We start from the raw sequence: 72,089 nt of genomic DNA, 5'->3' as shown, positions 1-72,089 counted from the left end.
TGTTGGACTGTTGGCCTGTTGGTGTACCACTTTCACTCTAGACTGATATATTCCAACAACTATGGGATAGATTTTTATAAAATTTTGCACATACATTCATGGTGCCCAGAGAATGAATCCATATGACTTTGGTATATATATATATATATATATATATATATATATATATATATATATATATATATATATATAGAGAGAGAGAGAGAGAGAGAGAGAGAGAGTTGAGCCGGGGACTGGCTGCTCGGAGCACAGAGGCCTACGTGGTACACACCCTAACCAGAATTATTGTTTTTTAGTGCAACAACTATTGAAGGGATTTTCATGACATTCGATACAGATATTCATGTTCCCTCTGGGATGATTTATTTATAAAAGTGGTTCATGAACTTAATCCACTGGCATCTTCAGGTCAAAATTTGACAATATACCTCCAGAAATATGGAAAATCCCAGCACCCACAGCTGTACTTTGAGTTTACCAAGCAAACATGCTAAATTAAGATGGTGACCATTGTAAATAATATCCTACCTAAACGTGTTGCTAGCATTTTACCATTGTCATTATAAGATGGTAGCATGCTGATGTTGGTATTTATCCCCTTGCACCCAGCATCACCTAGACTTGTTTTTACCAGTGATTCATACATCATTACACCGTATGAGTTATATTTAATTGTTCAAACATCTCACAAGACAATGATAGAAGCATTTTGAATCAAACCTTTAACTTGTTAAACCATAAAAGTCCAACATGGCTTCTCAAATGAATTATGTTTTGAAATCTCTTTATCCAGCTATTTTAGTGTAGTTTATATTCGAACAAAGTTTGTGTACTTTTGGGTGATGTATTCACACTCCAAATGGTTTGGGTTGGCTATGCAACTGCTGGTGCACTGGCTTTTCAAAGTGTTTCGAAACACACTAATGATTATTCATCTCAAACTTCTACTCTCTCAACTTTAGAGAACTGGTTTATGTGTTCTCAGAGAGAGTCGTGACAGAGACGGACACTCCATGCTGTCCGTCTCTCAGCTAGCAGCAGGCACCGTCGACAGGCCACCAGCGAGGGGGTCTGTCTGCCTCAGACACCAGATCTGTTCTAGTAAACTTGCTCAAGTTGGCTCTCACATCCAGAACGTGAGCCAATCTCGAGAGCAAATGTTAAGTGCAAATAAAACTCTCAGATTCAGACCCTCATAACTCTGTCTCTCTCTCCTCGCGTTGCTTTCTCTCTCTGACCCCGCTGTGCCCTTGTTTATTTATTCTTTCTTTTCATTCTGTTTTCTCAGCCCCGTTCCCCCCTTACTCCTGCCTCTCCTCACTCTCATCTCAAATTAGTGTCAAATTCCCCAATGTGCTTGTTATGTTTGTTTCTAATGCAGTACCAACCAAATTACAAGTATCCTATTCTTGGAGGCCTTCTATCAGTTCTCATTCATGTGTAAGAGGGCAGCTCTCGGGCAGTAAAGTAGCTCCATCTGCGTGTGTGTGTGTGTGTGTGTGTGTGTTTGTCAAGGCAGGTCAGTCATGAGAGCGGAGAGCCTGCATTCCTCTGTGCAGTACTAAATCCTCATGGGATAGACCTCATTAGTGGACTAGCCGTTCCCAGGCTGTCTCATAGCCACTGCTACAGTGTCCATGTAAGTGTGTGTGTGTGTGTGTTGGAGAAAGTATTTGTTCACACTTTTTTGAGTCCATGTCCTCTTGTGGCTTTGTGAGAGTCTCTGTGTGTCCTCTCCTCTGTTTGTCATTTTGTGATGCTCCCATTATATGCTGCGTTCGTGTGTAGTTTCCAAAGACAGGTTAGACTGCTGTGGCTGGCTTCCTGCCTGTGTTTTGACATGGTGTGTGATACTCAGTAAGGGAGCATGGGGAGGTCAGTAAAGTCTACAAGTGGATGAGATGTACTCAAGGGACTAGCTCTCCCCGGTGGATTCCTCGCAACCTTGGAGAACATACACACATGCACACACTTACGCACACATGCTCACACACACTCTTTTCACCATGCTGTCATGTACGAAAGTGTCCCGGAGAGACACTTAACACATCACTCAGTGACTCTGTGGTTCCAGACATAGCTTTGACCCCCCACTGTTGACCCGAGCTGGGCCTGACAGCTTCTCATGTCACATTCTGTCTTTGGTTTCACTTTATTTTTCGGCCTGGGGGAAGGAGGGAGGGATGGAGGGTGGGTGTGTGTGTGTGCGTGGCGTTCAGGGGAAACATTCTGTTCTGATTTTTCAAAATGTGGAAGGAGAATGCTGCTTTTGTTGTGCAAGAGCATACGACAGATTTTTTTTCCCCACTCCTCATGACCCGGAGTGCACATTTAGCCACTTTGCACATTCTTGTGAATTAAAACTTACCTGAGACCATAGCAGCTTCTATTTTCTGTTTATAGAGAAATACAGACAGTATTGCTCCTACTGCAGTATGTAATGGCCGAGGCTTCACCCGTATGCCTAAGTTTGAATAACATATCCAGCACTATTACTAGTGTATTCATTGTATTTTTTCATTGCTTTCAGTATGAATGTAAGATGAACAAAAAAACAGAAGAGTCACCATGTGTTCTGTTTGTCTTTCTGCTTCACATCTCTTGCTCCTGACTCACATGAGGATCTGTTACTGAGTGGGCAACAAGCACCAGGTGGCTGCATTTATTTCTACTTTAAATAAATGCACATTTTTAAGGCATGTGTAAAGGACAGAGCAGGTGGCAAAGCAGTTATACTGAACATCAGTAGCACTGAGTGAGTTCTAATGTTGTTTCGCATTTAATTTTATTGGTTTTCTTTATCAGCAGTAAAAAAAAAAGAAAAAGAAAAAAAACTCACATAACATATCAGTCTGTTTAAATTAATCTGTGGCTAAGGTTGAGAAATTGTTTTTAGAGTTAAAGTTCATAAAAATAATTTGATATTGTAACAGACTGTGGCAGAGATAAGGCTGATGGGTTGCAGGTTATGGCTGATAGCAGTGCAGTGTTTTACTAGGAAGTGGTTGGCCAACTGTAAACACTCTCGCTGCTCACCTGGCAGGAGCCTGAAGTTGGCCAACACACAAACAGCCAAGTAATGACCCACTGATACCAGGCCGCTGCCTGATGAGAGGCACGGGACGGAAAAACAAGCCAGACGCAGATGCTAGCGAGCAGACACGGACGCGCAAACGCGCAGAGCTGCTCACTGAGGCTGAGGCGACAGTTAGCTCCTGTACGGGCCTGAGCCAAGGCCTCCCTCACTGATCACAACACGGCACTGTCTGATAAGCATCTTGCGCAATGAGTAGATGCACACACACACACACACACACACACACGGCACACACTCTTTGTCTCCTTCCCATTCCTTTGAAAGCGGATGATTTCGAAATCATTAACGACAGCCATGGGGCGGGATAGATTAGCAGGCAGGGTATGAGGCCAAACCTGGATATCAGGTCCAACACTTACACACACACACAGATACATACACACACACACACAAAACCCATGTACACATACACACGCACACATCTGAAGCACATACAGTAGATAACACATGTGTAATGCACTTGCATTCAAGGCATGTGCTCTCATCCAGATCCTTCAGCTTTAGTATGGGAAAGAACATTTAATATTAGAAGTATAACTCCATGTCTGATATTAGCTATGAATGTAACCTTCTGTAGAGAACACACACCCACATACACACCAGGTTTCTCACTTCCCTCTTATTCTTTGCAAACAGTGATTTATACTGAGCGGGGATATCCAAATGACGCCACTATCAGTCATTGGAAAGTAAATAAGGAGTCACTTTTGCTTTATCACCATCAGACTGTAGAAGATCACAGCAGCACAATGCTGACATATACTGACACATGTACAGATTTACAATACTGTATTCTTGCTTAAAACACAGGCATTCCCCTTGATTTACATTCTTACTTGTGATCCTGGTATGCGGCACAGATACTGTACAAAGACCGCTATGACTTACTGTCCTTGACAAGAGGTGCACCACCTTTCATGTTGGTGTATAAATAAGAGAAATGGGAGCGTGAGTGGTTGCTGCACGCATGTAGGCAAGACATTCAAGGGGGGCAACTTGAGGTGTCCCCTCTTTGGTAATAGCAAACATGTAACTGGAGGCAAACATACAGTGCTTCTGCAGTTACACATGAAAACATGCAATACTGCTTAAACACACACACACATGGGCCTGGCAAATGTTAAAAAAACAAACAAAAAAAAAAAAAACTTAAACAGGGGAGTGGACCTCAACAATATCCTTCTGAGGAGAGAGGAATTCTAAATCTTTACCCTATTACCCAAGAGTTTAAACTTCGATCTTAAATCTATTTTTTAAAAATGTTTGTAGTTGAAAGAAACATTTTTTTTTTTTAAAGTATCGTCAACAGCTCTTATTCTTCTTTTAGAGGTTTCAATATGAATAGATTTTGATTGTCTCTCCCGGGAGTAAATATCTATTGATGCATAAGTATTTTGGCACATTGTACTTGCTTTTATCATTTAAACTTGTTAAGGACAGTAATATATCACATCCCTCTTATTACTTTTTCCCATGTTCTGTGTCTGCACGGAGTAGTTTCTATAATCGTTGTTTCCTTATCAGATAATTTATTTGTTGATCTGTTAAATTGAATCTGCTGGCAGCAATCAGTACAGTGTGTGGATCTCTTGCAACACACATGCTGTTATAGAGATGAAGTGACACACCTTTGCTCATATGCACATGTATGTAACCTTGTTTGCTGGTGTGAAATCCAGGGAATGTGGCAGGGTTCTTAGAACACCAGAAACACATAGCGACTCTACAAGAGGAACCACAGAGTGTGAGACACACACACATACACACACACACTCACACAGAAACATACACACGCAATGGCAGCGCTGTCAGTGAGTCAGTGCGTGAGTCACACTCCGGCTATGCTGCCTCTCGATTTTATAACAGCCGCCAGCACGGCACTGTATTTAATATTCCAAACAACTGTACTGTAGGACTGCGTGGCACACATGCACGTATATATATCCACGTATGTATATACTGTACTTCCATAGACGTTTGCACACACACATGTACAAACGCAGTGTTTCCTCTGGCTAAAACACGCCTGCACAAATAGGATCGAGGAGTTATACTGACACACATACAAATAACACACTCGCTTTTCACGCCTCTTCTCCTTCATTCAAACACACAGAGGCACGCTCGTCACTGGGGATGACTGCGGGTGAGTCAGTAGGGGAAAGGAGGGAATCCTTACCTCTTTGTTTGCAGATCTATAGGAGAGACAATCATAGGGTCCTGCGCCACAGATACTGATTCCATTATATTTGACCTATGAATCACACTCCCTTATAGATTCTCACAGGAGAATGCCGTAGGAGGAGGAAAATATGTTCAGGTTTGTACATAAAAGACATAACCCCTAAATCTGTGTCAGCCTCTAAGGTGGAATATTAAATCCCCACCTGTTTTGCAGTGCTGAACTGCCAGAGCAGATACAGAACACTGGCACTGATTCGGTGAATGCCAAGTATGGATCAAAAAGACTCTGCAAACCCTGCATGGCTTGGTTGCGTTTTTATGTGCTATTGTTTGCCAAGACTGCACTGTCATGAAGGTGGAGACCAAAGTTTATTTATTCAGTCGTACAGTTGAGTTTGAAATGCTAAAAATACAGTGTGTTTCCGGATGTTTTTGTCCCACAGTTCAAAGCTCAGTTTTGTGGTTTTCAAAATGCAATCAGTCTGCTTCTCTTGAGAGGTAACTGATAGGAGGTGAAACACACACAGGTTGGAAAAGAACACAATGTCTCCATATCACAGTTTCCTAAATTATACAGTTCAGGTGAGAAAACTTTTAAACATCGCCCTCTGGTGGCGGCTTAGGGGAAATGAATAACCCCAGGAGCTGAGGCACGGCAATTCAAAGGAAAGGTTTTCTCAAACTTTGGAAAAAGCATTATTTATTTAATAGATAAGTCACTGTGGGGACGGTAAGGTTTCTTTTATTGGTGAATATGGAAGACACTAGCAGTTTAGTTTGATGTTTAGAGAACAAAAAGAACCTGTGGCACATGAGTATGCTTTTGGCAAAATAAGATCAGTGGCACACAGCTCGAGGGAAAGGGAATGTTACTGTGAATAAAAGCAGCTGCATGAGGGTGACGTGTGCCGGGAGTGTTTGATTTGATAGGAGTGACGTGAACCCGAGGGGCAACGAGTCAGACTGAGGACTCGGGGTTACAACTGACCTCTTTCAACTGTCCCCCACCCCCCTCTCTTCTCTTCACATCTGGTTCCTTGCATGGGTATCCCAGTTTGTTTTTCAGCTTTTGTTTTTAAAAGTCAATGAGTCATAACCACCTCTTGCCTCGCTTTGTACCTTCGGCTCTTGGCTAACACGAAGTCTGGTCTTTCTTTTTTACCACTTGGCTTTCACGTCTCTTCCTCTTTGATTCTTTCAGGCCCCTTTTCTCTCGCCAGTCACCGTCCATTCTTCTACCCTGTGATCAGGGAGTGGAGCCTTCGGGTTTATCTGCGATTGGAAAAGCTCTCTGACTCACTCGCTCGCACAAACACACACTTTATAGGTGATGACTCATTGCAACACAGGCCATTCAGATCCACAGTACACCAAAGTCAAACTGGTACCTGAGTGCGTGTTTGCGTGACTGTTTGCATACACATTAACCTTTATATGCATTAAGGTGCTGTTGTGCAGAGGGCTGATGACACACCGCCTACGCACCTTTTATCACACAGAGTCGCTGAGATAATCAGTGTTGCTGTAGGGGAGGTTTTGGTAACCCTCATAGTTATTATATCAAAAAAAAGAAGAAGAAAGAAACTGTTGTTGTTGCTTGCACGACAACTCCCATGAATTTGTTTATGCATGAATGGAACTGTACATATATTGTTAAGATATAAACCTGATGATATGTATGTGTCTGTGGGTACAAGTCCAGGAGCAGCAAAGTATTCATCGTGACACGGGCAGCTGAGGAATGATAAATGCGTCGAGTGACTCATGCAAGACAGACATAGGAGCCATCAGCTGACACAGTGGCAGCAGCCTCCTCTGTGACAGACAACACATTCTGTAACACACATGCACAGCATTGGCTTTATAAAATGCCATATGCACATACAGAAACATGTCTCCTGTCACACAAACACACACACACATGTATGTACGTTCTGATAAGCACAGACAGTGCTGTGCAAAATGTCTCCAACTTCATTTGTACCACTTTTGCATGTCTGTGGAAGAGATGAGTCACTTTCAACTGCAGTTGTCACGTAACTACTGTCACTTAGACTGATTCACACTCCGAACAATTTCTAAAATAACAATCAACGTCTCTGCTGGCATTTTTATGCAAAGCAACTGAGGGTACACCATGTACTTATTATAGAACAGTGATTCACTGGAACAATGTGAAGCATAAAAAAAATGTTTTTTTTTATTCATAAAGACAAGTGACCATATAATGCACATTTTGGCTTTGTGCGTGATATAAAAATACAGCAAATGCTGGAATTTCAAACACAAATGGTAGTAAAGATCAACGTGCTCTTTTACAAAGCATCGCACAACTACAGGACAGCACCACTACAATACTGCTCAGACCACCTGTGAGTGAGGTGATTTTGGCAATGACACCACTTTGTTTACAACAGTAAAAAAAAAAAACAAAAAAAAAAACCAAAAAAAAAAGTTAATACATCTTTTGATATCCTTTCTGTTTCGTACATTTATTTAACTCTCATCATCTGTGTCCTCCTCTTCATCCTCGTCATCCTCCTCGTCGGATTCATCTTCATCCTCTTCGTCGTCCTCCTCCTCTCTTCTCATCTGACGGCTGGAGGCCCGCTGTTGCTGTGACAACCAATAAACAGTGACTGAGCCACTGAAACACTTAGCAGGTAGTCATTAGGCCAATTGGTGCTTGCGCGGAATCTGTTTTCTCCTGAACATTTGTCTAGAGGGTTGTGGTTAAGAGTGAAGACAATACAGGTACAGGTGTGACACCAATATCCTCAGGTTACGTTCGTCATTGCTTGTATTATAGTTCTGTATGTGCATTAATACTGATACCTCTTGAATCATATCATGGTATGTGTGTAATCTTTATCCACTACGCATACGTTTCTGGCTGTGTACCTGATTGTGAGTGTGTTTTTGTGAAGTGATTTCAGTTTATCAGAGATAAAATTCAAACTTAATCATAGAAACAATGTTTGATTCGAAGATATGACGCAGGATACTTCTGAGGCACATTCTGATGACAGGTGTAAATTGAAATCTGCCCCTGTGAGCTGCAATCTGAACATAACAAGATAGACAGATAGAAGATACTACATGTGAACACACCCTTCCCAGAGAAGACAAAAATATATAAAATGATACTCCTCATTTAGTGAGAAAGTGAGGACTAGCTAACCAGACATTTTACAAGGTAATCCTATTCACAAGTTAGTGCAGTGCCACTGTTGGGGATGCTGGGGTAACACTGTGAATGTAGCAGGAAATGCATGATGTTACTGGCATGCCATGACATGTGGAAATTCAAACTGAAAGATGGCTGGGGTGATGCTGCGCATACACACTGGCAGAACTGATAAGATTCACTGTTATCGAGCACCAGTCTCTACTGGCATGAGGAAAAGTACTGGGTTCAAAAAGGGAAGAAGGGATTTTTTTTAAAATTTCATCATCACAATGAAAATTGCAACTGCCAAAGTCAAAGATATAAAGCAATGTCACAACAGAAACTTAGTTGAAAGTGGGATCTTCTGGGGAAATTCTAGGTTTTTTGTACTGGGTCTGCGTCTTACCTGTAAGGTCCCTGATGTACTCAGGAAGGACCCAGTCCGATCGAGGGAGGTTTTGGAATTAGCTCGCACTATGTCTAAGCGTGACTGGTAGTCAGGGGGGTGCAGCGAACTCCTGAACACCTGCCGAAGACAGTAGGAGGTGCTAGACTTTTCCACAAAGACACAGGGGAATGGGACAAATGCCTGCACACACCTATGGCTAATCATAACCTGTGCACTGATAGTATTGCTAGATAACCATGAATTTAAGGAATGATTGTAAAGTGGCTGCTGTGTACACAGAATGAGCACACAGCTGACATAGTGTATATACAATTTAGGGATAATGGGTAATAATCTGGTACTTTATATTATATATATATATATATATATATATATATATATATATATATAAAACCTAGAGTGTCAGGAGAAAAAGCACACAAAGAAGAAATACCCTACAAACTGGAATATCCAGCAAATCAACAACTAGGCCTGCAATCAGCACATAAACAAAGCAGCTCATAAGGTATGCCTCTTATCGCACAGCAAACTGCCATTTAAACCACACCAATGGTTTTCACCATACAGAAAATAAATTCCGCAAAGGCTCTTGATCAGGATTATCTTCATGCCTGTCATTGTGCCTTTTTCAGATGACTCAATCTCCCATGCTTTGTACTGTGACTCATTGAAAAGCAGCCGTGTCTGGGTGAGGAGTTTTGCTTCAATATGAATGGAAGGGAGATGATTCAGTGCAAAGACACACAGATGACATGGCAAGGGGTGGAGGAAAATAGCACAGGGTCTTCTGCAGGAGACACCTCACTCGTGGGATATCATCGAGCCTTTGTTTTTCTCACTACAGGCTTAATCTCTTAAAATAGTTGGGCAAACCTTTTAAATCCAAATTGTAAACAGAAGAAAGTAGCTGGTATGACTATGAACTGTGCAGTAGTCACCGCAGGTTACTTCAAAGTTACCACATCAGTTGAAGGGTGTGGACTATCAGCAATGAGTTGATGAGTAATAGGTGTGTAAGACCATGATAAATTAAACTTGTTAAATATAACCATCGGGTTAATCAAGTTCACAGCAGAGCATGTACATAAAGTCTTACAAGCTATCACATTTAAATCATCTTTTTCTCATGTGTTTGTCAGTGACTCCCTAATGATTCTGTCAGGTCAATAATTTTACCTTTAGATTCCCTATACACAGAGAGAGTAATGCTGGTAAATGTCTGGGCCACAGGTTGAGCTTTAGCAGAGCCTACCTCCAGGTCCTCCTCCTCATCCACACTTTGAATGCTTTGGTGGGCCAAGGTGTACACCTCCAAGGCCTTGGCATGGAATGACATCTCCACTGTCACAAACTCACCAAATATTTTCTATAAGGGGAAAGAAAAGTATAATATTTCAGGACTGAATAATCTTTGAAACTGCTTAAATGAATCACAACTTCCTGGTGGCTACAAGATATGACCAAGAGTTCTGAAATGACAAAGCAAAAATAATTTCAAGCAACTGAAGGAGGATTAATAGGTCTGGGCAGATGTCTGGTTTCACTTCACTGTCACCAACTGTTTCAACAGACATATATTTCCCACAACAGAAATTTTTATTCTTAATTTGATGTGGACTGAAAGATCAGACCTTGATGTCCCGGATCTTCTGCTTCTCAAACTCGTCTATGGTCTCTTCCAGCTGCCTGGTGGTCCGTGTGGCGTCCATGGTGGCTCTCTGGAGCTCACTTTCAGCCTGTTGGCAAAACAAAGGAAAGCACAAAAAATGCTACAAAACATGACCTAACACAAGTTATGGCTGAGGTTTTTGAGAAAAGCATCAGTGTTTCACACTGAATTTGAAAATCCAGCAGCATCCCCCTGTGCTTGTTGATTTAATTAATTAGAAAATGACTACTTGCTGTGAGAGCTAAGTTGCATTTGGCAAAATACAAACCCAAAAGACCCATTAATGTGAAGCACCTGAAACCAGGCCAGTATCGTTCATTAGTAAAGCTGCAGTATCACCAGTTCCAGACCTGCAGTTCCAGTCCAACCTGCACCACCTACTGGCAAAAGCCCCTCAGATATTGACATAATAATTGCTCCTTTTACAGGAAGGGAAAGTAATAGCTTCTGCAATTTTGCAAACATGCAATTTAACACATTCACTACACAAATAGCGAACACAGGAGCTACAAAAATGAACTGCTGTTTGTACTTTGATGTCCTACGGGTGATGTAGGTTGATGTGTAGAACTGGCCTGACAATGACTGAATGCCTTCATCTCATGGAGAATCTGCTGTGGGTTTGTGAGTGAGTTAGCTGTCAAAGCATCTGACAACCAAACATTCATTGGTAGTTACTGCTGGAGTTGTTACACAATTTTGAACTACATGTCATCTGTGGTCAGCCATCAGCGGTGATGAGATGCAGAGATTACACGGGACATACCTGAGACTGAAGGCTTGGTCAAGGAAACAACATGAAAATATTTGTTGTCTGTTTCTGCAAGTGGATCCTGAACTACACTGCAGTTGGGAACTAATTCATTATATCAAGTACATGGGACGTAAATGTAAAAAGAAGTAAAGTATGTAAAAATAAGCTAAACATTCCAAATAGATTCAATTTTCCTGTTTCCTGTTGAAACACTAATTAATATAAAATTATCTACTCACTATTAGAGAATTAGAGAATAGAAGAAAAACATGGGAAGGATACAATGATCTGCCTGTCTGAGGGGTTTCTCTGTCTGGTCCTCTCAAGCTGAGCCATCTGTTTGGCCTCTCTGTCTCTGGCACTTTGAGTTGTCTTCAGATCCTCCTGCATGGATGCGCAATCACACAAGGACACAGTAGCAGTCGTTACAGGAATAAACAATGATAGTTATGTGGATACCAAGGGCATAACCTAACAAGTATTTGGTTTACCTCAGTGTTTCCCAATCAGGTCCTTGAGTACACCCTGTTGTGCAAATTTTTGTGTTATCTTTACTCTGAAACAGTTGGTAATGTAACAGGAATGGGCTGAATGATATATTGTTTCAGCTTTGACTGAAAATGAAAAAAGTCAAATAACCAAGCCAGGTTTAATTATATTTTGGCATGCTTGCACAGTCTGTACAACAAACGACCAATCACAATTATTCCCAAAGCAGACTGATTCATTTAGTACTTGATGAAAAACAAGCTTAGAATAATCACATGTATTGTTGTGCACCTACTTTAAAATCTGATAAATGTGCAATTTGAAAGTATTTTAATTTAAATAAAATATGACAAGAAAACAAAGGCACTCTTTTGACAGTACTTTGCAACTGTGGGCTTGTGCAACCGAATGCAGAGGAGGAACATGGCATCCATCTATTTCAGATACTTTACCTGTGCCGCACTCCAAATGTCAAACAGAAACTAGATATTCTCCATACCAGTAGAATTCTTTTGATCCGGTTCAAAACATGATGGAGAGCAGGGCAGATGCTGGCAGTAGGATATTATCACTGAATCTATACTGCCCTCGTGTGGCGAGTGGTACTGAAAATAACAGCAACTTCCGTCTGTGATTCAAAGTGCTCGGCCTGATCCTCATTTTGGGGTGACGTAATCACTGCATCCTCATGGGCCAGAACACATTTAATCTTGAAATGTGTACTAAAAAGAAGCAGTCATTTAGATACAACTGAAACACAAGTTAGGGATGATGTATGGAGGAGGGCCAGGGGAGCAAGGTAAAAAATTTCACCATCTTTGAGGCCTTTTAAAACAAACAATGAAGGATAAAACAGAGAAGTAATGGCAAATGGCAAATGAGACAGAAGTTAATATATGTTAACATTTTTGCCATTTACAGTGAAATAATTCTCTGACAAGTTTCTCACTGAGAAATAATTGTACTAATTTTACAATAATTGTGCCTAGATCATGGATTAAGCTTTGTCATTGTCATGTGGCTGACTTGGAACCAGTGTAGATGTCAACATGGCTGTGGGTCACAGTAATTCTTACCCTTTTACGTTTCACTACAGCTCCATAGCTTTTTAATGGCTCTATGACTTTGGCTTCAAGTCTTTCCACCTGCAAGGCAGTTAAGTTCACATTAGGGTCAACAGATTTGGTCTGTGACATGAAATTATCAATGAAGTTAAAACAGCAGGAAGTAAATTACTGTAGTTTTACCTCAGCTTGACGGTAGTCTTGAATCTTAGCCAGGTGGTCAGCGTACTGCTTCATACCCCTCTTCAGGTTTGGTGTCTCTGTGTCTGCATATAAGCTGATTTCCCGGACCAGGAGATCTGCCTTGTCTCGCAACCTGGCTGTTTTGCGGACATAGCCGGCAAACAGTTGGCACATCTCTCCAAAATGTTTCTCCACATTGGTGATATTTTCCTGGATCTTTCTTGTCTGACTGTCCCTGGAGAGGGTCAAGAACAACATTAACAGCAGTATTCAAGTACTTAGTAGTTTAAATGATGATACACAAGTACATTTGTATTACATATTTGAACAGGGAAGAAATTGCAAAATTACTATCTTGTACAATAAGACATATGAGGATTAATTTTCTGCCTTCACCTACAGTATATGTACCAAAATATCTTGTGGATATGATGTACAGTTTTTGTTTTTATTCTATCATTGTTGATGACACACACACACACACACACACACACACACACACACACTTAGCTAAGTTTTCTTTTATTAACAGCTGTTTTAAGTGTTTACTGTTTAACAAAAGGACATTTTACAGTAGGTAACGTTAGCTGGTGCACGTTATTTTGAGCATTATTAACGGAAGTACATTTTAGCGGCTTGTGGTAGATGAAGACAAGTCAGGTTGGGAATAAATAAGCGTAAACTGTAACTGATTTAACAGAAAGCTAACCCTGTTTTCTTCATCCTCGCTGCTCTTTTGAGGTTTTTTTTTCTAATCGCTAACGTTAACTTAGAAAGCACTAGTTCCCCTGCAGAAAACGTTAACCCAGGACTTTATTTTTAACGTACTGAATATCTCTTACCTCGCTCTTGCATCAGGAGTACGACTCATCTTTGCAGAAATCCTGTAAACTACACGTAGTCAGTGCAGGGCAGGGTATAATCAACATCCAGAATTAACACTAGCTAACTATGCTTTCCAAGGCTAGCACGCCAGTCTGTCGTTTCCATGGAGTCTCCTGGCGTTTCCGCTTGAGGAATGCATTCTGGGAAATTGAGTCGTCTGTTATCTACTGTTCGTGCTCGCTGCACTCTTCTCTTTTATGAGGTTTAGCTAGCTTATAGTTGCAAGTTCCTTAAAGCGAATTGTGTAATTTCAGTGTAGTGTAGAGCTTTTGATATAACGAAAAAAGCGAGTTTGAGCTGTTTATTTCATAAAGTTGAAGGTAAGACAACGGTGACCTCACCTTTCATGTTTACCTCAGCGTTAAAGCCTATAAATCAGTAAAATAAAGTACAGATTTACACAAATACTGTACGTACTTGAGTAAATTTAACTGTACTATTCTACTCTGTGCTGGTCTTGTACTTGATTTTTGTTTTTCATTTTCTGAATAGAATATATCTTTATTGTCATTGGACATTTACACTGCCAGCGAAATTTGAGCGTAATCAGCATGCTACCTAACATCTCTACTCAAGTTACTCTAGATTTAAGAGGGAAATAATGTACCTTTTACTCCAGATTTATTAGAGAGGTAACATAATATTTGCTGGTTTCTTCTCAGATTAAGATTTTATATACAAAACACACGATTCACTTAAAAAATACAATAACACACACACGCACACAGGGCACATTTGAAGATGTCATTTTCTATAATCTGTACTCTTATTTTTCATACTATTAAGTATATTTTGCTGATAATACTGGACTAGTCAGCATTTATATACCACTGTTACCACAGCTCTTTAAAACTGTACCTCTCATTTATCTATGCACACACACAGATGGCAGTGGGGCTACCATGCAAGACACTGGCTGGACCATCAGAAGCAACTGAGCTTCAGTGTTCAGGATCAGGATCAAACTGCCAACCTGCTTAACTGCAGTAAGTAAAAGTTAATGCAGGACTTTTATTCAGTATTTTTTCAATATGGAAGTGCTTGTGAAGATGCAGATCCATCTGCGATTATTGCTATGAAGAGATATCTTGTCACCTTGACAAACCAGAGACTGTTGTCTGTAGTTTGAAAGCTGAGAGTGTTTTGACCCCTTAGAGAGTAAATCTTGGGTGTTTAACTGAAACCATGACTTCTTATTAAATCAGCAGTGTTGTTTTTATTGTTATGAATCCCCCATACAAAGCCATGCATGAACTTCTGTCAAGTTTTGTGACCTTTTATAAATATTATTCCTAGGTTCTCTTAGAGAAATCTAGTTCACTTATATAAAATGAACATTTAAGGCTGCTTCTCTCACCTGCAACATCTCTGATGTTGACTTTTTGATCTCACAGTTAAATTACCTGATTGAGTCCAACTCTAATTACACTGACAAAGGACAGGCTATAAAAGTGCTATTGGTCACGCCTGTTAGAGATATTTACCAAAATATCAAACAAGCAATTTGATCAACTCTATGGGTGCTTTCCTGGGCAATAGGAGGTTAATATCCCTGCTGGAAGAATCAAAATATTTGGCTATGGTTTCTGTAATTCCCCAAATAGATCAAGGTACATTGCCTACAGTGCAACAAAGAATGCCACAAATAGTCCTTTTCAACAACAGCTTGACTGTTTTTGAACTGGTGCCAAGAGCAGACTTTGTGATCACTGAAATGAATGGAGGCCTCATTGTAATTCCCTCCTCTGTGTTTGGGAATGCATGAATGTCACCAGCTGCCACGTCTGCTCCTCTGTGGAAAATGTCCAAAAACCTTAATTATCACGCTTAATCATCCATGGGATTGAAGCAGGGGAGATCCCACTGTAACAGATTGGCGATGTAAAACATGGTCATTGCATTGAGCTGTGTGCCTGGAATCCCAAGAGGATCTGGTTTATTCTTTCTGGTACAGCTGATGCTGGCATAGACTCATTTATTTGTTAAATGGTTCTGATATAACCTTCCTGTGGCTGATGGATGATTACGCCTTGTTTTTTTTTTGTTTTTTTTTCCAATAATAATTATTGAATACTGATGGCATGATGGTATCCTTGTCACACGTCTACATTCCAGTAACTACCTTTAGTTTGAATTATAGTGTTGCAATGAAACAATATTTAGGCACGTTTGACCTCTAATTAAACAGAATCAACCTAAATTTACCAGGTTGAAGGTAAAGCTAATTGTCATTCAAGACCACACATGGACTCAGCAGAATGAAATTATACTTATTCGGCTCAATGTGCATAATTAAACATGGATAAAAAGATGCAAAACATACATGTCCAAAACAAACAGAAGTGCAATTTTCCAATTACTGTAAATTTGTGTGTGTGTGTGTGAGTCTGAGTGTGTAGTGTGAGTGGTTGTGAATGTACATGTGTATGGAGGAGGTTGAGGAAGCCACTGGCTTTGAAACCTGTTACAGAACCTGGCAGTTTTGCACCATTTGCCACAGTACTGTTAGTTATCAATGTTTAGGTTGATAAAAGGAGACACATGTCTCACAGTGATAATTTATCTTCACTGAATTGTAATGTAACCAATGTAACCAAAGTAAAAAGAGTCTTACAGACCAGGCTGAGTTTCTCAGTGTGATTACATCACTCAACCACATGATGGCAATCCACCGCCATTCGTCAATTTGCCCAAGATGCAGGCATGAATTTGCCTGGTTACAGGTGGATTCTGAGCTGACTGTGAAGTATTCCTTCATGAACAAAAATATTTCACTGACTCAGGTTTCTTCTTACTATCTTCATCATCATACAGTATGTTTACATTATTCAAGAGTCCCTGGCAACAACCCAGGACTAGATTCAAAATCCCTAAATCTATAACAGATGCCTGTCTAGCCGACGTCCTACTAGATCTTTGTGTTGTATGAAGCCCGGGGATGTTGAGTTATTTGCCTTGGCTGCTAGTAAATGTATTCATGAGTGGTTGCATCTTTTTAGACTGTGCATCTGACTTTCTTAAAGAACAGATGGTGTTGTTTTCATACCACCAATTAGCAAGGAGAGGGCAGCAACCACGAGCAGCAGCTCTCTCTGCCTCTTTCATGCTCTCTTGTCTCTCTCTTGCTGTCTTTGTCCCTCTGTGCCCTCTTGTTCAGTCTTCAGCTTCCTCTGTTTCTCCCTCTGCCTGACTGTATACCACAGCGGCAGTGCGACACTGGAGAGATGTGTGGCCTGCTGAACAGATTGGGAGTGACATATGTCAGACGTGGGGGGACTTAGTGGGGCAGTCGAGTGTGTGTCCCCCAGCGTGCTTGTCTGCGTGTATGTGTGTGTGTTGACTCGACCCCTTTAGGTGTAAGTCCTGGTGTGAACACCCCAGACTTGAGGCTGTCCTCCCACACAGAGGCACACATACGGCTTTGGATTCCCAGTTAATAACAAGAAGGAGTCTGTGGGAGGTGTGTGTGTGTGTTCAGGGACGCTGAGGATTATGAACAGTGTGATATCTTGTTTGCCACTTGGTGCATAAAATGAAATTACAAGCCAAGAGTCAATATCTCATCATGCTGATTTTGGCTAACCTCACTCTCCTTCCTTGAACTGCTACATTCCACTGATTTGGCAGAGGGACACAGCACTGCTCTCTTGCAGAAATTAACCCCGAAGTATCCAGTGGGAAATATATTCACCCTCTCGCTGTACTTCAAACTCAGTTTTCAGTGTCATAACTTTTAACTAGTTCTCAAATTAAAAATGTATGCAATTAAATGCTCCTCTGCAGAGGGTTGAAGCAAAAAAAAAGAAAAAAATAATTCCCCAATATGTCATGCAGTCGATCAAGACGACAGTCCTCTTAAGTTAAATTTTTTTAATTCAACTAAACTTTGTAATAGCAGGACTATCAGCTTTGAATTAAGTTCACTGATGGAGCAATCCATGCTACTGCCATATGAGCATTTTCCCTCTCTCATGATGAATTCTTTATGTCGATGTACATTATTTTGACATCCTGTATGAATAAGATGTCCCAGATCTTTTCTGTACAGACAGACTCACATATTTCTGCTGTGAAATTCAGTGGCATTCCCTTTTAACTCCAGCAACCTTGAACAAAAGTCCTCTCTCTGCAGTTAAGCGGGTGCTTGAAGGGCAAGCCAACGCAGACACGGTCCAGTGCTTTTATTGACCCAATGAAAAACCTCTCTGTGTCTCCAGGGGCTCGGAGCTCAGGTTAGGGTCTTTGTTGTCTGCGTTCATTAGTGTCTTCTTCGCCATCTCTCTCTCTATCTCTCTCTCTCTCTTTTCTCTTTCTCCCTCGCTATCTCTCTTACTCTCTCTCCGACACCTCTTTTTCGAAACTCCCTCGTTCCCTGTCTGCTGCTCTTTTCCCCTCAGGAGCTGGCGAAGAAAATGTCACCAGATCAAATTAGTGGGAGCCTCCAACACTGCCTGTCTGCCTCTGTCTGTCTATTCCACCAAGTGATAGCGTCACTCATGGAAGTTTCGAGAAGTTTATTTGTGTCCAAACTTTATCTTCCCCAGGTATGATTCCTCTCTGACTCTGGTGGTAAAGTGAATTTTCCTGAAATAGTTTTGAAGCAAATATTCATTGTTTTTTTATTTTCAAGTCATGGTTAGTGTAGGCTGGATTAAATTAACACTAATTAATGCAATATATCTTGTTTGAAATAGAGAAAACCAAGAAATAGTGCGGCACATAATGCCTCATAAAACAACTTTTCGTTTTGACTCTTTGGTTTTTGAACAGATTAAGCAAACAAAATATAGTTAATTAAAGAGCTTTAAAAGGTGCTGATAGATGGATTTTTTAAACCCTTGCACAAATCCAGGCCAGTTGTTTGTGTCTTTATGCTAAGCTAGGCTAACCAGCTACTGGCTCCAGCTTCTTATTTAATGTATCGATTGATCTTCTCATTTAACTTTCAGCAGAAAAGGCAAATGAGAGTATTTTGCAAAATATCACAACTGTTTCCTTCAACATATAAAATTCATGTATCACTTTTATAATCTTTTGACTGAGGAAGGCAAACACCCTTACATTCTGAAAAAGTCTTGATCTCACCCCGAGTCCTTTTTGCAGTGTCACCACCACCACCACATAACTTATTCATAGCACATTTCATATTCATAGCCTTCTTTACTTCACCGAGACGCTTCGGACATAGCGATTTCTCTCTCAGTCTGGTGTTATTTACCTTAATGCATTTTGGTGGAGTGAGAGGGAGTTTTGCCAGACGTCTGTCTTTTGCAAACAGATGACTTTAATGCATGTTAACCTTGGTGGCAGTAAAAGCCCTCACCATTATTCCTCTTAAAGCATACAGTGTCTATCAAAGTCCATCGGGGATGGTGCTGGAGCACTTCCAGGACTCTTCACCTACCGACCGCAAAAAGGCCTTAATTGAAAATGACTTCAGACTATTGAAAAAGAGAGAGAGGCTTGGCTGAGGGTGCAATACTGGGTGTATTTAAGAGTGTGAATAGTTTGGGAAAAGATTGTTTGTGTGGTCCGTTTATACTGATGTATGTTAACTGAGTAAGCATAACATTGCTGGCTAAACGGAGGCTAACCCTAAACCATTTAAGGAAAAGAGAGCAAACAAAAACAGGAAAACAAACAAGAAACCAAGCGATCAATAGTGAGAGTGAAAGGAACACACAGAAGTCCATTTCCATGGTGCTCCATCACAGCTGGATGAAAGTGGCCACTGTCCTGCTGCCATCAATATGCAAATGGTAAAAATGGCCCTTGAGTGCGGGGAGCAGTTCCCTCAAGTGCATTCATTAGCCACCGTTAGCATAATTGATTCCCAGTCCTGCCATAAAACTGGTCACTCCCTGCGCCTCTCGCTCTGGGGGATCCTCTGGGGACTTCACGGGCTAACTTCAATCATAAATCATTAAAGGACACCACTAGCCAATGGACTGTGCCAAGGCCCCAGAGACTCGCAGTAATACTGTCACTGACGTCTAAATCATCGATGTGACATATAAAGGTGCCTACAGGCTGACATATCCTACACTCTACCTCTCTATCCTCATCTCTTAACTTGGTGTCATAAAAACGCATGTGCCCTATAATTAAGCAACATGTACCTTAGTACAGCATATGTCAGGGATGGAGTTTTTGGATTTGTGCCAAAAATGATTTAGGTGATTGTGTAACACATCTTTGTGATTTGATAAATTCTTGCGAATTAAAGGTGAAACTGGCAGTTGTTTTTTAACCAGCCTTGTGTGAGGAATTTGCTTGTTTGGAAAACAGAAAATATGGTAAAACCAATGAGTATTCTGTGGAGCGTACCTCAGTCATGAGTTACGTTGGTAATTAAATGAACATCAGGACTGCAGAGTAGTTACTGCAGAAGTCATGATAGCTATTAGCTTCAGCCGTATTTCTCTCTCCAGCATCACCATTCAGAGCAGGTGTGTGGCTTATTAAGGCTCCTATTAGAGAGAGAGAGAGGGAGAGGGAGAAAGAGAAAGAATCTGTGCGGTAAAAGATATTTTTTTCATTCATCCCATCCAGCCTTCCCTCCATCTGTCCATCCATCCATCCCTCCTCTTTACAGTCTAATTAAAGTCATCAAGTTGTGCAGTGAAGGTTCCCCAGCAGCTCCAAGAGGCAGAGAGTGAGTGAGAGGGACAGACAGAGAGAAGAGAGTGAGGGGAGAAAAATAGCGGCGTGCTCATGATGTATCGCTACCTTGCAAAATAAAACATATTCATAAAGAATATTCATTACCTCTACCAGCCATCCCCCAGATGGCCAGAAAATTGGCTTTGTGTTGAGATGTGGATTCAGGCATGCATATTAATGGAAGACAGATGTAAACGCATATTCATATTCTTTGGCTCCTCTTTTTTTGTGACAGACAAAATGATAATGCATCCACTTAGGAGAGGGGAAAAGGGGCTGCATCCAGGAAGCAATTCACCTCTAATGTGCTGGTGGGTTATTGGCTTTTTGTCAGACTGGCAGTGTGTGCCCCTATTTGTCTAGTGTGTATTTGTGTGGAGATGTCCCATCCACATTTTAAGTGAGTGCCCTCTCTCTCTCTCTCTCTCTCTATCCCCCCCCCCTTCTCTCTTTTGCCCTTTTTCTCTTTCTCTGTCACTCATACACACACTTATCAGTGATATAGTTTGTGGTGATGTTGAGCTGTATTACATTATACAGAGAAGTTTCTGTTATTTAGCCTACCTGATATAAATAGGGTGGACAAAATTACAGACACAGCTTTCAGTATAACACAATACAGTTCAACAGCACCAAAACCTCAGCTTCAGCAAAATAACCATATGATTAGCACCTCTCTAAAACAATTTTGACACAAACTCAACATTAGAATGACTCTGAAGATTAGATTTATTCCAGGACTGTAGTATTAGTATTCTTTATAGCCAGGTGTACCTAATAAACTGGCAACTGAGTGCACCTTTATACAACACTCATGAGGCAGTGTCAATCTTCGATGAATATTACAAATTTGAGGACACTATTACCACCTTCACCATTTTTAACCGAACAGTACTACCAACTTCTGTGCACTAGATTTTACTTTTACTTTTTCAGTACACTTTCTTTTTGAAAACAAGTTTGTATCTTCCACCCCTGCCTCCAGCTGCTGGCCATTTGCCATTACCTTTACAAAGTTCAAATCGCTGCCACCAGAGGACAGTAGCGCTCTCTTGGCCGCCTCCTTTAAAGGCCACAGAACAAAACTCTTCCATCGCGCCTCAGATGGCTGCATAACTTATATACTGGTGGTATGTAAATCCCTGCTATATCCACAGTCAGCTAAAAAAAAAAGTGCAGTACAGCATCACTAGATTTCTGCATAGCAGTGAGTATCTGTATTGGTGTGGTCAGATTCTGCCGAGCTTTGAGACTTACTAGGAGGGACAGTCAGAGGGATAAATATGACTGCAAGTTCTGCAACATGGAGGCCACCCCAAAGCAATACAAAAATAAGAAAATACATATGAAAAAGTGATATTAATTACTGTTTTATGCAGCTGTTGTATCAAGACCCATTATATAAATACTTAATTGCCCATCACTGTCATCACTGTCATCACCAAATCTCCTTAGTAAAAAGCAGGTTTTAAGTGAATCTGTCCAGACCCATCTGCTAAACTGATTATGTTACAGTATATTCTTTGTGTATATACACAATATTTTTTAAAAATTTAAAGCCCGACTAGTAGTTTTTTTTCTTAATTATAAAAATAATTTATTTTCCCATCATGCTTATTATATTACTATGCAAAATGGAGCACTTTGTCACAATACATAATTAAACCATTCCACTAACACCCGTGACACAAGTACTACAGTATAGCCACTGGTCCAATAACCGCCCTCAGAACTCCCCTATACATATTAGATCTCATCTCCTGTGTTGCAGCCTATATATGTCACAGTGAGAATAGGGGAGGTTTTTAATAGAAATGGCCTCATAAACCCACAATCCTGTAACAGTGCACTGCTCAATTGGAATAAAACCTTCTTTGTGTAAGTGTGTGCCAATATGGAAAATTAAAGCCAGTTAATAAAAAGCAGTGCTAAATCAATGGGAGCCATAAAAGTTACAGGGCGATATTAAAATGTGGGGTTGTGAGGAGGGGGGGCAATAGTGGCATTAACACACTGGGCCTGAATTATCATGTTAATTTAATATTCAGTCTTCAAATGAAGCAGAAAGCCCAATAAAGGTCAATTAAGCAACTAGCCTCCCATCTCCATTTAGAGTTTTATGGCCTCATCTAAATCATGGAGCTGGTGCTGGGTCCAAGGGGTCCCACTGGCTGCTGAAGACCTCTGGGACCCAAAGAGGGCACAAGCTTTTAAGATGTAAGTTCATGACGCCTGGTTAGTTTGGATTGGGACAGCTCTGTGATTGTTGCCCCACCTTGCCCCTAATAACTACTTTGAATTATAGATGTTATTCTTGCTGCTGCACACAAGAACAAGGTTTACACATTTTATGCAGCCTAAATGCAGCTGTTGGAAGCAAGGCCAAGTTGTATCCAGTGTGAACTTTCTACCCCTGTGGATTTTAAACGTGGGTGGCAAGTATGTTTTTGGTTCCATTGCTGTGTGCTGTAGAGAGCAAGATAATTTATTGCATCTGTGAAAACTGTGGTACTGCCAAACATTCTGATTGAAGAAATATGAATTTGCTTCTGTATACCATCCTTGCCACGTTTTATTTGCTTGTTGTTATTTCCCCTCAGTTGTCACTCTTTGTACATCTCACCCTTTAAGAAAATGAATTAATTGTCAACTCAGACTATTTATAATTAACATTTACTTTAATCAGTTTTAGTGCATATATATTTTGATACAAATGTATTTCATCATTAAAAAGGATTCAGATTTTGTGGAGTGAGAAAGAAAGAGACAAGAGACAAACTAGAATTACCACTGATCAGGCTTCTACTGTATTTTGTTTTGAATAATGAGCTGTAACTCGTGTTAATCCCAAAGGGTTGTTGCATTAAATTACTGTCTAGTTCATTCATATATGCATGTCTCTCCTCTGTGGATAAAGCCTCCATGGTCCTACAGGATAGAATTATTGATTAGGCCAACCTTATGACCAGAAAAATCTGCTAATGTATCAATCAGCCAACCAAAATAATGACAACCCACCCTCTTCGCTGTTCACAAGAGTGGTAACTGAAGTTTAAAATTGATGTCCTCTGACGTGATGGTGAATGAACAGTCAAAAGAATGATAAATAATTCTCATGTAAGCACAATTCGCATCGACCACTTATTAACCCCTTCAAGCTAGACTGCTTCATTGACATGGCTTTATGCAGATCCATGGTCTTATGAATAAATCACACTGAGCTAGTTAGAGCTAGTCTTTCAAGGTTCACAGTTAATAAACAAAAAAATGAGCTCTGCTGTTGTGTGACCTGAAGCACGGAGCTGTTTTAATTGCCTCTGTAGGCAGTGACGACATTCAGCTAAAGACAAATAACCTTCTCAGGAACGCTTCATTATTATCTTCAATGTGCACAGTGATATCTCATCATTATTTATTGCCTGTTTAGAGTTATTCAGGTGAGCTTCGTAAGTAAATAACTACACAACTCAGATAGTCACCATATACAGTATCCATTCTATAGCAGGATTGTAGAAGCTTAATTCTACTCATTACTTGTTTTGTCCTCTGGACAGGTTCAGTTTCCGTGATTATAATGAATCTGCAACTATTCTGATGATGGATTAATCTTTTAGGTAATTTTTCAAGCAAAAATATTTTCTGGCTTTCCCACTATTCTGTCATTAGCAAACTCAATATCTTTTAGTTTGCTGCAAAACAAGACATTTGATGATGTAACCGTGGACTCTCTAACAAGGATTTAAGTTCTTATTCATAATATGGCATGAAACTGAGTACAGTATGTAATTGGGCAGTTGAGGATCAGCATCAGTTTCTTCCTTATAGAAAATTATATTCTGTATAGCAGTTACTGTAAATTCTAGGAAACAAGACAGAGGTTTTGTAGATGCTGGTGTGGAGTCTGATTTTCATATGGCATCTTCATAGTGAAGATCAGAATTCAACAATCACTGATGCCAGTGCTTTGGGGTAAAGCTGAAGTACAAACGCTGCTAATTCCCACATAACACTCCCATTGCTCATGAAACAGCAGTTGCTATGCACACATGGCTTGTGCATCTTTAAATACACTTTCAGTCCCCATACAAAATGCATAATATGCAACAATTCAGCAAAATGTTATAGTGGAAAGTGAGCATCCTTTGCTTCATTCCACATGCTATGCATCTGGATAGTGTCTGGGCACATTACATGAGTGAATGGGTTAGTGACCCAGATTCTCTAATGGGATTTTAGGTGTCTAAAAAAACAGAGTTGCTCTTTTTCAACTGACAGATGTTCCTCCTCGATAATTACATAAACATAATACCACTAAGACACTGATATGAAAGACACATTAAAAAAACAGCTCAAATGCATTAGTATGGATTTTTTGGGATGTTGCTAAGGTTTAGAGATGTTTTTTCAACATGCATGACATTGTAATGAAACATTTATTCTGTGCTCATAGCTCCTCCTCGTCCTGTCTGAATGTGTAAAATCCTAAAGTAGCATTGCTCTGTCTTAGTGTGTTTCTGTATTAATTAGGGTGAAAATAGACTTGGGCCTTTGTTTACCAGAAGAAATAAGATATCAGATATTCCAGTACGCCCAGAGAACACACACACACACACACACACACAGTCTGTGCTGCCTGAACATGCCTGTGAAGCCATGCTGTGCTGAAGGCAATCTGTCTCCCCCACCCATAACGACCATCTGTCATTAGTGTAGATCAATGGAGATGATAGATGGGGAGGGCTTGCTGCGCTGACAGAAGCACTGAGACAGGAGTCCAGGAACGACCACGGTTATGTGCATGGTCCTGACCCAGCGGGCAAAAGCCCTGATGTTAATTTTGTATCCATGCTGAGGTTCGGTTGATAAGAGTTTGGACTGTCAAGAAAGCCATAGAGGCCTTTTGAAAATTCAAATCAATTTTAGTCTCTTTTGTGAGTGTTACATATGTTTTGGAGCACTCACCCACATGTCTTTACTCCCGCGCCAGAAGTGTTCTAAATTCTCTCTGAATAATCCATTTTCTGAAGCACTTTGGTGGGTTATTCAAAGCATGTCATATGGAGTTGATGTAAAACAAGGCAATAAAACAGGCAGAGAATGGACTGTGCCACGTCTGCCTGTACCCGTCTCAAAGCATGACATCCCAATAACCAGCACGAACCAGTTTGGATCCACAGGGGTAAAATCAAGAGGACTGGACACGATTTGATGAAGCCCATTTCACACTCGCTAAGAGAGATGGACGGTCCAGGGCCTGTTCAAATCCCTGGTGTTTTGGACAAGAGCATTGGAGGATTTTCAACACAAGTCATTCTTAACACAGTGGAGGAGACAAAATGAAGGGCTTTTCTCCAATTTTAGCCACCAAAATTGAATTCTGAGGTAACAGCGGCTCTCCTGTGGGATTTATCCCTCATCTGTATTCCCTCACTGCTCTCACGTACGAATCCAGTTTCCTCTGGCATCTTTTTACTTTTCTTGTAATTGGGAGCTACGACTCACTGAGAATTTTTTGTTTTGATATTTTGAGATGAGGTGTTGAATTTAAGTGTGAGGGTGAACAAGAGGAAATAGTTGAATGGATTAATGGAATAAACAGAAAACACACGTACCACCACCTCTGATTATTCTAATAAAAAAGAGTCATACAGTGACACAAAACCCACACAATCACCTGGATACAGTCTTACTAGTTCACATGTAGTGACATGTTGACACGTGCACATGCGCACACACACACACACACACACACACACACACACACCACACGCACTTCCCTCTCATACACCCGGGCAGTGGGGATTGCTTCGGAAAAACAGCACCTGCTCCTCCATTTGAAAACTATTTAGGGAGGCATCAAACTCTATCAGGGCAGGTCTGATTGCGGTCGCCTCTTCACAGTCCCCCAATCACTCAGTGAGTCAATTAGCCCCCCACCCCTCCACACACACTCACACTCACACACACACACACACACACACACACACATACAGTATGCACAACAGACTCCCATTCCCCTCCGTCCGCTGCGGATTCCGCCAGGGGAATGAGAGTCCATCGGCGGCCTCCCAACAACACCTGAGGCCCCCCCAACACCACCCAGCCCCGGCCCCTCCTCCCTCCTCCCACAGTCAGCTAATAGCGGTGCTCCAAGGGCACCCGAACCACAATGGCATTCAATTCACCCCCATTGTACCCCTTTTACCAATCCTCATACCGGGGACTCAACAGCTATTTAGCAGATGATAGGAAAAGAAAGAGAGTGTGGAGGAGAGCGAGGGAAAATAGGAAATGAGCGATGCAGCAACAGAGGTGATGCGTCCGCTCACCTCTGTGATCATTCACTTTGTTCCGTGGAGGTGAATTTGATTGTGCCATTCCCTGTGCATGTGCTGGTGTCGGTGTTCGTCTTTGCAAGTATTAAGAGGGCGTTTGCGTGTGTTTTGCAGGGGTTATTTCTTGTAGCGTTCCAGTTTCACCTGTGTGTACGTGTGCAGAGCCTCTGTTTCATCGACTCTTTTGGTTAGCGGGCGGTGCTCTCTCACAATCGCTTATTTATTCAGGGCCTTTTGAAATAATCGAGTTGACACATCTGTCAGATGGTGAGAGGAGGAATGCTAAAAGGTCACCGGGCGAGGTACCAGCTGCTCCCGCACCAAACCTTTCCTGCCTCCAAATAGCACAGTCATTACACCACAACAGATGGGACTCCTGCCTTTCATTTCTGCCTCACTCGCACGCGCGCGCACACACACACACACAGAGGAGCACACACACACGAAATGTGGCGAGCACCCATCGCACTTATTCACACGTGCACACATATACACAGAGGTGCAGTCACACCAGACACTTGTCACAGACGAGACAGGCAAACAGGCAGAGACATGTACTGTACACATCTGCAGACACACACACACACTAATACACACACATTTATTCCCTCCCTCTGTCACTGTCTCTCTTCCTCTCACCTGCACACTCTGTATTCTTTCTCTCCAGGTCTGATTTCCATGTACAAGGTCAGTATCAGCTGTCTACAGGGAACATCAGTCCGTCATAGCCCAAACTTGACAAAAGGACAAACGCATTCACACTAAGGACAAAAGGCGGGGGAGACCTTCTCTCTGCAGTCTGCCTCTTTATTTCTCATTCAGCCTCCTTTATTTCATCTCTGAGCTATTGTTTAATGATATCAGTCTCAAAGACAGAATAGAACCTTTTGGCTATCGGGAAAGTGATGTATAATTCAAACCTAGTGAGATGTGATAACAACACAGTCTTTAACGGACTTGTGTCTCGGGCCAGCTTTGTTGAGTGGAAAAAGTGCTAGGCATTGTGAAACCCAAAGAAAAGCCTGAGGCCTTGCTTCAAGTAGCGCCTTTGATGGAGGTCTGTAGATTCAAGTTTGCTTAAATAGGAGGTCCTTTTCTGATGACTGCGTTAAAAAAAAAAAAAAATCTATTTCCTCCCTCAAGCATTGGAGGCATATGGCAACCTTAATCACCTTATAAGATAACCAAACTAGTTCAGACATGTTTCTTCAAGTACACTTCAAAGATCATTGCTTACCCAATCCAGCTGTCGTCGATTTCTCTGTGTGCACATCATCAAATTGTATTGAAGACTTTGATATTGTGTGCTCTTTTAAGTTGGAATGAAATACAGGAGAGGGTCTTTGTGTTTCTTTACAAAGGCCGTGTTATTTTAAAATATGCAGTTGTTCCACAGCAAACCCTATAGTCATTTGTTGTATTTGCCAGCTTGGCTATTGTTCCTGTTAATGAGCATGAAGGAACCCACAGCTACACTGGAGAAAGCAGGGCTAGGAAATAGCATGCCACAATGCATAGCTTGCTGTATGCAAATGCGTTGAAGCAAAGACTAGTAAGTCGTGTACAATTCATTAGTAATTAATGATTACACTATGTTTAGTGTACAAAAACTGCACCAAAGGCACATTAAGGATAAGTCTGCATTGCTTTGCTAGGTCACACATGAGACTAAAACATATTGTATGTTTGTTGAATTCTGTTTTTATATGAGATTACTACACAATATTGCACTGCACCGTATGCATTTTCCCTTACCAATAAACAGACAGCATAATACAGCAATCCACAATGTGTGGCCAACTATAGAGAAGTGGCCGGCAGGATGCATTAAAAAAGTAATAATGCATAAATCATGCAAATGCACAGTTAGGGTATAGCCACTGATTTTTATAGCCCACTGCAAGGGGAACATTATTCAGATGTGTCTTCTACAGCAGGTTGAAGGATTACATTTCCATCTCTGTTCTGTTTGTGCACACCTTGGTGTAGTAAAATATTGAAACCTCTCAGGCTGGACGTTACATCTACTATGTTGTTAACAGAATCTATTGCATATTTTATCACTGACATTTATGAGCTCATGCTGAAAATGGGAGTACCAGGTATACAAGGAACGACCTGCTCTACTGTAATGCGAGCAGCATCAGCAACATCATTGGAAAAAAGATGCAAAATTTACTGCCGTACATGACATTTATCTTCACGCCTATAGTTTTTTATAGTTTTGATGTTAATTTTCCCTTATATGTTTTAAATATTCACTCCCAACTGGCACAAATGAGAATCTCAATCCCTGATACAGAGCCAGTGTCATCTGTGGCTAAATTATATCAAGCAAACTGGAAGGCCAACAGTGACAGACCCCATGTTGACAGCCCTGCATCCATGTTATCATCTGTGAGTAACTCTCCTCAGTTGTTTGTGTCGCTGCAAAGTTCATTTGTCACGCCCATATGTGACCCATTAACATAACTATCAGAAGCACTCATGGCGGGAGACTTTACCACATACTCACTAATGCCTTCGAGCTCCTCTTTGTCCGTACACACCAAGCTGCATGTGTCAACATCATGACCGTGTGTGCGCGTGAAGTAGCGGGGAATACCAATCAAACGTGATCTGACAGATGACAGTTTGCTACTTGTGTTTGTATGTCCTAGTGTGTGTGTGTGTATGTGTGTACACTGTTTGCTCTACTGTCTTAATGGGCAGCTGCCATTATTAATAACAATTAATCTTACAATCCATGTATTAAGATTCCCATTTCCCTCCCTCATGGGTGTGTGTGTGTTGTGTGTGTGTGTGTGTGTGTACATTTACATATGTGTACACTGATGTGATTGATGCCCCCATCTACACTTCCCCTCAGCACCCTCTCAGATTTAGTGCCCCCAAACTCCCTTTGGCTCTGGCCCCCTAAAGCATAGTAAGCATAAAGCAGCAGATTCACTTTATGACTCCTTCGCTCCAGACCTTTGGTAGATTTACTGTCACTTTTATGTATTAGCTGGTACTGGAATATGGTGGATGATAATGACGGACAGGCAGCCGGTCACAGAGGGAGGAAAGTGCTTCGCTGGCAGCTTTAATGGAATCAACAGAACAGTGAATGGGATTCAATTAAAACTCGTTCTTTGTAGGGTTTCACCACAATGGATGGAGCTTATATGGCTGCATTAAAGACTGTTTCAAGCATGATAGATTCTTTAAATTAGAGAGTGTAATTGGCTTCACTTGTGTGATTCTGCATCCTTGATGAAACTGAAGGAAAGATTCATGTAACCTATCTAATATATGTAAATCATTTAGCTTCTTCCAACATACAGTGTTCCCTTTTAATTCCACCTTAATTAGCTCCATGGTTTAAAATCATCTTATTCCACATTGTCTGACAGTATCACATATATACTCTGCATCCACTGGTTCCAGCTCCTCATTGCAGCTGTGTCATGTTTACATTCAGTGAAATACATTTGTATGGCTGCACTGCACCATTTTATACACCTTTCTCCAAAATTCAGCCTGACATGTTGGAAACTTTGGGGTTCTTCAAGAATTTGAAGTAGAGTTATGTTGGTTTGGACATTTTGCCTGCACAACATGAATTTGTAATGACTGCCTCACCAGCAAGTCAGTGAGGTTTAAGTGAATAGTTTGACATTTTGGGGGATACTTGCCAAGAGTTAGATGAGATGATTGATACCACTCTCTTGTCTATATGGTAAATATAGCTGGAAACAGCAGCCATTTAACTTAGCTTAGCATAAAGACTGGAAACAGAGGGAAACAGCTAGTCTACCTCTGTCTGGAAGGAAACAGAATTCTCTTGCCAGCACCTGTGAAGGCCACTGAGTAACATATTACATCTCGTCTGCTTAATCCATACAAAAACCAAACTGTACAAATGACAGTTTGCTGAAAAGGCAGCCAGTTAAAATATCAGGACATTTCTGGCTGAGAAAACCACATAACATGTAACACATAATCAGTGCACTGTTCCTTTTAAACTTTTGTATGGGTTAATCAAAATAGATATAACATGTTGATTAGTGAGCTTCAGAGGATTTTGTTACCTTCAGACATAGCCAGGCTAGCTGTTTCCAGCCTTTATGCTAAGCAAAGCTAACTGGCTTTTGGTGCAAGCTGCATCTTTTCGGTACAGACGTGAGTATTGATTTTCCCATACTTGGTAAGGAAGCAAATAAACCCATTTCCCAAAATGTCAAACTTCTCCTTTGACGGGTTAAAAAACAATTTTTGATTATGTATCTTGCATTTGTATATCCACTTTGTTGTTCGGTGGTGAATTTTCATTTTGAAATGCTTTGGCATACTCTGTCACTTCTCTGAGTGTTTGTTAAAGGGCATTTTCGGAAATACAGGAAATTACTCTCTGAGATAAAAGTGGACAAGACAGGTTGAGGGAAAGTACATGAAAAATTGTTTGCAAACACTTCATTATGAAATACCTCCCAGAGTGCACTGCACATCACAAATTGATACACAACAAAGTAAGGCTGTCTTCCAGTGGAAATTCATGCTGTTGGGGGTGTTAATGGGGCAGAAAAGTGGAGGCTATCAGGGATGACTTTTACATTCATTTCTAAATTGAAGGTGAACTGTTAAAATGCCACAAATTCATATGTATACACATAAGTGGCAAAGCAAAAACATAAACTTCAAGGAGAGGACACACTCTGTAAAACTGCCACTCCACAATCATTATTAGGTTTTCTGAAGATAATCATCCTTGTGTTTTGTTGCATCAGATAAAATCTTCTAGCCTGATTACTGCTGTGCTTTAAGGGATTAAAACTACTGAGTTCTGGGACTAGTTGTGAGGCCATTAGGACTTAAGGATCTTGTTACTGGCAATCACTCAGTCTCGGCCTGATGTACTATGACAGTTATTAAGAGCACGACGCCTTCAGCCATGAGCGTTGATCAGTGCAGTTTAAAGTTTATGTGCTGCAGTCTCCAACCTGTCAGCACTTGGGCTGCATGAAGCTCCCTCATCGTGTAGACATTTAGAATGTCTGAAGGACATTCAGACATTCAAACTGTCTTTTGCTCTCCACTCTTTTCCACTATTTTGACTAGTCTCCTGTCAACAAAATCTTTTTTTCCCCATTGTATGCTCTCTATTGCCCTCCCTTGCGAGTCTCTCTCACCATTGCTCTGCTCACCCTTCCTTCCTCCCTGTCCGTCTTCAAGTCAAGACGGTGGCAATAATCCTCCCTAATAGCAGATGACAGCTCCACATAACTTCTGACATTAGCTTTTAGCCATCACATTTTTACAACCCCTGGTCTTGACGGCAGATTTGTCGGCCGGTAACAGTGGCAGTGGCAGTCTCTCTTGCTCTCCGTCTGTTTCTCTCTCTCTCTCTCTCTCTCTCTCTCTCTCTCTCTCTCTCTCCCCCCTAATGTCTTTGTGACCGGAGAGATCCGGGGCCCCCATCACACACTCTTTATTACAGTATGGGCCATGGTGTTCCATCACTTTCTGCTTCCCATCACACAAAGGCACATGCACACATAGCCATGAGTGCACACACACCCACATTCACATTTGTCTCTGCAGGACCCAGATTGATGGTAGATCCAGAGTACAGAGCCATGGTGAGAGAGAGAGAGAAAGGGAGAGAGGACAAAAGGCAAATGGACGTGTCTGGTCAACAAAAATACACTATTTCATAATACATCCCTATAACCTACATACTGTATATGCTGGATTATAAAAAGTATTCAGATTCTTAATCATAAACTCCCATCTGCTGATGAAGAGAAATATGGTTGCAAGCTCTGACATAAATCTCTCAAAAGGACCTTGAGTTAACCTCAAAAGTTGCCTTTGCATTTCATTGTTAAACGTGAGCTCTGATTGAATGGTCCTGCTCTAAGCTTGGCTCGTATAATGTCACAAAACAAAAGAACATATAGCTGTAAATTTCTTATTACTGTTTTATGGACTGCACACTTTGAATGAGAGATCTGATCGCGTTATAACAAAGGGCAGTTGTTGGATACTAGAATGCTAGAAGATACTAGAAGTTCATGGCTATGTTAATTGTGTGCTGTTAGTTGCTGCCTAGTTTGAAACCACATGTAAGATATTATATGGCATGAACACTTTTATTGAATCAATTAAATGTTTATGTAGAAAGCTTTTGAAAATGTTTCAGCATTTCCATATGACAATTTTTTTCTGCATTTGCTTTTTATTACCTTTTTTTTGACAGCATTGCTATTATGGAAGAGCAGTATAAAGAAGAAACAAGGTGGTATAGAGGGGTATGATATGCAACACCTAGAGCTGGGCTGTGGACATGTGGTATACACATTAACTATCAGGACAGCCCCAAATATAGATTTGTTTTTACTAGTAAGAATGTGGCTGTTTTCACTTGGGGCTTGGATCCAATGACCTGTTGAAGTCTAAGAAATAATTTATTGCAGACATTTGCTACAACCCTGGTAGCTTCATTTCATCTCACAACATGTTGCTTTGTTGATGATGTAAGGCAATAGCACAACAATAGACTGTGTTTAGCCACAGCAGATTTCCCTGGAATTGAACGCAAGAGGCTTGTACTTGTGTAGTATGTCCAGTGATTCTGAGGCTGAGTGGTGCATTTAGAGCTGTCAGTGAAGCTCCAACAGGGGGATGAGGCATGGGGAAGGAGTCTAGGGGATGACATAGAGGGGGTATGTGTGGAGGGGGAAGAGGGGGGTAGCCATATGGCTGCTGACAAGGAGAGGGGGCAAAGCTGACAGGGCCGAGGGAACAGAGATGGCAGGCGGGAGGGAAGAGGAAATCACACTGGAAGGACAACATGCTCCCCTTCTGCCAAGGCGGAAAGCAGCGGCGACTTGTGTGTGTATGTTAGTATGTGTGCCATTGACTGACAATGCTGCTGATTGGATCCAACGTGGAGGGCTGTGTCCTGACAGCACTGATGCCACAAGTCTGGACAGGGCCTGGAGTGTATGAGTGACTGAGAGCCAGGGAGACCGATGGAAGAGAAGAGTATTATCTGTGTATGTGTGAGTGTGTGTATGTGTGTGTATATATTTATATGTGTGTGGCCCAGCGTGGGTGTCAGCCAGCCAGCCAGGGTCCTCTGTGTGCCTGAGGAGCCTCACTACCAGCTGGGTAAGCCAGGTGCTCGGTTGCCCCCTCACGCCCCCTGGCCCTCCCATTACTGCTGCCCTCCAGGCCCGCTCAGTCAACTGCCACTTGCTACCAGATCAATATTAGCTCACACCGAGGACATGTCATTCCACCACTGAGGGGTCACACAACCCATTGTTAGGCAGCATCAGGTACAAACTGGGTTGGGAGACAATACTGTATCAGAATGTGCAGTATTTCTTTGCTGCACATGACCCATGCATTTATACTGATAAATTTCACAAAAAGGCACTTTTAATGGAATGAATCAAACACATTTCAGACATAAATTTGTAAAAATACTTCAAGAACATATATAGTGCATGCATGTTTTATGTATCAAAGTAAGAGTGTGAGTTGCTTCACTGGCTTTCAACCTTTGAAAGAGAGAAGTTTCAAAATGTTCTCTCATTTTGTGTGTAATCGTCCTTTAAGTGACAACTAGTCAGTGCTCCACACAGGTGCAGATACTGACAAGGATGTGCAATCTAACTGCAGCATTTGCATTAATTGATTAGCAACCCACACAGCCAAATACGCATTTTCCATAATAATAACTATACCATCTTATTGAGAGCGTCTTGGCTGCAGAAACCACTTTTGCTGACAAAGCTCCAAGGACACCGATGAGCTGAGTGCTGAATGTGCACATCACCACTGCTCGCCTTTTGTACACGAGCAGCAATTCCAGCAACCGAGATTGTTTTCATTTCTGCTTAAGTAGTGGCACAAAAGTGATAAGTAGGTAATGACTTCCAATTAGCGATGTCCCAAAAACATATCAGCAATAATCAACAACATTCCATAATGTTTCCGAACATCTGCGTGATGCTGAGCGTTTCATCAGCGCGTGTTGAATGATGGCCCGTTTTAATGCGGCATCAAACTCTTAATAGCTGCTTTGTACCTTTTCACGTGCGGGTTCACTTTAGAGCCATCTAATTCAAAACAGGGATTCTCAATTATGCAACGTCCCATTTACATATGCTAATTAGGATCATATTAATTATCTTGAAATTGGGTAATTAGCCAATCTCAATTAAGGCATTGTTCATTACACTAAATGCACAGGAAAGGTGTTTGAAGTTTTTCCCCACGCCTTTATTCATTTGTGTATGTGTGTGTGTGTGTGTGTGTGTGTGTAAGTGTGTGTGAGAACTGGGCTGCCTGCCACATCTGAATCAAGCCTCGGTGGTGTATTTAATAATTTAAGCATCCCAGCTCATACAAGGGATGCACCCACAGCTTTCATCGTTACCAAGCATATGGTTCTGTAATGAGCCTGCTTGCTTGTAAAATAGTGATGCCAGTACAGAGGAGAGTAGAAGAGACAACAGCCAGCCTTTTCTCTTTTTAGCCACTCATGCTAGCTACTGTGGCAGCGGTGGCCAATGCATTATACAAGCTTGTTTGGGTTCCCGTGTTGCTAAGCTGATGCTGGGAAGGCCAATTTGCTGTAGCCTTAAATGGAGATGAAAAAAAAAAACAACAAATGCTGGGAGAAGTAATGACAGCGACAGAAGATGTCAAACACATCTTTCTCCACCCAAAACAAACAGTTTACCTGGGGGGGAGAGGAGATTTAAATACTCCTCTAAACCGACTCACAGCTGTGAGTTGCATGCACAGCCAAAATAAACACATTGTCATGCTGGCTGCCTCGCTTGACATCTTTTGTATGGTACATAAATATCCTTACTGAAACTGCATGATGATCTTTGACAAAAAATAGTGTGTAATTCACTTGCCATAGCTGATTTGTTTGTGGCTTCTGTGTTTTAAGAGCATTGTTTTTGGTGCCATGTGCCCAGGAGCACAGCAGGATTCTGGATCCAGCTGGAGGTCTGGAAGTGCTCACTTCCTGGTACAGAGCCTGAGGCATTTTGGGACATGAGGTATCTCTCTGGCTTTTCCGGCACCTTCTCCTCCTCTTTTTCTTTGTCTAATCTCCTTAAGGAGCTGTGGTAGTTTGTGTGTGTGTGTGTGTGTGTGTATATGTATATGTGCGCGCATGTATATGTTTTAGTCTCAGGCACTGTGGGGGATATCATCCTCGGGGTGCTGAGGAAAGATGATGAATGATGTTTCTGCCCTTCAACTGTTCTTGAATAGTAAATTACCCCTCCATCAGCTTCTCCAGGCCTCATTCAGTGATGCTGAATAACACATGCAATGCAAGGTCAAAGGCTTAAATACAATGACATTAACTTCCCTTATGCATCTGTCTATAGGTGACAGCAAAATAATTTCAAAATAAGTGTTGATTGAATTTCAAGGCTGTTCACACTGCAGTCTCTCACCCTTTTCCCTGGCCAACACACACATGTTCAGACTAAAAGCTACTTTGTGAGCATGGTGGAAATGTCACATTTGGCTTAAATCACCTCTGAACACAAAGTAGCACGTTTAGTGGAAGGGGAGGTCAATACTTTCCTGCAAGTGCTGTTTTCGTGTCCTATTTTTGAAACCTTTATTTAACCATTATATGTCTGTGCCCTGCTGAGACTCTTCTGTTCTTCATCTTTTGCCCCCAATGTAACAACAGAGGGGCACTGCAGCTACCAAAGTATCCCTCTGACACTCAGTCCAAGTGCACCTCTTGTCGGTCCAAACGTCCCTGTGATCAGCCAGAGTGCCCCTCTGGTAGTTCCAAATGTCCCTGTGTTTAGCTCAAGTGCCACTCTGGTCTCACCCCTTGGGATAAAAATGAACCCAGTGCTTGCAAGTGGGGCCCCTTTTGGATTCCCTGCCCTGCTATTTGAAAAGCTTGTGTATGAGACTTGGTGAGTGCACGCTGGTCAGCATACATTCACAGCTGATATCTGTTGATAAAATCCTTTGGTTACTGTCACAAAAAACTATCGGTAAAAGGATAGAATGGCAACTACGTAAAAAGGCTGATTTATTGCCACATATTTACAAAGCATAAATGATTACACTCATAAAATGTACCATTTTGTAACCAGAGACTCATAATCCATATTAAGTTTTACTGCTACATCAACAGTAGCTGCCACAACTTTTGCAGTCATTTTATTTCAGAATAAAAACTTCACATTGACAAGTGAGTGCACTGCTGATTCACACTTGTTAAAAATCTATCTCAATACACCTCAATAACCAACTGTCAGCAACATTAGAGTAGGTTTTGGGTGAGCTGAGGCAAGAAGCCAATGCCCTCATGGTTGATTTGATTTCTCCCATCCACTAGGGGGAGCTGTGGTATACCATTCGAGGGTTCACACTCATAGTTTGGCAATGAAATGAATGCCTTGGAAATGCCAGAGAATCTTGGAACATAACATAACATAACATAACATAACATAACATAACATAACATAACATAACATAACATAACATAACACAACACAACATAACTGTGCTGTACACTATAAGTATTAGAGATGCACAGTTTAAAGATCACAAAGATAAAATGATCAGTGTTTATCTGGTAAGATAAGGAGTCTGTTCTGAGGGATACAATAAAAATGCATGCAAAAGCTCTGTGAAATGGGCTTTATTTTGTTTTCTGTAATTGCTATTTCTGTACAGCCATCCAGTGGAGATAGACCAGTGTTTACCCCTTGATCCATGGGCTTAACAATAGGAGAGGGAAAAGATAGAGAAAGAGAACTCAGAGGTAACATTTGTCAGTGGCAGTCTGTCGCTTGCCTGATTGACTTCATGGAGAAAAACGCTGAGACTCCACCGGGGCGATGCTTGAGTGCCTCTGATCTTCATTTTCCACCGCCCCTGTTATTTTTCCTTTTCTCCCTCCTTCTCTCTCTGTCTCCCTCTGTCTCCCTCTCCTCCTCTCTGTCTGTCTTGTCCATCTCGTTTCATTGGACTCAGATCTTTCCATCGCTCTAACCTTTCATTATGACAAGACAAAGCTTTAATCTCTCACGAGCCATTTCCCCTTGTGACAGGCAGAGTGAGCGGTGACGGCCATGACACACACACACAGACACACACACACACTCGCACACACAGGAGGTGTGTACATCTGATGCAGGTATGCCCACGACTGACTCAAGGCAAAGTGACACATAGTGACAAAGAAAGAAATAGAGAGGAGGAGGTAGCGATAAAGAGAAGGTGGCAGGAAAGAGAGATGCTGCACTGCAGAAAAACCATAGCTACTCTTTTTGTGGTTTCATGAAAAAAAAAGATACATTCTAAAAGGATTGCCCGCCTAAAAATGTCCGTACCACATATTTTAATCCATTTTCAATCTCAAAATCTAATATTTCAGTAATATGTGGAGCAGAAGCAAGTGGCAAAGGCAGGAAATGACCAAAAATGTTCACGCTAACACACTTGAGGTAAACAATAATGCCTTTTATTCATTCTGGCCTTTTAAGAGACATCAAAGTCCTGACAACATCTTTAAGCTGGTTAAGTTCAATGCACAGATACAGAGGTGGCATCAGTCGTCATGTGAAGAACACAGGAGCATGTACATCTCTGATCTGAAACATCAAACAATAAGCGGTCATCCAAACAGTGTGTCGTCCTGTCCCCAGTCTGCCCCCCCCCCCTTTTGCATAGCAGCCTAAGAGCCACACTTCATAGGGACTTCATAATCACACCCCCTGCTGAGGTGACAGCCTGATTGGATATCTGAGGGAGGCACTCGCATGAATTTGCATACTAATTGACAAATATGCACCCCCCACCACCACCACCCCCCCCTTCACACACACATGCACACACACACACACATGCACACATCCTTATCCTTTTGTCTCCTTCCCTACCACTCAATAAACTAGCATCATGCCCACATGGTGCACAATGATTTGGCTGTTCTGTATAACAGCACAAATTTAGCATCCTGTCAGTTGATTCCTGCTTCAGAGGTTTTTTTTTGATACAAACAAAACACATATTTAAAGACAACAGAATTAATTATGAGCCTTTATATGGACCTCGGAGGAGAACTTAAAAAAATGCAGATGATACTGAAGCAGGAGGATAGCTATCAAAGCACGTACTAAGGCCTGATGGAATGTAAGTGAAATCAAAGGAGGGATGGGGACGTGCACAGAGTGAGACGGAGAAGAAGAGGAAGAGGGTATTTTACTGCTCTTTTGTGCTGAGCTAAGAGATGGAAGTAAAGAACATGCTGGGAACGTGTCAAGTTGGCAAAACAAGCCGCCCCTGAGACTTGACACCAGGCAGAACTGCAGCAACCCGAGCAGATGTCTACATCACAATGTTCCCACACCATTGGAGGAATGCACAGGGACATGCAGCACAGTACACCTACACACACACACACACACACACACACACACACACACACATGCACATGCAGAGTCACAGCTTTGACAAGTTGTGTAGATGTCAGCAGATGCTGAACCTCTTGAGCTCACTAAGCCCCCATTCCACCCCACCACCCCCACACACGCATTCACACATTTCACCACCAAACACACACTCATCAAAAACATCCAAAACACACACATCACACTCCTATTTCATTTTTCTACACCCACATTTCCCAGAGTTCCTCTTTGCAGCCACTGTTTTAATGACATGTTGTGAGAGTGGTCCCGTTCACTCTGCTTTTAGCTGAGCAAAGACCAAACCACATGATTGTTTGCGCAAAGGCCAGCATTACATGCAAATCGCCCTCAGTGTGATACGAGTGGCATGCAGCAGCGTTTTTTAGGCCTGTTGCCAACGTCTTTTTAGTTGTATTATGAAAGAACACTGCAGAAAGGTGTGGAGGGGGGAGAAGAAAAGAGAGGGAGAGCGGGAGAGCGCAAAACTTAGGGGAGATTTAATTATTTTTAACCAGAGGCAGTTGGATAAAAAAGGCCGCAGACTTAATGACTTAATTTAGACGTTTAATTAGTTGAGCACATATCTCTCTGGCTTCTGCCCTGCGTAATCTGTGATGAAGTTTGGTGTGAATGGCGTCAGACCTGTCTCTCTCTCTCTCTCTCTCTCTCTGCTTCCCTTTGCCTCTGTCTCCCTCTTTATCTCTCTTTTCCTTTATCTCCCTCTCTTCTTGGACCACATAAATAATTCCCATTGCCTCTCTGAGCATGCACAGAGCAATAGAGATGAAATATGTATGGATACACGCCATGGTGCTTTTGAAAAGAACTATTTCAAAGGTAGTGAGGTCTGCTGAAATCTTCATGAGTGCCTCCTCTCCCTCCTTTTCTCTCTGATAGACAGAATAGATTCTTTGCCAGGCTGCATCGGCTCTGCAGCCCCCGATAAATAACTTGAACAGAAATATGAGAGTGTGCTCCCAAAGATTCAGATGCACTCCCAGTGATGAAGAGAAATAAATACACTGAAAACTACACCTGCATACGTGATAATAAATATTGCATAGTGTAATATTTTATGTTATTGTGACATGTGGACTTTTAGTTACATAAAACAGCTATGTATAAAAATGTCTGTTGCGGCAGACATGCAAAAGAGTTGAGGTCATGGAAAATATGGAAAACAGTGGACAAAAAAATACAGCTGGCTGATGTACAGAAGACAACAAAGGAGCACACATAAAAGAAATATATGTGAAAAATGGAGCACTTCTATATACATAGGAGGTTAAGTGTACATGTGTCTGTCTGTATGTTTGTGTAAATGTTGTGTAACGTCCTTAACGTTAACTCTCTGAAACTCTTCTAAGTACTAAATATTTCAACCTTCAGTATATTTCCATCCACCTATATATAGGTTGTTGGTGCATGATAATTGCTGCACTGCAATATATTGGTTTACATTACAGATGCTTGTCTTTGTACTAATGTATTAGCACGTGCACTGTTAACCTTGAGTTGGCGTTCATACCAAAAACAGGCCTGCGTTAAAGCAATGCAAAAGTACTGTTGATAGGAAGGCCGGTTTGAATAACATGTATAAGTTTGCCTTTTTATCTCCCCATCCTCCTCTTGTCCTTGTTTCTTATTTGTTGCTTTTACTGTTGATCATTTTAAAGTTTTTAATTACAGTTATCTTCATTTTTGTAGTCTTTTACCATTGTTCCCATAGTAACAAGGCGGTGATATTGCTTTAAAAAAAAAAAACATCCGACGGGGCAAGAAAGAGAAGTGGTCAGATGATTAGACAGATTTTAAACCCACATCCCAGTCAGCCAAACTCAAAGAAACAAGAAAAAACAATGGCCTGATGACGTCCATTCACGTATTATAGTAGTTTAGTCGCTCGACTGGGAGCAACTAAACTACAGTGCCTCTGCACCACCACTCTACCAACCTCTCAGATTGTCTGACCATTTAAGTTTCTATGTTCCTCGATAGAACTGATGTAGAAAATAGGACTCAAACTATAACTGGAGTCACTATTTAAGTTTATTTGTCTCATTTTGATTTTATGCTTTGTATTCCTATTCTTTCAGGCCTCCACAAACAAACTCATCCATATCATCAACCATGAAGCCCCTCTACACTCTGCACCCCATCTCCCTCCGCTAACCCCTTTCTCCTCTGTTCCCTCACGCCCTCCTCTACCTTCAATTCTTTCTTCTTCTCCCCTCAGTCTCTGGGGGAATGACGAGAACCGGCATGAACCTTTGTGTCACTTCCCCCGCAGGCTTTTTCTCGCCTTGTTATTTATTTTCTTCACTTCATTGCAGAAGGTAGAGGAATGTTTTGTAGAATAGGACACTTAATAATGGGAGAAAAAAAATTGTTGAGGGATGGCGCGGCAGTTTCTCTCTGTGCTGTCACAGAGTGCAGTGTCCTTGAACCTCAAAAGAAAAGAGGCAAGAGAGAGAGGGGGGAGAGACAGACGTAAACATACAGCTACTTTTTGCACAATACAAATGCCATCGGCTAAGAGCAAAATATCTTTTATACTAAACAAATGCACAGCAGGCTAGGATTCACAATAATGTTTCTGCACAGAGAGCAGGTTGGAGGATGTGGATGGATTGTGTGAGCTCTAGTTGTTGGTGTTTGGGGTGTGTGAGCAGAATGCTAAACACTTCCTGGGTCATGGGGGGGCTGGTGAAAGCATGTTGAATTTTAATGTTGCCCTCTGACTTGGCTGCAGGTAATGCTGCAGGGGGCCAGCATCCTATCCGCACTGCTGAGAGGGAACATGAAGTGTGTGCGTTTTGTGTGTGTGTGTGTGTGTGTGTGTGTGTGTGTGTGTGTGTGTGTGTGCGTGTGTGTTTCATTGCACGTCAAGCTTGAGCAAGTCTGTGTGTTCTCATCTCTGGGTGGGTTGTCTGCGCTCCGGTTCTAGTATTGTCAGTAATGAGCCTGCTTCAGCCCTCCAGGACACACACAGGTAAACTATACAGTACAGACAGACACACTTATACATACTGTATACTTGTTTTGCTGCGTGAAGGACGTAAACAACACTACAGGCCGCTGCTGACTCACCAGCATTAACTGCACCTCAACACAGGTGTCAACGTGAAAGGAATACATTTCGCAAAATTCCGATCAGCTACCGCATACAAGTGAGGGAGAAATCAAGAATTAAAGAATCACTAATGATTACTTCCTGAACAGCTCTCAATGGAGGGTAGCTACTTGAGAATAGAATTCAAGATACTATAGTGATGAAACAGTACATGTTGATTAGTTGTTAGATAGCTGTTAATACACAAAGTCGACCAGTGTCTTAATAAATCCTTTTAATCCACTGCTGAGTGGCACAAAACTATAATCAATTTCTTAATAGCTTACATATAAGTTGTTATTTCTATTAGCCATAATTTTTGTGGGCCCTCAAGGTTTAGCATCATACTGAGAAGTCTGTGGGAGTGCTTGATTTTTTTTTCATGATTACCTTTCCATTACTTATAATAAAACAAAGGATGATTCTACCAGAATGCTAACTTAGTATTCCCTGGGAAGCCACATTGGGTTTCTTAGAGGGCCACTCCAGCCATTTACAGCAGCACTCAGTATATTGCTCAGGGACTCACAAGAGATGCAGCAGGGGTGAAGTTATCCTGACTTTTAGTCCCTAATTTGAGTCAAAGTCCAAGAACAGTGGATGCTTTAATTTCCATATAATGTAATTTAATAGTGTCTTTTATTATATCCTCCCTGCCTGGTAAACACCCACATCTTTCAGACTCAAAGCCTCCAGTGTGTAAGTGTGTAGCCCAAACCAACATAACCCTGATTACATCACAAGGGTTATTGTGTCAGACTTTAGAAAGCTTCTTTACACTTTAAACTTTCACAGGTTTAATTATAGCTATGTACAGGTAAACTGATCTGATGTAAAATCAGTGTATTGGCCCTTTAATGACAAATCACAGACAGAATTCTCGAAACAATATTTGACTTATTAATTTCGAAGCACATTTACAGTACATTAATATTCACATCCGTGCTCTTATTATTTTTCTTTGATGATGATGCTGAGGTTCATAACATTTTATATTTCTCACCAGATCTATCAAACAGCCAACTCTGTTTGGCCTCTTGATCTTCTCCATCTTACCAATATTGTAGCCTGCTCTCTGTACGTCCCTGGTGGGTGCAAACACAGCAAACAATCACTAGCTGAAAGACAACTTTCATGAATCCCTTAGTTTTGAATACCACCCTAGACTGCAATTGTTCAAAGAAATCCAAACACACCCCTGAAGTTTTATTACCTGCATTCCCACATGACAACAATCTGCAGAAAAGATTTCTTTTTGCTGAGGTATCTCTGCAAAAATGAAATCAGTAATGGAAGCAATGAGTCTATCCGAGGCAGCAGCACCACAGTGTTTCTTGGAAATAAGGGTCCGAACCCCGAAAATGGGACTTTGTTGATGGCTTCCCATGTAGAGGGACTACTGGTATTTCACGAGACAAATTGTTTTCATTAGTCTGGGCCATAGATCAGATTTTTTTCAAATTTGAGTCCTGGATCGTTAAAATATAACCACCCCAGTTTTATGAAGTTCTATCAGGATATTTAGGACATATCCCGGTTTAAATGACGTTTACTGCTGCACAGTTCTACAAGGCACACCACAGTGAAAGATAATAAAAAGTTTTCCCTTTCTGCACTGGTGAATTGAAGCCATGTGTTCAATCGATAGAAGTTACCCAACTTTTCAAACTGTATTTCTGACTCTCCCATCATTCCTCCCTATAGACAAAATCTCTCTCCACTCTCTGGCTTTCAATCCACACTTTACCTGCCTCCCTGCACACAAACCTGAATTAATCTCCAAAGTCTTCCCCTCATCTTTTTGTGTGTGTGTGTACTTTCACATTTGTATTATGCTAGTCCTGAGGGTGTGTGTATGTATGTGTGTGTGTGTGTGTGTGTGTGTGTGTGTGTGTACATGTGTGCCTCTCCGCCTCTCTGCATTAGAAATTCACCAGCTCGACATGATATTGTTCCCCTGCCTGGAGCTCTGGGGGCTTGTGGGTGGTGGTGAGGGGGTTTGTGTTTGCATAGCAGAGGCTGTGCTCTCACTCATGTTAGACCCCCACAGGGGGACTTTCTTTTGACACTGTCAGCCCTTTGAACTTGCTGTGACATCAAGCATCAGGTCACTTGTGTACAACCACTGCACAAAGAGAGGCTCGCGCTAATTGGCCCACGTGCACCTGAGAGACAGTTGGGACATCAAAGTGCTCCGCTGCCCAATTGATAACAGCTTTGATGGGGGTGACTTTGAGACTGTAGATTTGTGGTTTGCACAACCAAAGAACTGCTGCGCACGAGCTTTGCACCGTGCCTCGCTGCTGTGTGTGATCTCGGCAAGGGATTAGTTATTTTGTCGTTCTGCTTGAATGTCATTTCCTCTGCACTCTCTAGAATTGTAACAAATGCTATTACCAGACACCCTGTTGTGAACCTTTAATCAACCTCAATGAAAGTTTACAATAAAGAGAGGCAGGAATCCAAGGTGTAGTTATGATACAGTACTGGCTGCATAGCTGCATTCTGCTACTTCTTTTGCTTAGTTACCCATTCTATCATGTGATAAAAATTTGTGTTTGCTCTAAATGACTTGCAGTTTGTAAATATGTAATACAAAACTGATGTGTAAACAGGCCTAAAGCAAAGAGAATGATCCCTAGCTTGTAAAAAAAGTGTGAAAAATCAATTTAGCTCAGTGCTCATAGCAGCCTCTTAGGATTTTATTTTGCCTTCCAGACTTATGGATGTCCGCTGTGTCTTTGTCTGACCCTTCATCTTCTGGAAGGTGGACAGGTGGCGGGTACTGGTGGAGCCTGGAGGGCCCTGTCAACCCCATACAGTCCAGCAGCTGACCAGAGAGAAAGAGAAGGAGAGGGAGAGGGCAGGCGGGGGGGGTTGACAAAAGAGATCAGAAAAGAAACTAGGAGGAGAAGTGAAGGACGTGGAGAGAAACAAACCAGAGAGTCCCGTGTCCGAGCCTGAGTACTCTACCCGCTGTCATAGTTTCAACAGGAGGCTACGTCCCCTCTTGACTCCCCAACAGGCGTGGCAAAGCGATTGGTTTCGCTCCAGTATAATGGCCAGCTATGAATGCTGAGTGCGACTGCAGGGGACCATTAGGGCCACAATGGCCGACAAGACACTAAGCACTCCCCAGAGGTCTGAGGGGCCTTTTCATGCCTGTCCTGGGGCTGGGGAGGGCTGTTGGGAGCTGGTGGCCAGCTGGTTCTCTGGCCCCCGTGCAGCCTAATGCCATCAGCGCTCCCAGCCTGCTTTGAGCTGCCGGCCGTATGGAGACACAGGGGTGCAAAGTCTGTGTGACACATGTGGGCATGTAGACACACACACACACACACACACACACACACATACATGGCGGCACCTGTTTTTATCTGCCAAGGAAAGTCAAAAGAAAGAAAGATTATTTTGCTATTTCTCTTTCGTATTCTTTGGTCCTCAAAGTCAAAATTCTCCTTCTGTCAAATCTAACCTTGGTTTGGAGAAAATGGTTTATTCTGTGCTAGTGTGGTTAAACTCAGTTAGTGCTTATGCCTCCTGTCCTCATGATGTGGTGTCAGTTCAGTTTTCTTGTTCATGTACACAAGAGGTAGCTCAAATCTAGCTAGCACAGATTCATTCATTTGATTCAAAATACAAGTTTAACCATTTCATTGGCCATTAATAGAAATTGATATGATCACCTAGTTGATTTAGAAAACTCCTCAGTCTGTCTTCAGTATGGAGAAGTAGGTTCATTGGTTATCTCCATAGCGCCATATGGAGAGAAAGAAAAGAACCCACAATGCAAATGCTGTCACACCCAGTTCAAGCCTGTTTCAGAAAGATGCTGTGACTGCTGCGTCTTCCTCCCTCTCAGGTCCTAAATAGCTCGCTACTGCAGGCAGAAAACTTGTTTTGTCGACAGCCCATTTGAAAGGCAAGCGTAATAAAAGGCTTTTCTTTTTGTTCCGGGCGGTGGCAATTTCATAGTCTTTTCAGAGCTGAAAGAAGGGCGAGAGAAAGAAAAGTTTTACTAATTGACGCGGTAGCAGAAATTCAGCCACCATTTGAGTCAGCCACGATGAAAAGCCTATTAAGGGACATTTTGTCAATTACTTCTGCTCACTTCTATACGCCGAGGCTCTTTTTAGAGGAACTCATTTGTGTCTTATTTATTTCCTCTGCTGGCATGTTTTGCTGGCACTGCGCACAATGACAAATTAAAGCTTTAGTTTCATGGCAATGACATGGAAGGTCTCAGGCTTTAATGGGGGCTTTGAAAGAACGCCAGGAAAGCCAACACTTTATAGCTTGTCCTTGGTTCACTGGCTCAATTTGGTTTCAATGCATTAAAACATCTATTGACTTGTAGCTCTAGTCAAAGTTTTGCGTGAGCAGTTAGAGTACATCTTTAATGAATTAGAGTCAGAAGTAGAATAATGCGACTCGGTATCGGTTAATGCATCTAGAATATGTGTGTGTGTGTGTGTGTGTGTGTGTGTGTATATATATATATATACACACACACAAAAAAAATAAAATAAATTCCTTCACGAAAAATTGAACAAAAATGTTTCACATAATGGTGCTCTATACAAGTGAGTGTGACGTGTGTTAGCCAGTTTTGCCAATTCATATGCAAATCTGGTTCAAAGGAGAGAGTAACTTTGGTATATAGTCGGCTCTGACTAAGCCTGATCAGCAGTTTACTTGAAATAGAATCTTATTCTGTCTGGTTCAGCCTTGTCAGGATCAAATTTGATGATATATCTTCAGTTTCTACCCTTGCTGAATACTGACAAGTATTATTTAACCCCACCATTCTGTTGCAAATACTTCTCTGAGCCTTTATAGTGGGGTTTCATTGAGCATGCCTCTTTGCCTCCATCTACATTGTGAAACCTATCCACTTTAAAAACACCTCCATACAAATTTGCCTGCAAGGAAACTGATGCCTCGCTCCTCTCAAACATATGATCAATTACCTCTGGAAAATGGTTTGATATTCACAGGTCTTGAATACCCAAAATGGCTTCTCAGTGTGTTTCTTGGGGGTACTCAAATCGAATTGCATTAGTGATGATGTTTGATAAAAAAAAAAAAAAGAAAAGGAAAGAAAAGAAAAAATACCTGCATTTAGTGGGAGCAAGAGGCTTGCTACATGTATCAGAGAAAGCCTCAGCAGACAGAACTATCTGACAGAGGTCAGCTGATGTCGAGGTACATCAATTTTATGAACCCTCACCCGCCCCCCCAAAACCCCCACCCACCCCTCGCGAGTTCGCTGCCACTCATGTGTTAAATGGGTCTTGTAGACAGAAGAGAATGCCTTTGTGTTGAAATAAATGGAGGGGAGAGAATGGGGTTAAGACGACTCCTCTGAGGTGCATCAACCTACATCTGCTCATCCTCTTTTTCTTTTTCTCTCACTCATCTCTATCTTCTCTTAAAAACACAGCATCTACTGCATCTGAAGGGAACTTATTTTCTTATCACACTATGTAAATGACTCTATTTATAGCTTCTTTTATGAGACACAGTTGCCGTGGTTGCTTTCTTCTGAAGTGACACTGACTCTCAGCTGATGACAGAAGAGGAACAAAACATCCTTGACTTTAAACATTTATACATGTGGCAAATTCTTAGTTTCTATATGTTGTTCGTGTGAAATATCATTCCACTGCCATAAAGCTGCTGAAAAGGGACTATTTTTCTTTTCTTTTCGCTAGAGACAGATCGACCAGAGAGCAGGCTGTTGTGACAGATGTTCAGCTCAGCTTAACAGGGGCTGTAATAACACACACTTGCAAAGACACATACTGTATAGACACATATGTACACAAGGGTTTCAAAGCAGGCACTCATACACACACACACTGTACGCACACGAAAGAGCACGACCACCCCTCATGCACACCAAAGCGCACATACCACTCACCCTGAACAAACCCTCTAATTTACTCTCCCCACCCCACACATATACACAACACGCTCACACACATACACACACACACACACACACACACACACACACACACACACACACTCTGAGAAGAAATTACTTTGAACTTGGTGTCAGGCGGCATGAATGCAGCTGGGAGCAACAGGGTCACGAAGCTCTTTGAGAGGTGAGATGAGGTCCGGCCTTTCCTCTGCTGTCTGTCTCCCTCTCTGATGTGCTGATGGCCGACGGGGGTTGCAGGGGTTGTGGCGCACGGTAGACCGTTGGGGCCCAGGCCATAAGGCTCTCTTTGTTACTGATGGCACTTCGACGCAGTCCGCCTTCGCTGTCACACAGTCTGCACAGACCTCAGCGGACATCAGATGGTTGCCATTTTGGCATCATCATCCTTTAAAATCAGAAATTGTTTTCACTTTCTGGGTTTTAATTGAGGAGTGAAAGTAATAAGGTCTGTGATTTAGATAGAAAGATATAGATATATAAAGATATTTTCCCTTTAATTCTATACATGATTGAACTTAGCCTAATAGTAATAACTATGCCTAATGATTTCTTGATCAGAAATATGCTTTTGTAATATAGAGGCAATTCTATGAAATGACACCACCTAATGAGGAAAGATGCTGCTGTCTCATGCTGTGTTTTTCTGAGACTTACCATAAATTAACAAAGACTTTTAATTAAAGAACTATAATAAACAAAAACACAATCAAACTGATGACTTAATTGATTCTAACTATGAGAAGTTAGGGCGTCTCATTCCAGGCTTGGTTAGCAGGACTGGAACTGCTGCCAAGATGCTTAATCATGTTTAATAAATTGCAGCAGACAAGAATGTATCTAATCTATTAATAGGCCCACACCATTACATTGTGATTTGCATCTGGAAAGGGTCCAACTGTGGACGAACTCCCATTGATCTGAGCTGAAATTCTGTGTGAAAGCCTTATCTCATGCAGTAGTTGTTGTATGTTACCTACCACGGGGACAGGAATGTAATTAAAAAAAAAAAAAGAAAAAAGACAGACTTTTCCTAATGCATTATCTATTTTAAGAATTGCATTTAAAATAAACCTGCACTGTCTCTGTGCATATGCAAAACTGTAAGCATGCAAATAGCTGATTTCATAGAACAATGTTGTCGAATAAAAACACAAGGCTGAAGATTAGCAGGGACAAAACAAAGGCAGCATCAATAAAGAGTGAGCATATGTGTTAATCGGCAAACCCCTAACACATACACATTCACACACACACAAGGGCATGCGCACACATGCACTGATTAATTGTATTCTTCATTCATTGTGAGGCATCCTGCTGCTAATTAGCTTAGGCATGGTTTTGCATATTGTATTTATTTAATTTCTTCATGGGCTGCACCAGTAGAAGGTGTAATTTGGGATGAGAGAGAGGCCATTTCTCGCTACGGTTTATACTCACAAAGGGTTGGAAGTGCTGGGGCTGATTGCTGCTGCTACAAGGACTCTTTCTTTTGGTGCCAAATGTAAAACAAAACCTAACAACATCCCTCTGGTGTTTCACTCTTGATTTTTGGCACAGAGACAATACTGTAAATCTAATGAACAAATTATGTTTACAGTTCTCCTCTCGCTGCATTTCAGATTAATTTCAACACATTTTTTTTTTTTTTAAAAAAGGTTCAACTCAGTCATATTTTAGAGAAAAGATATTGCCCGACTTTTTTGAAAGTGTATGAATTCAAAACAGCGGTAGGTACAGCAACAGAAGATAGAGCGTTTTCTTGTGGATATGGAAAATCGTTCCGCAAAAGTTGTCACTCTGGTTGAAGTAGAGAGTTTTGCAGAATCAAACGAAGACACTTTGAGGTGATTGGGCATCCAGCTGAGCTTGATCGAAAACACATTCCATATGTATTGAGTCTTATAGTAGAGAACAACTCTAAGCTGCTCCCTTTTCCACCAGATTGCAGACTTCAGGCATGAGACACAAAATCCCTTCTCAGGCTCAACTTTGCATCTGTGTGTTTTGCTTGTGTATATTTCTTGGTTCGCCGTATATACATATATATATATATGTGTGTGTGTGTGTGTGTGTGTGTGTGTGTGTGCGCAAGCGTGTTTGTGAGCTTAGTACGCTTATAGATGTTTGTTGATGTCCAAATGTACATACATGTATCAGATGAGGGCACTGAGTCGTCTCTGGGGAACATCCATTTTTCCAGCCATGCTCACATCCTGCTGCAAGCAAGCAACAGATGGCAGGACGGGGTACCGTGGCCGATTTAGTCCAGTCATGTTTGCTAGGAAGTAATTGTGTTTTAACCTGGAGAGAAACTGAATATTACAGCCAATGCAGGCAAACAAATTATAGTCACCTCACTGGCCGGCAGATGACTCTGTTTGTCTCATGTCCAGATGGAGTTTGAAGAAAATAAATTGGCCTGTGATGCTGCATGGGCTTGATGCACTTGTGTGTGTGTGTGCCTGTGTGTGTGTATCTGACTGTTTGCTTGCCCGTCTGTTTGTCTGTCTTTCTACCTGTCTCTACCTGTTTATATCCTCAACAGATGCCTGTCTGCTTCCTCATATATCAGCCTGTCTGATTTTGTATTGTGGCAGATGTTTCAGTGCTGCAGGTCGTTACAGCAGAAAATGCAGCAGAGGAACAAAAAAACAGAACAAAACAGTGGATTAGAGTGTCCGTACATTCACCTTAGCATTGTGCCACAAATTGTTTGATGCCAAACACTGCCTTGGGGGACAGAAATACTTACTGGAGATTGGTATGGTTTCATGATAAGTATTCATTAGCACAAACATCAACAAAAGATCTGCCACGCTGATCTCCCTACAAATTAAGTCACTTTCTCTATTTCACGTCTGCCTGATTTTCAACACTTGCTGTTTATATAAAACATTCTTGAATGAAGTGTTCATTCACTGTCAATTCCTGCTCCGCGTGCCAACTGTGTGCATCAGAAAATCCCCTGCAATCTTTGTTTTGGCTAGTGTGAGGCGGCAAGTGATTACCCAGAGTGCTTTGGGAAGTTAATGTTCATGGTCTGCACAGCGGGATTCTAGGAGTGATGACAGAGGAAGTGCCTGAGGGCGAGCGTCTCTTCGCTGCCATCTCACTTTCACTGTTTCTGACAACACGTTTACCCCAACAGATGGCTCCAATGCTCACACAGAGACACTGCGAGGCTATGAAGAACTGCGTGGGCTGATACAACACAACGATGTGCAGAGAATCCAAAACCCAACTAGTGCGAATTAATGTAAAATTGACTAAATGGGATCTCAATAGTCAGCAATGAGCTGAATGTGTATCTCTGGCTTCGTCATGCTTACTTTTAAATGAAAGGAAATAAGAAACTGTATCCACCATCTCTGGTTTATTATCTCATTAGTTTATTATGTCTTTAACTTTATTTTATTCACAGTTAATACAGTGAGATACAACTACGTTATTAGAAAGAGAAAATTTGCACTCTTTTTGTGGAAATCTACAGAGTAAAAGTTTAAGGAATGGATTCCAGCTCATATTCATTGGTGGCCTAACAGACACTAAAGCAGCAGGTGTTCTCAAGGAAAAAATGTGTAGTAGATCATAAGGTATAGAAAGATTTTGTGTATATAGGGAATGACTCGGCGACACCTTGGTGCCAAACTGTAGCTCATTCAGTCAAGTGATGCCTCAAGTATTTTCCTTGCATATCAAAGAGGAGGAGTTCAGCTTTGCCTTCGCGCCACTGAAATGACACCCAGCACGATGTCAGTATATGACTTACTGAGCAGTTCAGTGGGATGGAATAGTGTGTCAGATCACATTATCATATTGCATCCAGAATTGCCCAAAATGCCAACGTCTTGTGGGACCACATACTTACTTTCTTTTTTTTTTCATAAAGACTATGCAGTCATGAGCATAGGATACATTGAAAACGTGGGTGGGACAATCAGTCTTCCTCTAGATTTCTTTTTAATAGAGTAGATGCTATTACCTGCTTTCTGGTGCCTTTTAACAGGTGGTTTGGTATTTCTACATGGCTATACTAGCATGAGAAAAATTATGGGTACATTTTGTAGTTCCATCTAGAGAATGTGGTTGGCCCCAGATTGCATAATTGAAGATATTTAAAGGTGAAAGTAAATAAATTGATTTGATAAGAGCTTCATTCTCAAATAAATTACATCCATCTTCCAGTTATTTCTTCTACAATGAAGAATCACCAGCACCTGAGGCCTGTGTATTGATCTTCTCATCTTACTCTCAGCAACAAATAAAGTAAACAGGAATATTTGCCAAAAATGTTGAACTATTATTTCGCAGGAGAAATATGTACATTTTTGCTTTTGCTGCGTAGCCAATGTTAGCATTGACAGGTGTTTACTTCTCAGTCTACAAGAAATGCTCAGCAAACTTCATTCTTCATCGAAGAGCTGTCTCCAGTTCTGGAGACAAGTTAACTCTTATTTTGCTTCAATTTTCCAGTTCTTTTCTACTGAAGTTAGCATGCTAAACAGCTAGCCCCGGTACAGCTGGCCTGTCTCGTCACTTTTCAATAGCAAGTCACTGTAGTTTCCAGTCTGCCTTGAAGAAGTAGCGCCACTCAGAGGGCGTATTATAACCTCTTATTTTGCAAACACCAAGATGGCTGAAGCTCTTGGCAACTTCACAAACACTCTATCCTGGCATGAAACCACATTTGGCGGCAGAGAGAACTAACATACAGCCCCTTCAATACACTGTGCAGCTTAAGTAAATTTACTTTTAGATGGCCATGACATAACCTGATAGTATTACTGAATTATCTAGGTGACACCCTCTTTAGTATTAAGTAAAACTGTAAGAAGCTATTATTAAAAATATCAATTCTAATGTCAATTTCCAATGGAAAAAAAAATCTGCTCAGTGTGCAAGAGTGGAAAAAACAGCATTTGTATGTGGTCTGTGTGAGTCTATGAATCTATCTATGTGTTTGTGAGAGAAACTGCAATCAGACAGGGTGACAGTTTCACCCGTATGGTTGATTGAACATTCCACTGTGTGTGTGTGTGTGTGTGTGTGTGTGTCTTGAGTGGGTGACTGACCACAGTGGGGTGTGAGGTGAATGTCACACCCATCAAAGTGCACAGGTAATGATGCACTGTAGCTGGCATTGCTACAAGGCGATAACCTGGATGTCCACTTACCTGCCCACCACACACACACACACACACGTACACACAGACACACACACACACACACAGACACACACACAGAGTCCCTTGGGCTGCCTTTCACACTAACCTGGCATCTTTTCACGGGGCCCAGTGGAGCGTGCTGGTGTGACTCTACTCTCAGGCTCTACTGACAGAGGAAACTGCTGCAGAGAGAGAGTAAGAAAGAGAGGTGGTGGGTGGTGTTGGTGTTAAAGGTTAGGGCTGCACATGCATAATCGCTGGCAGGATAATAATTGCCCATTGGCATTTGACGTACTTTCATATTTGAGTTTGATTCCAGCCTGCTTATTTTCTGTATTGAATATGAAGTTTTATGATTTAAACTGTGTTAAATTCTTGACTGAGTCTACTTGGTGTAAATACATATATGGTACTATCCTAAATGATACCCATAGCATGCAATGATTGTAGTATTTGTTTAAAAATATACCACAAAGGCCAGAATGTGAATGTGAGAAATTGTTTCTCATGTTTTTTTCTTGCGATCCATGACATTTTTCTGCTCATAATCTTGACATACCAAGCTTTGTTTTCATTAGATTGTGAGAAAAGATTCAGACATTACATTAAGTAGAGAAAGTAATTATCCAGAGATCACAAGTTTAGAGTTGGAATATCCAGACTATCAAATTATCAACACAAACCCTTTTCTCATGATCATAAAATAATGATGTCATCTTAAGATAACAATCCTGTTATGGTGGGGTAACAAAATATTTTTGTCACGATCATGAGAAAATCCTCTTTGTGTCCACTCTGGCCTTTCATATGCATGTGCAAATGAATATGAATTTTACATTAGTAATTCTTTACCAGATTTCAATTTAATAAAACATCATTCATGCAAGTACACACAGGGAAAAACAACTTATCAGTGCAGAAGATGCATATGCATTAATACACTACAATATAAAAAACCCAAACATAGCTGTGTTTATGTGAGTTTACTGAGTGCACACATTTTCACGTCTGCTATGACTTCACTGTCGTCAACTAGAGACGACGTTGGGCCTAGAGAGAAAAGCACTGTGTGCTTTGAAGGCACACAGTGGAGAGAAAGAATGAGAAAGGATTGTGACGTGCCGCGCAGCGAGTGGACGAGTGGTCACAGTGAAGTTCTTTGGATTAAACTGACGACTATTATTCTCCCGTGCCCTCTCGCTGTGCCTGGCTATCACAGAAGGGTCAGTGGCAGCTATAATTATTATACTTCAGCCCTTTGTTCTCTCTACCATTTCAGATCATTACTGTTACTTTCTGTGGAGGAATTGTTCACATTTCCATGGTTATTTGCACAGTACGGTCACTTTACATTACATATTATGTTGCATGTGAGAAGTGACACGTAAAAAACAAAGATTTAATGAGCTGCAGGGACAGTGACTTTATGAACTACGTGATGCATTGTGTTATTGTTAATTGTGGAACTCAGTCTAGTTTAAGTAGCTTAGAAATGCTTGAAACATAAAGAGAATATATAAAAACATACATATTCGTAATATACTCCAGTATTTCAGTATGCAGCAAATGCTTTACTGTTCAAACACAAGACATTTTCTTACTGTGGTCAAATTCATGTTCTATTAGCCTCTTCATTCCTGCTTCCAGCATGACTAAATGAGCCTCCGTATTGGTTAACTGGGCTGAAAACATTCCCCATTAAGGTAAACAAGATTGTACTTTCTCCTGTCTCCCACCTGACTCTGGCCCCTAACCAAATTAAGACACTCATTTGCATAAGCGAGATGGATGAGATAGGAGGAAAATACTTTTCTCTCTGGAAAATAAGTGCACTGTTTGACGGAGTGGGAATCTCAGATGAGATGTCGCAGCCTATTAGAATGGCAATGCTTCATCATTTTTTCATACAGCGTATTGGTGTAATAACCGGATAAAAAGCTCTGACTGATAAAAAGGCAGGGTGTGATTGTGAAATACAAGTTAGGAGAGAGTGCATTTTGATTCATAATAGATTGTTCCTGAACATACCAGAGCACTTTTCACTGCAAAATTACATTTTCCATGTATTTGAATATTGCAGTAATTACATACACATGACTAATGCATTTTGCAAATTGTTCTCTTACTTACATTTAGATTCAGAAACATCTCTAGCACACCCACAATATCAAATAACATAAAGTGTTTTCTAGCAATATTGCGTGTTACTTAAAAGACAAAACACTAGGAAGAAATTATATGCAGCATACCTTACATAAAAGCCTTAATATGCACCGATAGACTCCCCTGCCTCTCCGCTGTCCTCAACAAATCTGCTCAGCGAATGGAGCAGCCAGACACACAGTAAGGTTTGTTTGTGTACTAAAAACAGCACCACAATTTACTGCAATCAGACACTGTGTATGGGCCGGGGCACCTGGGGCGCTCTGTGTGCGCTCCTACCCTGCGGTGAAATTGCTGTCAACACTTTTCCCCTCCTTTCAGTGTTGGTGGGCTCTGGTAAGTAGCCTGGCTCTGTCCACTATCCACCCCCCTCCCCCACTGAGAGGAACACCATGCTACATTCTGAACTCCACATTTACTACCCTTGGCTCTCCCAACGCGCATGGAGAAAATGGTTGTTGTTTTCTTTATAGCGTGCGTTTCTCTCTATACCTTGCTGTCATTTCATTTCTCTGTTTATCGTTCACACTTTGGTTTGGACTCGGCTGCACAAAACCAGGAATCTTGGAGTCAGATTGGTTTTTACAGCTCGCTTTTAGTTTGCAGGCAAATTAGAGAGAAGTGTCTTGTGAATGTGAAATATGATTTCTTTGTTACTGTCTGTGTTGCTGCAGAATGAAAAGCGCCACTTTACTGCAGGCAGCTGTAACCAACATTAATATAAAAGGAAAACAAATGCTGAAAGACGTCTAGCATTTAAATCAAATCAAATCAGTGCTTAGACCACAATAATATTCGGCTTGTTTGAATTTCCATGCAACACACCGCACTGTATGCTGAAGAGACAATTAATTTGCTGCTAACTTTGTCTCAACAACCTGTACGATCCTGTGGCTTTGACATGTGTGAGTGTAAGAGTGACTCATTGACTCAGACCATTAGCGAGATAATGTCGACAGTTTCCGAGGAGAGAGAGGGAGACGGAGAGAATGAGAGAGACACCCCTCCCCAGGAGATTGTAGAAGTGGTGTCATGAATAATGCATTACCGCTTAATTTATGGCCAAACTTTAAATAGCACTGAAACACAGGAGACGCCTATGAAAATCCATCTTGTTACATTATTTGCTTAGTGAGTATGCTTTGAAACCCACAATCTAAGGCAGTGGAATTAAACATATCCTGCCAATTTAAAAAACAGAATAATTTCATCTTTTGTGTGTCTCGCTTTGACAACTCAGAATTGAGAGATGTTTGTTTTTTGATTTCTGCATTTAATTTTCTTCTTACACACCATCTCCTGTTCATTGGCGCATGCACTCACACTCTCCCAAATGACCTGCCCACTTAAATACTTGAATGTTCGATATAGACTGTGAAGAGTTGTTTTGCAGTCACTGTGTTGCAAGACTGTGGGCTGCAGTGATGGTGTACCCATAGGTCCTTAAAGGTTGTATAGGCAACACCACAAAATCAATATTCACTATAAGGCTGGCAGTACACTTAGAGAATGGACTTTTATATCCAGGTCAGTAGAGAAAGGAAGATACTAAACCATAATAAATGACATAAAATGGCAAATGACAATATTATATGTGAATAACATGGCATAGTACAACACAGGTGGAATTATAGCATCACTTCAATGAGCGCATTAAGACATCAGTGTAAAATCAATAGTAAGTCACTTACATGTCGATTCAAGTTCATGATTCATAGCACCACTGTCAAAGTAAGAGTTTTTATGGTTTATTTTACTTATCAGCTTGTGGTAACTTTTGGTACTGGAAGCATGCAGAAACTAAAATGTGATATGTGGTGCGTACAAAAACAGCAACAGGGAGCTGATTGCAGTCTGTGCAGCCTACCTTCACCCATCCTCTGCTCCTCTCCTCCATGGTAATGAGGCGTTGAATGGCAGCATGTCTACAGGCAGGGGAAGCAGACGCGCCATGCAGCTGTGGACTCCTACGCATGAGACACACACACACACACACACGTTTCTTCCCATCCCTCATGGCTCCCACCTGAGGGCCTGGTACTTAAATGGCAGAGGAGTGGAGGTGGGTAGGATGGATTGGTAGAGATTCTGATATCCTACCGTGGTGGCAGGAAGGAATAGGATAAAAGGAGGAGGTGTGACTGGGGCTAGGTTATTGTTGTCATTCTTTTGTCTTTGTTATTGAGTAATAAAGCAATATGTTCTATACTCTGTTTGTGGAGTATCCATAAAGGCTAACTGCATGATTATTCTTAATATATGTGCATTTTTATGCATTGTAACATGAGGAGATATCATGCCACCAAACCAGCTTTCTGTTCCTTAATAAGACAGCGTGGTCTTATTTACCTTCCACTTGATCCAATTAAAATGATGGATGCTGTCAGAACTTCAATTAAATTCAGAGCCAAGAAGACCTTCGCCTGAAGAGTAGAGGAAAGTTGCAATCCTTTACCTTGCTGTCATTTGTCATTACATCAGGCTTTCCTGACAATTTATTTTAATTGTTTGCCATAGTGACAAAGTGCTCTGTGTTCAACCTGCATGCTGGAGGTCTTCCATAAATATTGCTTTGATCATCTGCTGAATCTTCCTCCACCTGCAACTGTAGATTTACACTACTCTGCCACTTCATGCTCGCTACAACACTGAATGGAGAACATGGAGACACCCTGTGCTCTGGTTGTTTTGCTTCACAGCAGGAATCCTGTCACTGACCTTTTGTATTTGCATGGTGGGCAATAGAAGGATCACCAGCGGACAATGAATAAGAGGCCTTAATAGACAAGTATACTCAGAACTGCTTGTTCCATGGTTTGATAGCTTTGGACACCACCTGCCCCCACATCTTTCCAGACAGCTTTCCCAGCCTACAGATGTGACATTCACACTCACTTCACACCGTGATTGGCCAGAGGTGAGAGAGGAACCATGGATTGAACTTCTCTCTCTAGAGCTGCTTTCACACCTGAACTGTATCCCTGACCTTATCTAGACGTTGCCCAGAGGAGCTCTGTGTGAGAACTTCTGCAATCATCTCACCCCTCCCCACTGACTCCCCACCTGCACTCAGGATCTGTGAAGATGATGTGTTGGCTTTTCCAGAGAAAGAAGATCAAGGAAGGTATCAGGCCCAGACGGTGTGTCACCCTCCTGTCTGAAATTCTAATCTGACTAGCTGGCCCCCATCTTCACCTTGACCTTCAACAGATCTCTGGAGCTGTGTACAGTCCTCGTTTTTCAAACGCTCAAAATCATCCTGTCCCCAAGAAACCCTTTATCACAGGACTACAGGCCCATCACATGATTTCTGTGGTCATGAAGTCCTTTTGAGAGTCAGGGGCTGACTCACCCAAAGGACATCACTGTCCCCTGCTTGACACCCTGCAGGACCCCTGCAGTTTGCCTACTGGGCAAACCTCTACTCCCCAGGAACATATGCAAGGAAGTGTGTGGACTTCGGCTTCAACACATCCCAGAAATACTTCTCTCAAAATTCACCCAGCTCACTGTGCCCAACTCCACTTATCAGTGGATTACCAACTTCCTGACAAACAGGAAGCAGCAGCTGAGGTTGGGGAAAATCACATCCAGCACCTGGACAGTCAGCACTGGTGCCCTCAGGGATGTATTTCTCCCCAGTACACAGGAGACCTGTCTGTTAATCTTCTGAAATTTGAAGATGACAGAACAGTGACTGTGCTCTAACACTAAAATCCACTTACCCTACAAATTATATTTTAAACTCACATTGTGCAATAACACATATATATCATCCATCACTCCTTAAAAATGAATGGAGTCTGGGTGTATATACTGTACATAGACTTTATGTACATGCCCATGCCGTACATAACCACCCATTATATGCAATAAACTATGTGTACAAAGTAATGTATTACCCTGCCCACATTTATTACAGCACTCCTTAGACACTCCCACACCTTGCACTGCCTTCCTACTGGTTGACTTGTATATAGACATTGTATGTTGCTGTTGCTATCCATTCGAGCAATGTAAGAATGTTCACTTAGAAACTTACAGACATTTGCAGTGTATTGTACTGTATTGGTCTGGTTTTAAATGGATGGCTTGTTGTATCTTTCAAATGTCTTACTCTTGAAAAAGAAAGTTTCTCTCTACAATGCACTGCTGGAACATTGCAGATCTAAAGTGCATCAATCAGCATTCTGGCATTGTCTCTTTGTCTTGCTCCTGCAGTGAGATGATGTCTGTGGAGGTTATGCTTGTCTTGCCCTTTCTAATCCCAGGAGGATCTCAGTATTATTCTATATATTTTTTGCCAGCATGATCAGTACAACAGTATCAGACAGTAAGTAACATCTACAGGTCAAACCTTTTTGAGGCAAAAGGAAAACCATCCCACAAACTTAATCAGCACAAACCTGTTGCATATGAACCAGTACAGATGTATGGGTAAATGTAAAATCTTCTTTATATCTATTTTGCAGGGAGTATTGATTTAAAAGCTGAGATAAGTTGCACATTCTTAACTCCAACAGTGAACAGGATGACAAACAAATCAAAGGAACAGATGGAAACTTAACCAGTTCAACAATGAATGCATTGATAATAGCGCTACATGACAAACCTGTCCATCAGGAAAAAAACAGTCCTATCTTCTTACAAGCACTCTTTTAGGTAAATATTGCATCAAAAGATACATCCACTTTAAATCAAACACCTCAGGAGTCATCATATTTAATATATACCTCTTTTTTCCGCCCCTCTGTCTCCCAGTGATGCATTAAAAACACAGGATTCTCTGAGGGGAAACCTGTGATCTCAAAGAAATATTTATTTTCTCATGCTGTGAAGCAGTTCATCTGAGATGCTTCAGAAAATTGGTTCTATTCCCCCTTAGTGGAAAATGTCTAAAAGACTGTATACAGCTTTGCTGCCTTTGAAAATGTATCCCCTGCAGGCTTTTTGGCCACTCCTAAATCCCTTAGTTACTTTCATTGTTTGTGTTGACGTTAATATTTCATAAAGATGTTTCAATATTTATTCATCTTTTTTTGCCACGTAGATAACCATCTCACTAACTCCCTTGTATCATACATTTTAATGTACTGAGTGATCGTGTCCCGCAAGCGGTGTGTGCGAGTTTTTCTACCCCTCCCTCTGTAGTACAAGCATCTTCATTAATAAAACATAATGGATGCCTCTGCCAAGAATCACTCTCTTTCAATAAATACAGTGCACAATAGGCTGGCATAAAAGCTCTTATCTTTTTAAATGAAAATGACATACATCATCTGGTGTTGTGATCAAAACATCAAAAACATTTAAATTTCATATTGTAAGATTTGTGAAATTAAAAACAATCACCAGACACAATTTTTTATTTTTATTTTTGGATGAATTTAGTGGTCGTGGTAGTCTAATGGTAGTGAATACTTTCTCTTGGAAAAAATAGCCTATTGAATTAGGTGTTGCGTAAAATGATTGTGCAAAGAGAAAAAATTAAATGACAAAATGGCCAGCTGCTGTAAACCTGTATATAGTATGGTGTTAACTTGTGATTGAGTTAGTATATTCAGATCCTTTAGGATCAGTGGCAAAACCACGTCACAAAGTAAAAGTATAGAGGTATTATGGGTAAAATAATAAGTAAATAAAATAAGTAAATAAATAAATTAGATAGAGCTCATTTTAACTGCTTTATCTAGATTTAGGTTGGTAGGTGTTTTTCCTCCGTTTTTGGTCTCCACCAACTCCTTTAACGAAATATCTGTCTAAATACGCCATTATGTGCACTAGCTACAATGTAAAATGTGGAGCATTCAACTTTAGCTAACTTTGTCCTTTAGCAACTATCCGGGTATTGGGTAAGTAGTATAAAGTGAGTTATTAGAATATTTTTGCTGAAAACAGGTGCCTGCTGTGTCTGAAGATGACTCTGAGGAGAGCAACAAATATAAATCAAAACAGTAAAGTTGCATCTTGTAAAGCCAACACAATCAGTTGAAAGATTCTAAAAACACTCTGCAGAGCTGAGGGGAACTGCTGACTTGGATGCTGATGCTCTGTACACTTTCAAACAATTGTTAATATAAAACATTTGATCACAGCAGCTTTGTTAACAGACAGTTGTGTAACTACATTCTCATCCAAAGTGAAAGTTAAAAGCTGCCTTGTGTTTTTTGAAAATAATTCACACTGCTTCTGTTTCCACTTGAACCTGTTTTGAGTTTGAAACTCTACATGTGTTTCAGCAAAGATACAATATCAAGTTATTAGCTGGACCAGTGGTTACCTGAGGGTGAATCAGTTAGCTCTGGGCAAAACCAGGGGAAACAGGGCAGACACTTATTTGCACATGCATGAATTATCTCCCTGTCTCTCTCTCCTTCCCATCATTCCTCCTCTCTTTGTCTTCTAATTTGCTGATCCAACCATCACAGGAATTACTCCTGGTTGTTGTTTTCTGTAAAACGCACCTGGCTGCTGGTAAAAAAAAAAATCCACTATTCCCAGTTGTTGAAACACAGCACAACACAACACACCAACAGCACATGTAACAACATAGCTTTGCAATCTCTTCAATATTTAACTTCTCCCCTTCATACATGACTTGTTGGCGCTGAATTTTTCATTCATGCTCAAAAGCCTACACAGCAATGTCTCACACAGGTTACATGCAAATATAGCAAAACTGTAATCGTGTGATCAATTATTAACTTTTAATGCAGAATAGTGAAGGTCATCTTCAATATAGGAACAGCTTCAAAAGGAACAGACCCTAATGTACATTTACATTTTCTTTGCAAGACTGAACTGAACAGTGTAAGCTTAAATAATGGAAATATATGGACAAATTCTAAATTAGTTCTCAATAGGTAAGGAGAAATACCTGCTCTTTCTAAATGAATGGTTGTCACCTTCACACAAGAACCCTTTTGATCACTACACTTATTAAATCTTTTTAAAAAATCCAGATCATAATGACAGGCATATTGTTAAGAATTAATCCTTTTAATGCCTAAGCACTAATCATGCAGGAAACTTTTGACACAAATGGTCACTCTTTTGACACAATGGTTACTGAGGAACTGAAAGGGAGACTGATTGTAAATTATCTGCGGCTCCTATGGTTTAGAATCAAAAAGAGCTCAATCTCCATGTCCATTTGTGCACCTACCCCTGTTTCCATGGCTATTAGTCCAAGAAATCCAGTCACGCCTGCTCAACTCCTGTAAAAATGTCTGGAAACTGAAGTGTGAACATTCAAGGTGAACAGGAGTTTCCTGTAACATGTCAGAGAAGTTTATAGAATCTCAGGAAAGGACAGACCCTTAGGGGCTGGAGGCAGCAGGCACCCTTCTGCCTCCACCAAAATAATCAGCTGGCGAGGGATTATTTTGTGCTGGAGATGGATGTGACAGGTCAGTCTAGTGTTATATTCTTTTCAGATACATGTATTTGGTATACAGTATATTTATTGTTATTTTTCACTTTATTTGACATTTATTTGCAAAGAATAGTCTCTTGAGATAGAAATTACAGTTTCGTAGGGACTCTTGAGCAAATTGGCAGCACAGAGATGTCACACAAACCAGCAGACACAGAGAATGGGTGAACATAGGAAAGTGGGAAACAAACGGTAATGAATCAACTGCATTTGCCCATTCAAAAAATATGATGAAATATAATTATATGAATAGTTTCTTAACTGAAAGGAAGACTGAAGACTGAAGATAATGTAGAAATAAGGAAGACCAGTATCGTACTGAATCTTGTTACATTAAGGGTCAGGTTTTATTTTAAATTAACAGACTTATCTCATCATTATGTTCATCTGTTTGCTGCTGCTGCAATGCACAATAAAATAAACATTATTAAAAATAGCCAACAATCTTTTATTCTATGTGAGTCCATAATTAACCAAAGTTCAAACAAATCAAACTGAGACCCAGTGGGGGAAAAAGGGACATTAATATTTCAATTTTTCTCTTATTAATTTAATCACATTTCATATGCTGATTTGAATTGGCCACGCTCCTCCACTCAGAGTTGACTCTAATCCCAATCTAATTACTAATTATACGGTTGGAGGTTGATTGGCCCAATCCTCCCAGCCAAGGCCAATTTGACTCCCTCTGATGTCGAGCACCTTTCATGTGCAATGTCTCCCAGGTTTTGAAGACACAATGTGTGTGCATGTGTGTGTGTGTCTGCGTGTGCATGTCTATGTTTTAATCAAATCATTATTCAGCACCCTCAGTCACTAAGAAATGAAAGTGTTTTCCCACTGCTTCTAGCAGACTGAAAAATGAAACAACAAACTAAGAGATCTGACCCCAGGGCGTTTCTATTAAACGATCTTAAACAAGTATGTTTTGCTTTAATAATGCAGCACAGATTTATTCAATGAAAAATAATTGAAATAAATCCTTTAACAAAAATAACAGTTTTGCCATTTAGATCATTTAGATAGAGACAATAAGGTGATTATCACCTAGTTATACACATACATCTTTGTGCATTTTGCCAAGAAGAGCTTTGACAGTCATGGATACAGACACCTCTAGTATTTAGCAGCTTCAACAATGAAGAGGACAAAGAGTTTGCAATTGAAAGATGTTATAGATAAGTCATATGCATCTCTGGAAAATATAACTGCCTGCTATGTTATAAAGTTGATATAAGCTAATATGAATAACGTGGGTGTGTGATAATGCGTGTTAATAGCCGTGTATGTCAGTATTCATCTTGCCTTATGGTGAGCACAAAAACTGTCCCATGGTCAGTTCTCCAGGGCATGAACTGTTACAGCACTGAGGTCAGGGTGCCAGTGGAGTGTGATGTCATTTCCTGGGTGAGTCAGAGGGAGAGACGCTTTGGGTTTGGATCTCTCCTGGAACAGATGGGAAGCCCATTGGGTCTTGACGTTCCTGATGAATGGAACAAATGACGCGTTTCATTGTGTGTGTGTATTTATAATTCACTGTCTGTGTGTGCACACGCCCAGGTGTGACTTGTTCCACCTCTGGTCATTCTGCATTTAACATCTTTTTTTTTTTTACCACAAAGTCCAGATAAGGATTCTCAACCTGGACCAGGATTCCTGGTATTTGCAGTTGCTAATGAATGCTGTTCTGGACTTGCATGTTATATTTGACAACACAGATTGTATTTTAGTCCTCCTGTATTTCAAGCTGGGCCTATGCCTTGAATTACTAAACCCAGTCTGCAATGATTGAAGTCCATTGAATGGAACCAGAACAATCACAGTTTCATTGTGGTGATGTTTCACTTTGAGCGACCTATTCTGAGCAATAAAGAAAATACCATTTAATAAGTTAAATGTGAAGAAATTTAAATGAGTTAGACAACTGATTACCAAACGGTTTAATCTTATAATGACTTCTCCCTGTAACCAATGACCTCTGCTATTGATAGCCCACCCTGCTCCAAGGGTAGTGGTTCTGGGAACTTCTGCTTGCTGACTGATACATTACACTGAAACTGGAGTACTATTCTGTTTTCTGTTTTGTTTCTTACAATAGTAGGGAACTATAGAGGACAAAATGCTTCTTGTGGTGAATAACCATATCAAGTCCCGGCAAAATTGTCACAGCATAATGAATGAAATTGATACCAATAAAGGAGGAAAAAAACCAACACTTAAAATGTACTACAACATCGTTTTTTGGTGTAATTTCTTTCTTTATCACCAAACAAAATGCTGTCACTGAAAACACAGCCACTGTGCAATCTTAGCAGCCATGTGAGGCTGTGAAGCCTGAAATAAGGTGATACTATTGAAAGCCTGTGCCCCTGTGTCCTCCATGTCAACCAACCTGTAACATGCTTTAACATGAATGATGCACATTTAAAGTTTTCTAAGGAAAATTGAGTAAATGAACATTCTACTTATTAAAAATATCTTCTGCTTAATGATTTTCTATTTTAGGGTTTTAGTTAAAAGCTTAAACTGTTCCTGGTTGTTGTCTCTTTTCTGTGTGTGACAACACAAGCTGAAAACTCTACAGTGTGATCACACTGGCTGGTGCGCCAACCTGCAGCTGAGACTCTGTGAAACAAATCTGAGCGCCCACACGTTACAAGTCCTCCAAGTTGTGCTCCTTGCAAAGTAGGGTGGAGGAAGGTGAGGGGTACATGTTCATGAAAGTGAAAAAAAATGTTTTACCCCTATAGAACTGTAATGTCCCTAAATATTAATATTGCTTCAGAAAGACAGTAATGCTTTACTTCACACGTCTATAATTTACTAATCATTTCCAAATTATACATCTAAATACAATGTAGAGAAATCTTTAGGAATTCATGAAAGCCAATTTTGGTGCAGTGGGAGAATTTCTTTTCAGAGCTAATTACTGCTGTGTCATATACTGTGCGTGCATATGACAGCATAGAAGTTTTTAAGACAACATTCTTCTTTGTGCATCATCTTGAAGCCCATGGAGCTCCTACCTGAGGGGTGTGGCTTTGAAGATGTAGCGTGAGCTGTGTGCATTGATAAAGGTACCACAGCCCTGAACTGGGCACCATTCCACAATAAAAACAAAACAAAACACAGCAACAGCATGAATTGTGCAATCATACTGGAAAATAAATTGATCTTCTGTCTTCTGTTTTCACGCGTGTTTCCTCACTCCCCAGCCTTTCCTCTAAACTCCCTTTTCAAAACAGTTTGGATTTTTGTCTCAGTGCGAGACCAAAAGGGCATCAAAGACAAAGAGAAATTCCAAAAGTCTCGAAAATAAGAAGAGTGTTCATGCTTGTACAGAGTGCAGAGTGCAGTGGAAACTGGTGGAAAATAATGCAAGGAGCCACTGCAGCAGGAGTCCACTCTGTTGACATAACCTCTAATAAAGGTTTTATGTCATTGTTTGAGTGTATAGGGCTATGTGTGTGTGTGCGTGGGGCTGTAACCACTCATAGCTCATAGTAGTGTGTGTGTGTGTGTGTGTGTGTGTGTGTTTGGAAATGTCATCTCAATTAGTTGTTGAGCCCCGAGTCGTGAGAGCTCTGACAGGGCAGTAATGAATGGCATCACACTGGGACTAAAATATACCACAGCGACTGCAAGGAATGACCAGAATATTCTATTTCCTCTTAACAACTTCTCGCTGGTGACTGTGTGCAGGACAGAATGATAACTGTGTGGGCGGCTGCTGTGCATGTCACTGAGAAACTGAGAAGGAGCGTGCAGCTGTTGTCGCCATAAAACGTACATTACATCTTCATCATCTTTTATCTTCGCTGGTGTGTTTTGAGGTGCAGTGGCTTGCTCAAACAGTCCCCTCTGTCCTTCCAGTTTCCTCTTCCAGCTTCGGTAGCTGTTACGAATTAATGCAGACAAAATTCTCTGTTTTCTCATTGTTCTCAGCCCCACAGGCAACTTACACCTCTCATTTTTTGAAAACCATGATGCCCGCCATCAGACAAAGACTTCAGATTATCCTCATCCCTTCTCGACGATGGTATAGATTCAAGGCTGCTGTAATGGAGGCTCTGAATGCAGACAATTAGGGTCTCATGTAATTAAACTGTCTTTATTTATCACAGTCATTACATGGGCCACATCTGAAGACAGAATATGGACATTAGGCAAGTCACATTAAAATGTAATTGACTGGTAAAAAAAAGTAAACAAATAAATTATCTCCACAGCTGCGCAGTTCTAGTCAAAGAAGGAGCAAGAAAAAGACTGTTGCTATGGCCTTGACTGTAGATGCATTCAATTTCAGTGCTTGTTTTTGAATTAGCAGTGTACTTCCAAAGCATATTTCTTAACGTTGCACCAATTTCTACCTCTTCTGCATTTCTTTTTTTTTTTTTTTTTTTCCTTTTTTGAAACCATCGCTTAACTAATATAAACCTCTTGTGCCTCGACTTCTCTTGACTTTGTCCCCTGCGGCTGTAACTAGTGGTGACGTTAGTGCATGAGACAAATAGGTTGCCAGAGGAAACTGTCAGCAGTGACTTTTGACAGCCTGCGTGATGGAGGTCTCCAACGGAGTCGTGGTCTTGTTAATGACTGCACCACACAATGGGCCTGATTTAAATGCACCAATCAACCCTTATCTAAATATCAACCCTGATTATTAAGTAGCTCCATATCAGTAGCACTGATTGAAGACATTTTATTATTAATTAGTCTGATAATCTTAGCTTGGGGAGACATTGTGCTTCAATATATCTTGGCTTTAGACTATTGGTTTTATTTTGGAATTTAATTAACCTTTGATTCATTACCAGTTAGCAAAAGGGTGTGCAATGTTTGAGATTTCTAGATATTCATATTTAAGCTGTTTGTATATCTGTTGTAGAGAGAATGAGCTTTTTTGACTCAATTGGTTTGAAATAGGAGAAGTTATAAAAAACAACTTGGATATATTGAATTTGAAAAAAAAAAAAGTGACTAAAACTGTAATATGATCACTTTCACCAAACACATAAACTACCACTTAAACTCTGATTTGATATATTTGTTGAGGAATAAAAATCAGTCAAATCTTTTTCATTTTTCATTTTTAAATGTCACTGAAAACAACACAGGCTTCAAGGAGTTGTTCTGTGTCATCCAGTAAATCACCACTATTTCACCAAATAGAGATCATAACACATTTGTTGAATGTTCCATTCAACATTACAAACAGCTATGAATACCACTGACTTGTGACTTTATTCCATGTTTACTCCCAGAAACTATATTTATTCACCCTTCACCATGAGATGTCCCAGGTTTGGTGCAGCCGATGAAAAACAACTTTGCTATCTGTATATTACCCATTCCTCCTGTGGTTGTGCTCTGCTCCTTCATACAGTGCCGGCCCCGGCAAAACTGATCTGACATCTCCAAATTGCATGGCGATGAAACCATATCACAGTGTTCAGATTTCAATTCCACCCCTTGGGGAAATATTGTTTCAGGCCATTACTCTTCATCAAGGGGACGTCATACCCACTCTATGCAGCTATTGTCCTCCATGGCCTGTGTCTTCAGCTGTGCCCCTGAGACAATGGCATACGTGATGTACAAGCTGCTGAACTCCTGTCGTGTAGCCACAAAGGACCCCAGCACAGTGATCAGAAATCCTTAAATGGTGCTTGCATAGAAATTTCATCATTATTTTGGGAGTGAGATGCATCAAACACCATTCACTTGATGAGATGATCATATGCTGAAATGGTGTAGCTTACAAAGTACTTATTAAAAAAGAGTGTCATGAATCACTTGGATACTGTGATCCTCCCCACTGTCTGTGTTGAATATGCTCAGTTGCAGTGCGACTGGCACGGCACCAATGATCCATGCCCGCTCCCCATTCATCTTCGCTGCTCGCTCTGTGTACGGAACGCCACAAATTACAGCCCTGGTGGATTCACGCTGCTCTAATCCTCAGCAAAACTGTGAGGGGTTTTGTGGGGAACCCTGCCAGTTACCTTGGGGGACGAATGATCTCCCCGACCCACCCCTACTAACCCCGGCGCTCATATTGCAACTGGGAAAGATCTATCTCTGCTTATTATTATTTGCACCTCCCACCAGCAGCACAGAAGATGAATCATACCTGTCAATCCTTATCCCTGGTGCAGGGGAGGCCATGTTTGTTTATATTGATTGGCAGCATATGTGGCACAGCTGTTGCTGGAGGAGGCTGGTGCTGGCAGAGGTTTGTTCATGCTTTCCCTTGGCAACAGTACAGTTGGCAGGCAAGACAGCAAGCAGTATGCACTCGACTAATCAATACAAACAATGAAGCAGCAAATCAAGAATAATGTTAGAGCAGACAGAAATGAGGGAGACGAATAAAGCTTTTGATTATTTGGTGCTCAGAAGTTATTTTGTTTTGGGATCTAGTAAAACGTGTTTCCATGATACCTGTGTTATTCCCTGTGTCTGTGTGTGTGTGTGTGTTTGTGTGTGTGTGTGTGTGTGTGTGTGTGTGTTTAAATGAATGCAAGCAATGCTTACATTTTGTCATGTGAGGAAGGAAGACTCTCAGCTTTGCTTATCACCTGAAAAAGATATTTAAAACTTTATATACCCATCCAGATGTGTGTGTAATGGTATGTGGTAATGAAACAGCACAAGTGTTAGAAAATCTGTGGTGCACAAGTGCGAGGACTCCACAAATCGTCATAGAAATCCAGAATCATGTGAATGTGTGAAATTGTAAGTGCAAGTGTAGGAAGTGGGGCAAATTACTCAAGGTGCAGCATCTGGCAATGATTAGTGGCCATTAATTGGTGTTAACTGGTGCTACCAGTGTTTACAGAGTTGAAGGATAATTAGCTGGGGGTCAACTCAGGGCTGAAATTAACATGTCAGAACTCTGCAGCTGTCTCATGACAACTAGGCAAGGTAGTGGTGGGGTGTACTAAATTTTGTTGGCAGGGTAGCATAGGATTATGTGGGTGGTTGCGTGTGTGTGTGTGTGTGTGTGTGTGTGTGTGTGGCGCACGTGATGTGGATTATTACGGGTATTTTAGTGAGTGAGTCAGTTATTGTGTGTGCATGTGTGTGTGGGTTCTGAACAAAATGGAGAAAGAATGAGTGTCCTGGTGTGGATCACTGCATGAGTCAAGGTGACAAAAATTAAGCACCTCAAGAATAGCTCTCAGCAGGGACTGGACTTGACTTGCCAGAGTAAACAGTGAAAAGAAATACTCTAGCCTAGCCAGGCAGTCTGCGGTGTGTCCATGGGGGGACCTAGTGAGATCCAGCTGCAGCACCTGCATAAACACTAAAACTCAGTGTGGGCAGACTCTGCACACAGCTGGGGACATAGGCAAGCAATGTGTTGTGGAGAATGAAGTAGACACTGCTCTCAGATTGGAGTTTGCTGTGAAAAGCTGATGCACCATCTGTATCCAGAAGGGCAGGCATTGTCATTTAACTAACTGTGGATGAGGGAGACAGCATATCATCTCTGGTGGTGGTAGCATCCATCACAAAGCCTGTGGCGCCCTGGAAGACTGGCCACCACTTTGTGGAGGCTAATGGGGATCAAAATAAAGGATAAAAGAATAAAGCTTAGCGCCAAAGTGAATAGATGGTGCTCCTTAATGGCAAGTCGGATGGAAATATAGTTTTGTGTTGTTTTTTTTTTACAGGAACATATATACATATTACTGTGCTAAAAGGCTGAGGTTAAAACTCCATGTCCAAGGCTACAGATCTTTTTACATAATATTTAATTCTTCACAAAGATATTTGGCAAAACAGAGAAGAAGGCAGTTGATGAATCAAAGATTTTCTGCATTTATTACTATTTCTTTTACTGCTCAACTCTGTTTTTTCTACCTGGAACTTACATACCATTCTTCTGAAGTCTTTACCAACTGCTGCAGATCACAAAGGGATGTCTGCCGTGATGGCCCTGACACATCCACACCCTTCCAACACACTAGAGGATAACTCCCAGCCATCAGAGCCGCCATGCTCCAATACAGGATAATGACTGAAGCAAAACGGGACTAAATCCATTGTATGATAACTTATCTCTCTAGGTCTGTGGGACTTTTTTTCTTATATGAGGCCTTGCGTTTCATAAACCCCAAATTCATTTCACTCTGTATCTGTGCTGATACAGTTTCCCCGTCAGTGAGAGGGAACTCTGGGGCTGGGAGATAGAGAGGGGGAGAGAATTCACCGCACACTGCAGGCATAGCGGGAAAACCGAGATAAGAATATTAAACAGGAGAAAGAATTGTGTCTTCTCCTCCAAACCAATAAGATGACTGAGGATGGAAATGAAAAGGGAACACTCAACTTCAGTCTTTAAGAATTCGTATGACAGAATTTAGAGGGCAGAGTGTGTTTCTGTGTATTTTGTGTACAAGCATGTGTGTCCTAGAACAGTGACATTTTTTTTTTATAAAGCATTGTTTTATGCAAGATATTTCAATAAAAAAACATCTGTTAAAATAATCTGAAATGCCCCAACTGTGCAATTTTGACTTTGGGTTGTTTCAGGTGAAGACTGTGGTGAAACCTTTGGTCTTCAAACCAAACTGTGGTCCTATTACTCACTTTAAATCAGCCTTTGAACACTAATGGCTGATTTAAAGCTTGGGCATCCAATGACAATCATTATCAAAAATTTTGACACTGTCAGAAATTCAAGACTCCATTCCCACAGTATGACTGTTCCTACAACCCACATCTACAAACCAAACAATCCCAATGCCGAATGAAAATATTCCAGAATACACTGTCTGTGTTTTCAAAACATGAGAGAAATGTAGACTAGAATTCATGAGGAATTCATGTAACAATCTCACATGATACCAGAGATTGTGATCACAATTCTGTTAGATCTGTTTCTCACATTGTC

General features: G+C 41.1%; 1 protein-coding gene and 1 long non-coding RNA gene across 2 annotated transcripts; both read right to left on the bottom strand.

Annotated features, from left to right (window-relative positions):
* Positions 1–7,456: 7,456 nt before the first annotated feature.
* Positions 7,457–13,276, bottom strand: cibar1 (CBY1 interacting BAR domain containing 1). The gene is made up of 8 exons (XM_018697657.1): positions 13,019–13,276; positions 12,848–12,916; positions 11,565–11,666; positions 11,295–11,300; positions 10,491–10,595; positions 10,112–10,225; positions 8,857–8,976; positions 7,457–7,897 (listed from the first exon to the last, which is right to left on the bottom strand). The coding sequence occupies exons 1-8, from the start codon at positions 13,274–13,276 to the stop codon at positions 7,778–7,780; spliced, it is 894 nt and encodes a 297-aa protein (XP_018553173.1). The 3' UTR covers positions 7,457–7,777.
* Positions 13,277–44,886: 31,610 nt separating this feature from the next.
* On the bottom strand, positions 44,887–56,003 carry LOC108897849 (uncharacterized). Its single transcript, XR_001963358.1, has 4 exons — positions 55,839–56,003; positions 53,696–53,771; positions 48,522–48,809; positions 44,887–45,307 (listed from the first exon to the last, which is right to left on the bottom strand). It is a non-coding gene; the product is annotated as an uncharacterized LOC108897849 (long non-coding RNA).
* Positions 56,004–72,089: the final 16,086 nt, after the last annotated feature.

This window comes from Lates calcarifer, linkage group LG3, assembly GCF_001640805.2.
Source record: "Lates calcarifer isolate ASB-BC8 linkage group LG3, TLL_Latcal_v3, whole genome shotgun sequence".
Taxonomy (NCBI): Eukaryota; Metazoa; Chordata; class Actinopteri; family Centropomidae; genus Lates; species Lates calcarifer.
Note: the sequence above shows the minus strand (reverse complement) of the source record. Positions and strands in the feature narration are given on the sequence as shown.

What these genes read in the sequence shown, in the direction of transcription:
- cibar1 (XM_018697657.1), bottom strand. Translation starts at nt 13,276, where the DNA reads ATGTTGTTCTTGACCCTCTCCAGGGACAGTCAGACAAGAAAGATCCAG. An exon ending in CTGTAGTGAAACGTAAAAGG is followed by an intron (nt 11,667 to 12,847) that starts GTAAGAATTACT and finishes GCATCCATGCAG; the next exon opens with GAGGATCTGAAGACAACTCA. An exon ending in ATGAGGAGGAGGACCTGGAG is followed by an intron (nt 8,977 to 10,111) that starts GTAGGCTCTGCT and finishes TGTCTTCGGCAG; the next exon opens with GTGTTCAGGAGTTCGCTGCA.